At 46.2% G+C, this 72,089-nt stretch overlaps 2 protein-coding genes across 2 annotated transcripts; one reads left to right on the top strand and one right to left on the bottom strand.

Annotated features, from left to right (window-relative positions):
• The first annotated feature begins 25,234 nt into the window (after positions 1–25,234).
• On the top strand, positions 25,235–35,208 carry LOC122941531 (gastrula zinc finger protein XlCGF26.1-like). The gene is made up of 7 exons (XM_044298850.1): positions 25,235–25,261; positions 28,589–28,724; positions 29,038–29,208; positions 29,289–29,412; positions 29,502–29,590; positions 30,838–30,955; positions 32,368–35,208. The coding sequence occupies exons 2-7, from the start codon at positions 28,647–28,649 to the stop codon at positions 33,630–33,632; spliced, it is 1,845 nt and encodes a 614-aa protein (XP_044154785.1). The 5' UTR covers positions 25,235–25,261; positions 28,589–28,646; the 3' UTR covers positions 33,633–35,208.
• Positions 35,209–59,828: 24,620 nt separating this feature from the next.
• Positions 59,829–69,517, bottom strand: LOC122942400 (zinc finger protein OZF-like). Its single transcript, XM_044300007.1, has 4 exons — positions 69,462–69,517; positions 69,290–69,378; positions 68,014–68,131; positions 59,829–62,304 (listed from the first exon to the last, which is right to left on the bottom strand). The coding sequence occupies exons 1-4, from the start codon at positions 69,493–69,495 to the stop codon at positions 61,130–61,132; spliced, it is 1,416 nt and encodes a 471-aa protein (XP_044155942.1). The 5' UTR covers positions 69,496–69,517; the 3' UTR covers positions 59,829–61,129.
• Positions 69,518–72,089: the final 2,572 nt, after the last annotated feature.

Genomic DNA, 72,089 nt, shown 5'->3' with positions numbered 1-72,089 from the left:
AGAAAGTCTGCCGCGGAGTTCTCTGCTCCCTTTAGGTGAACAGCCGTCACTGAGAGGACTTTCCTCTCTGCCCAGTGAAAAAAAAATTCTGACAAGACCTGAAGTAGAGGGTTCCTGGTTCCCCCCTGACGCTTCAGGTAACACACCGTAGTCAGGTTGTCTGACAGAACTCTGATGTGGTGGTTGGAGAGAATGTACTCGGCCGATTTTAGAGTCTTCCATACTGCCTTCAACTCCCTGTAATTTGAAGATCTGTGGCTGTCCAGGCTGGACCATCTGCCCTGGAAGACATGCTCCTTCAGATGGGCACCCCAACCCCACTGGCTTGCATCCGTGATGACTATGGATGGAGATGGGTTCCAGGCCACCCCCTTCCTTAGATTTACGGGGTTGGTCCACCAGGATAGAGAATTTAGACACAGCTTTGTAAGCGTTATCTTTGAGTCTAAAGAATGATGATCCCTGTCCCATGATGTCAGGACTGCGGACTGTAGGCTCCTGGAATGAAACTGAGCCCACGGGATCACTGAAATACATGATGTCATCAGGCCAAGAATCTTCATTGCCTCTCTTAGAGTATGGACCTTCCTTTTCTGGAAAGACACTATCTTTCCCCTTATTATCTCCTGCTTGGACTCTGGAAGGAAGGAGAATTGACTTTTTGTGTCCAAGAGAACTCCTAGAAATTGCTTCCTGGTGCTTGGTACTAGGTCGGATTTGGGGTAATTTATCACCCAGCCCAGATCCTTGAAAAGGGCTATGGTCTGATGGATACTGCTCTCGAGATTCTGTTTTGTGTCTGCAATAAGGAGAAAATCGTCCAGGTATGGAACAATCTTTATCTGCTGTTCTCTTAGATACGCCACTACCTCCGTGATGACCTTTGTAAAGATGCGAGGGGCCGATGAAATTCCAAAGGGGAGACACTGGAACTGATAATAAAGGACCGTCCCCTCCTGGATGACTGCAAACCTGAGATATTTCTGGTGTAGAGGATGAATTGGGATGTGATAATAAGCATCCTTCAGGTCCATGGTACATAGTAGGTCTCCTACTGAAATTAACGGGATTGCTGACTTTATGGATTCCATCTTGAACTTGTGATAGGCTAATGACTTGTTCAGAGACTTCAGATTGATAATTGTCCTGTAAGTTCCATCCGGTTTTTTTATTAGAAAGAGACTTGAATAATGACCCAAGTATTTCAGATTTTCCGGAACCTGGACTATAGCATTTAATTTTAAAAGTTTCTGTAAGTCCAGACCTAACTGATTTTGTTGCCCCACCGAATGGACTTTTGTGATTAGGAATCTTTTCGGGGGAGGACCGTGGAATTCTAATTTTACCCCTTCTTGGATGGAATTGAGGATCCACTGATTTTGGGTAACCCGAGTCCAGGATTCCCAAAACAAACGGAGCCTGCCCCCTACTGGCCTGATGTCATTGTTTGCTTGGGCCTGAGTTAGGATTGAAGAGGAAACCCCTACCTCTCCCTCCTTTAGGGTAGCTCCATCTACCAGTTTTACCTTTCCCTCTCTCTGAGGATGTAAACTGCCTAGAGGTTTTACGAAAGGGCTGCACTGGCTTCTTTGCCTTTTCTTCCGGAAACCCCTTCTTTTTGTCCGCTGCACTTTCCAGAATGGAATCGAGGACCTGGCCGAAAAGGTATGCTCCGGTAAAGGGAATTGCACATAATTAATTTTTAGAGGCAAGGTCCCCCGTCCAGGATTTGAGTGTTTGTAAGAGCGTCATTTCTAGCAGCGAAACGAATGGACTCTGCCGAGGCGTCCGCCATGAAGGACGCTGCAAATTTCAATAAAGGTAAGGACTCTAATATTTCCTCCCTGGAAGTCTTCATTTTGAGATGCTCTTCCAGTTGCTCTAGCCATAAGCACATTGCGCGGGCTACCGAGGTTGCTGCAATATTAGCATTAATAGTGGCTGCAGAAGATTCCCAGGCTTTCTTCAGAAGTCCATCCATCTTCCGATCCATGGGGTCTTTTAACTGTGAGGAATTCTCGAATGGAATGGACGTCTTCTTCACCACTTTGGCCACCTGAATGTCGACCTTCGGAATCTCATCCCAAAGTTTTGTTTCCTCAGGATTGAAAGCCAGCCTGCTTTTGAATTCTCTGGGTACATAGAGTTTTTTGTCACCCTCTTCCCATTCATCTTTGATAAGATCCTGTAAATACGTATTCACCGGGAAAAGCTTTCTTTTCCTGGCCCTTAATCCGCCGAACATCTCGTCCTGTACTGAACGTTTCGGCTCCTCCTCCTCAACTGCCATGGTCTGTCTCACTGCTGTTAGGAGCGAGTCAAGCTGTTCTGAGGAAAACAGATATTTCCTAGGTTCCTCCGACACGGAAGGGGGGATCTGTTCCTCCAAATCGTCCGAAGGGTACCCGGTTTCCTCCTCCGAATCCGATACTAAGTGTACTCTGACACGCTTGGACGGAGGGGAAGAGGGGACTGGAAGGGAAGGGGGCTGACTCATTCCTGCCGCCTGTACTTCCTCTCTGACAATGGTTCTCAGCTCTTCCAGAAAGGATGGTTGTTCCTCCTTCAGGATCTTTGCTAAGCAATCAGTGCAGAGGGCCTTCCTATACGACTCAGAAAGCTTCTTAGTGCACGTTGCACATTTCCTAGCTTTTTTCTTGGAGTCTCCATGCGGTCTATGTCCCGTCTCCTTTTCCACCTTAATAGGGGGAGAAGGAGATATAAAACCTGTCTAGTAGGAAATTATACCTAACCAGCAGGATACTACTTACAGTATTCTGGATGAGGGGGTCAGCTACCACATCTAGCTTGCTCAAACCCTGGGCCTCCATGATGCAACCGCCATAAGCACACATCACAGCGTTTTATAAGGATCTTACCTTACTGGCCCTCCCTCATCGCCGCCCGGAACCGCCTCCTCTTCCGGGGGACTCTTCTTAAGAAGAATCGACCCCACATGCGAGGCCTCCAGCATGCATGCGCGCCGCCATCTTGGACGCGTCACTTCCGGGTCGCACAGGAAGTGACGCAGACCGCGTCATCGAGGAGGACGGAGCCGCTGCTGTGCGCAGAGCTCCATCGGAGAAGCCGCAACAGCGTCCTGGTACCGCGGCCTGCAGCAGATAGAGGTACCCGGAGAGCTAGGGGACCCCTTCCCAGAGGGGTGCTGGCTTTAGGCCGTAACGGAGGCTGAAGAGGAGAGGCATGAGCCCCCCGACCAGCCTCGGCCTAGTGATGTTCCCTACTAATAGCAGGGATCCCTTCTCACTGCTCCTATCCCTGTAGGGACAGGAAGAACACTGGTGGGAGGGTAGGGGAGGGGCCTTTTAACCTCTCACGCTTCCTGTCCCTACAGAGATCCAATAGGACATCCTCCAGTGGGTACTGTCATGGAGGGACGTCCTGGAAAAAGGGCTTTAGAACATATAACTGCACCGCTGAACGGCAAATGTTTTTCTTTTGCCACTAATACACGACAAAAAGGGCTTTAGAACATATAACTGCACCGCTGATCGGCAAATAGGCCCTTATTTCTTTCCACTTATACACTCCACAAAAGGCTTTAGAACATATAACTGTTGTCCATAAACGACAAAGAATGGAGAGGATCCAATCCTATGACAACCACTAGTGTGGTTGTCATAGGAGAACTCAGCCCAAGGTTGCAATTGTCCCAGTTGTCGTGTTGGGCTGAAAGAAAATGTCAGAGATAGTTCTCCAATATTTGATTGACCCGCTCTACTTGCCCGTTGGTCTGGGGAGTATAACCGGAAGAGAAGTCCAGCTCAATTTCGAGCAGCCAGCAAAGATCTCTCCAGAGCTTAGAGGTAAACTGGATTCCGCGATCGGAAACAATATGCCAAGGTAGACCATGCAAGCGGAATATGCGTTTCACAAAGTTTTGCGAGTTTAGCAGCCAAGGGCAGTTCAGCCAAAGGAACGAAGTGGGACATCTTAGAGAAGCAGTCCATGACCACCCTAATAGCTGTACATCCGGGAGAAGAGGGCAGATCTGTAACAAAGTCCATGGCAATGTGTTGCCATGGGGCATCAAGAACAGGAAAAAGTAACAACAGCCCGGGTGGTTTGGTCCTGGAGACTTTATTGTGAGCACAGACAGGGCAGGCAGACACATAATCGTGCACATCCTTAGTGACAATACAAAAGTTCTGTGGTCTTGCTGATCCCTGGGTGACTTGCCAGTTTGGAGTTGTGCCTCCAAGCTAGAATATGTTTTCTCTTGGCAGATGGCACGAATGTCTTCCCGGGAGGGATGTCCTTTACCAGGACAGGAGCCACTGTGATCAAGCGAGCAGGATCTACAATGTAAAAAATGTGGGGGTTCAGTCAGCACAGCCCTGTATGCAGGTGCACATTACTATGGCGAAATACAGATACAAACGCAAAAACACAAATGCAATCGCACTCTGCAACCAGCACTCTGCCCTGCCTTTATGCTGGATGTTGAATGAGGCATTGGTGTACATTTTGGCCAAAGCGTAATAAGCCACTCACCACGTCAAGGTCGCCTCCATGAGTGGTCCCTAACACTAGTTCCTACCCTGCTATGGTCTTGATCCCATGTCAGTGTTCTGCATACCCCGCGTGATGAGCCTCGTTTGCAGCAGAGTGGTGCTAGCGCTGATCTTTTTTATGGTGCGGCATACACCAGCAGCGCAGCACATCCTGGACCTTCTACCAGCACTGCCGTATTCCCTGGTGAAGTGGCGAGCACCAGAAAGGCAGTTCAAGCTGGTATGGTGGCACGTGCATTAACTCCCCCGTCGCAGCCACCACGTTCACAGGCCTGTAGAGGCCTTAGTATCCCAGAGGTGCTGGCAACCCCTAATTGGCAATCCCCTGCTTCCACGCACCCGTATTGCCCCCTTTCACCGCCCAGTCTGGAGTTCGCCTGGAGACTCATTTAGGATCGGCCCTTCGGTTTTTTGAGCTGTTCTTCACCGCGGATCTCTATGACTTGTGGCAGAAACCAACCGCTACGCCACAGACTATATAATCACCAATCCGGAAAGCTTCTATGTCCAGCCTTTCCGGTGGAAACCAGTCACAGTTTCCGAATTAAAAATATTTTTGGGCCTTATCCTCAGCATGGGTCTAACTAAATTTTTTTTATTGCGGTCCTATTGGTCTAAAGACCCAATACATTACATGCCCATGTTCTCTGCTGCAATGTCCAGGGCACGTTTTGAGGTCATCATGCGCTTTATGCATTTCACTGACAATAAAACCTGTCATCAAAGAGGCCACCCTGCTTATGACCGGCTCCACAAAATTCGGCCCCTCATAGACCATTTGTCATCCAGATTTGCAGATGCGTATACCCCCAATCAGAACATCTGCATAGACGAGTCCCTAGTACATTTTACCGGGCGCCTTGGCATCAAACAGTACATCCCCAGCAAGCGCGCCCGGTATGGGGTCAAACTGTATAAGCTCTGTGAAAGGGCCACAGGCTATACATATCGTTTTAGGGTCTATGAGTGAAAAGACTCAAAACTGGAGCCGGTCGGATGCCCTGACTTCCTGGGAAGCAGTGGCAAGATTGTCTGGGACTTGGTGTCACCCTTACTCCACAAGGGGTACCACTTATACGTTGGACAATTTTTACACAAGTGTGGCCCTCTTTCGGCACTTACATCTAGTCGGAATTCAATGCTGTGGCACCGCGCGACCTAGTTGCCGGGGCTTCCCCCAACGGCTCATTAATACCCGACTTGCACGGGGGGAGAGGGCTGCCTTGTGTAACCAAGAACTGCTTGCAGTGAAGTGGAGGGACATTTACCTTCTGTCCACCATTCACGCAGACACGACAGTAGAAATTGAAAGGGCAACTGGAGTCATTACGAAACCCCTCTCTGTCCACGACTATAACCTTCACATGGGAGGGGTGGACTTCAATGACCAGATGTTGGCTCCCTATTTAGTGTCCCGCCGCACCAGACGCTGTTTATTCAATTTTTATTTTATGAAAAAATTCTTTGTTTTTCTGAACCAAAAATGTGAATTCCATTACAAATAATTTAAAAAGTGATTACAGATAGTCATACATCAATTCACATATTTAACCCCATTATACCCTCCCCCCACCCCATTGATTCACCGCTGCGGGATCCAACCATCTCCTATTGCTGCTCATGCTCATTCCCTGATGCCACAAGCAGCCAAACCCATTGGAGCAAAAAAGAAGGGGAACATCTAAAACCCGTCCCTTCCAGGACTACTCTGCTTTTCTTACAATTCTTCTATATGCATCAATAGTATCTATCTGGGCCTTCCACTCGGAGTAGGTAGGGCTATTTTTTGTGCTCCAATATTTGAGGATCAAGACCTTTGCGACCATGAAGCTCTCCAAAGAGGTTCTGATCTGACAAGGCGTTAAATCCGTATATGTAAAAAGGCCTAAAATTGCCTGCGTAAAACTGCGATTTAATTTAATCTTGTATCTACTATATAGTGCTTCATAAATACAGGTCCAAAATCTTTTTATTTCTGGGCAATCCCATAACAGATGACCTAAATCAGCATTTTCGATTGAACATTTTCAACACATATCCCTTCTTTCCCTATATATTTTAGCAAGGAAGGCAGGGGAGTAATACAGGCGATGTACAATCCTAAACTGGATTAATCTATATTTTTCGGATATCGATACCTTTTTAATATTTCGATATACTATATCCCAATCCACAGTACTTCCTATACCTAATTCAGCTTCCCATCATCCCTCGCTTTTAAATTTTATTACTTCTCCTACGCAGTCCCGAAATCTACGATATATTTGTGAGAGGGTGAGTTGTGTATCCCTAAATTTAAAACAAAAGTCTAAAAAAGAGTTTGCCCTAAGATTCATATCCTGAGTGTTCATGTATGCGTGTCTAATTTGTGCATACCTATATCTATCTAAAGGAGTGACATTTATACCCTTTATTAAATCATCAAAGGGGATAATGCTTCCATGCAATGTTATTTGAATTAAACGATTAATACCACGTGAATTCCAATACTTGTAGTCTTCAATTAACCTAAACTCTTTTAAATTATAATTGTGCCAAAGTGGAGTAAAAAGTGTGGGACTGCTTACACCCAATAACTTTTTCATTTTGTTCCAGACCTTGTCTAATGTATAGCTGATTAGGCACAGTTTTTTTCTTTTTCCTGGATGCCCAGTCTCCAGAATAGAAAAAATATCATCATATGGCCCCAAAAAGTCCCTTCACAAAATATTCAACAGCGTTGAAGATTGCTGGTCCCCACCCCGCCCCACCCACCACCTTATCTGAGCTGCGATATAGTATCCCTGCAGGGATGGAAAGGAAAGCCCGCCATCCCTCTCAGAGCCATCCCTCTCTAAATCCTGACCCTACCCCTCCCCCAAATTAACTCATTTAGCAGTCTATCTAACAGCCCAAAAAAAGAGTCGTCAATCCATATAGGGCATGCTGTCAGAGGGTATAAGGCGATGGGGAGGACCACCATCCTCACCAACGCAATCCTCTCTGCCTGAGACAGAGGCAATTTCTGCCAAGTACGAATCTTTTCCTTAACCTTATTAATCATAGGAGTTATATTTAAGAGGTTGTATCTAGTCAGGTCTGCGCTAATTCTAATACCCAAATATCGGATAGAATCGGTGAGGCCGAGTGGTCTAATACCTAATACTCTATCAGGGGGAGATCGAACTAGAGGGAGGAGTTCAGACTTATCCCAGTTCACCTTATAGCCTGAAAGAGAGCCATACTCATCCAAAATATCAATTAAAGGTTGAACTCCCTTCCACCCCTGCCTCAGAAAGACGAGGATGTCGTCCGCATACAGACTAATTTTATCTTCTTCACCTCTCCCTCCAAAGCCTATGATCTCTTTAGACTGTCTGATTCTGCATGCAAGAGGCTCTAAGACCAGAGCGAATATCAGAGGTGAAAGGGGGCATCCCTGTCAGGTGCCTCGCTGTAAGGGGAACTGTTCCGAATCAATCCCATTTATCTTAACGCTAGCCAAGGATCCAGAGTATAACAACTGTGTCCATTTAATGAAATGTCTGTTTATTTAATTCAATTAGCTGTCTATAATAGTTTTGTTCTCTATAGTAAGGCTGGGAGAACAGGATCCTTCCTAAAATTCCAGGAAGAGATCATTTCAGAACTCCTGTATCCAGGATGGTCCGTGCCCCAAGTCCCTGAGTGTCTATCCTGGTACCCCAACTCACTGTTCCCCAAGAAAAAGATGTTGTGTCTGTAGCAGGGCTGGAATAAGGCGTGACACCACAGTTTTTTGTCCTGGCTGTCCTGACTAGCCTGCCCCATGCATAGCGGAGTGTTTCCGCAAGTACCACACACAGGTACACTATTAGTGTAGGGATTGCATGACACGGGACAGGCACACAGGGGTCTTAGGGCCCCTTCACACAGAGCTGGCACAAACCTCTCCTTTCACCTGGGACAAAGTGCATAATGTACTTCGCCAAATCTCTGGGCGATTTGCGCTTTGCACATTGTCCCATGGGGAAGGAGAGGTTTATCCTCTAAAAGGTCAAAAAATAAAATCACAGGTAAGCAAAAAAGGTAATGTTCTGTTTCAAATGTTATATAAAGTTAATGTTATAAATTTATTGTGTTGCTGCCTGTTTTTTTTTTTAACCTTCTAGGTGGACCAAGCAATCAACCAGCTGCAGTACGGATGTGCATTCTGACAGAAGCATTGCGCTGCTGTCAGATTACACAAAAGTGTAATGCGGCGCTGCAAGACGAGATTTCGCCTCTGCAGTAAAAATATACGTTTGCCGAGGCTTATGAGCTGAGGGGCGGTGTTCATATGCTTTGGCAAACACTTTGTATAAAAAAAATAAATAAAAAAAAAATTCCAGCAATGATTTATTCATCCACATCGATTGATGTGAATGGAGAAATCGGGTTTGCCAGGGCATACGAGCTGAGCGGGTTCGGATGTTGGGCGGAGCTCCTATGTCCTGGCAGACGCCTTTCCCCTCTTTTTTTTTTTTGCACATTTTTTGGCAGAGATTTTTTCATCCACATTGATCGATGCGAACGAAGAAATCTGTGCCGTTCATTTTTTCTTTCAGCCCACTGGCTGAACGGGAAAAAAAAATCTCATTACCCGTATGCTCAATATAAGGAAAATAGCAGAAACTCCTAATGCTGGTCATACATGTAATGATTGTGGAGACAAACACCCCATTTTGGAAAGAAGACACCCCAAGGTATTCGCTGAGGGGCATATTGAGTCCATGAAAGATTAAACTTTTTGTCCCAAGTTAGCGGAAAGGGAGACTTTGTGAGAAAAAATAAATAAAAAAAATTCCGCTAACTTGTGCCCCCCAAAAAAATCTTCTATGAACCTGCCATGCCCCTCACAGAATACCTTGAGGTGTCTTCTTTCCAAAATGGGGTCACATGTGGGGTATTTATATTGCCCTGGCATTTTAGGGGCCCTAAAGCGTGAGAAGAAGTCTGGAATCTAAATGTCAAAAAATGCCCTGTGAAATCCTAAAGGTACTCATTGTAGGGCAATGTGTTTTGGGGTGTATTTTTACATATCAGTGCTCCAGACTAAAAAAAAAAAACACCTAGTAGCCATTGGCTCCTGAACTGAAAAAATTTAGGAGCCAAATCAAATTTATAGTCGCCAAATCGAACCGAATCAAAATTTTGGTATCGTAACAACTCTACGCCGATCAGATCGGCGTAGGGTTGTTTTGATACCAAAATTTTGATTCGCTTTCGTCACCATAAAAAAGTATTGCGATACTCAATACTGCGCAAAAAAAAAAAAAACACCACCAAAAAAAGCCGCGTGCATTTCGCATTTTATGAAACATTCGGCCCATAATAGAACAGTCCTATCCTATTTTTTGGGGTGACAAGGTGACTAAAAAATGGCGAATGTTCACCGCATAGGAGATATTTTTTAATAATTTAATAGTTTAGACAGTGCTATGTGAAAATCGCAGCATGCTCTATGTTGTGTGTTTTTCACGCAACGCAGGCCCGATAGAAGCTAATGGGGCTGCGTGAAAATCGCAAGCATCCGCAAGCAAGTGCAGATGAGGTGCGATTTTCACTCATGGTTGCTAGGATGAAAGTCTATTCACTGTATTATTTTCCCTTATAACATGGTTATAAGTGAAAATAATAGCATTCTTTAATACAGAATGCATAGTAGAAGGTCAATATAATAAACATTGGTGGCGCAGTGCGCCCCCCCAACACCCCAGTATGATAAACATTGGTGGCGCAGTGCGCCCCCAACACCCCAGTATGATAAACATTGGTGGCGCAGTGCGCCCCCCCCCAATATAAGAAACATTGGTGGCACAGTGCGCCCCCAACACCCCAGTATGATAAACAATGGTGGCGCAGTGCACACCCCAGTATAATAAACATTGGTGGCGCAGTGTGCCCCCCTCAATATAATAAACATTGGTGGCGCAGTGCGCACCCCCCCAACACCCTAGTATAATAAACATTGGTGGTGCAGTGTGCCCCCCCTCAATATAATGAACATTGGTGGCGCAGTGGGCAGTGCCAATGAGGGTTAAAAAAAATAAATAAAATTAACTCACCTCCTCCAATTGATCGTCTCATGTTCTTTCTTCAGGACCTGTGGTGACATCACTGTGCTCATCACATGATACATCACGATTCATCACCATGGTAATGGACCATGTGATGAGCTCAGTGACGTCACCACAGGTCCTGAAGAAAGAACAGGAGACCGGCAGCTACGCAATCAACTGGAGGAGGTGAGTTAATTTTTTTAAATTATTTTTTAACCTTCATTGGCACTTCCCACTGAGCCACCAATGTTTCTTATATTGGGGTGTTGGTGGGGGGGGGGGGCACACTGTGCCACCAATGTTTCTTATACTAGGGTGTTGGGGGGGCACACTGTGCCACCAATGTTTCTTATACTGGGGTGTTGGGGGGGCACACTGTGCCACCAATGTTTCTTATACTGGGGTGTTGGGGGGCACACTGTACAGGGAGTCTAAGAAAGAATCAAATGAGTCTCTAACTAAGTCGGATCTTTACATTCTTTTCACCTGTGACTCATTTGATTCTTTCTTAGACTCCCTGCACTTGTGTCAGTGACTCAGAGCTGCCAGTGCTTGCCTTGCCTCAGCTCTGATTGGTTGGTGGGTGGGGAGGGGCTGGCAGAAGCAGCTTCACTCTAGGATCAGATTACACTCCTCCCGAGCCCCTCCCCTCCCTGCTGCCAGCGGCTCTGCTATTGTGTGCTGTGACTCACTGACGCAGACTGAGAAGAACATCGGCGGCGGCGGTGCAGAGAACCATCATCTCCTGTGCCCGTCGCTGTTCAACTGCAGAGCTGCCGCGGAGGGTCTAGTCGCAAATGGCGACAAGACTAAAAAGTCTTGTCGCCATTTGTAAATTCTAAGTCGCATTGGCGACCATTTTGGTCGCCATCTGGAGCCCTGCATATACCCATACTGTGTGTGAGAAATATCTCTGTAAATGACAACTTAAAAAAAAAATGTATACAAAGTTGTCAATTTACAGAGATATTTCTCTCACCCAGCATGGGTATATGTAAAAATACACCCCAGAACACATTGCCCTACTTCTTCTGAGTACGGCGATACCACATGTGTGACACTTTTTTGCGGCCTAGGTGCGTAAAGGGGCCGAAATTCCAACGAGTACCTTTAGGCTTTACAGGGTTGCTCACAATTTAGCCCCGCCCAAAATGCCAGAACAGTAAACACACCCCACAAATGACCCCATTTCGGAAAGTAGACACCCCAAGGTATTCACTGAGGGGCATGGTGAGTCCGTGGGAGATTTTTATTTTTTTTGGCCAGAAGTTAGCAGAAATTGAAACTTTATTTAAATTTTTTTCTCAGAAAGTGTCATTTTCCGCTAACTTGTGAAAAAAAATTAAATCATACACAAACTCACCATGCCCCTCCGCGACTACTTTGGGGTGTCTTCTTTCTAAAATGGGGTCATTTGGGGGGTATTTATACTATCCTGGCATTCTAGCACCTCAAGAAACATGACAGGTGCTCAGAAAGTCAGAGCTGCTTCAAAATTCGGAAACTCACATTTTTGTACCATAGTTTGTAAACTCTATAATTTTTGTGCAAACCAATAAATATACACTTATTGGATTTTTTTTTATCAAAGACATGTAGCACAATAAATTCTGACACAAACTTGTATAGAAATGTAATTATATTTGAACAATTTAACCAGAGAAAGTTAAAAATACGCTTTTTTTGAGAAAAAAAACCCATTAAAGTTGTGAAGTGCCGATTTGTAAAAAAGGGCCTGGTCACTAGGGGGGTATAAACCTGTGGTCCTAAAGTGGTTAACCTCTATAAAACTAAACGTACATGCCTCCAGTGAGTGGTAAAATCTGAAGAATAGATTAGTATATCGTCCAGGTACACTATCATGCATAGTGCAGGTCCTGGAAGATATCGTTTACCAAATCCTAGAGCATTGCACAGACCAAAGGGCATGACGAGATGCCGCATAGGTCGGGTTTTGTGAAGACCTTCGCTCCCCGGATCCTGTCAAAGAGTTCGGAGATTAGCGGAAGAGGGTATCGATTCTTGACGGTCACTTTATTCCGACCTCGATAGTCGATAAAGATCCATCTTTCTTCTGCACAAACAAGAACCCGGCACCGGCTGGTGAAGTAGATTTACGGATAAATCTCCTCTCGAGACACCAGGCAGAAGGTCAATCGGATAATCATATGGACTATGAGGAGGCAGGGTCTCTGCCTCTTTCTTACTGAAGACATCCGCAAAACTGCCATACTGCTGCAGAAGTCCAGACAGGTCTTCAGGTACAGTAGGCGAAGAAGCAGGTCGGACCTCTGATGACTGGCAGGAAGATCTCCAACGCAGAATCTGACTGGAGGGCCAGTCCAGAACTAGTGTTTGCAGACACAGCCAGGGAAGAACCAGGATAACTGGATTCACAAATGCTGGCAGCACATAGAAGGTCATCTCTGAATGCAGAACCCCTATTTGCAACTTAAGGGGCATAGTAACAGAGAGCACAGGTTCAGGGAGTGGCAGTCCATTTACGGAAGCCACTGACAGAGGCCTTTCTAGATGGATGGTAGGAAGCCAGTACTGATGGACCACAGCTTGCTGAATGAAGTTACCGGCTGACCCAGAGTCCAATAACGCAGGCACAGACAGTGTGACTCCCTTGTGAGAGAGTCACCGGAAATGAAAGTTTTGGAGAGTACTTCTCCTTGTCTAGGACCATCTCTCCAACTGATCCTAGACATTGGCATTTCCTGGCTTCTGTGGACAATTACGCACAAAGTGAGCCTTGCCTCCATAATACAGACACAGGTTCTCTGCTTTGCGGCATACACGTTCCTGGTCAGACAATCAAAGGCGCTCTATTTGCATGGGCTCTTCAGATGGGATGGACACTAGAGGAAGAACCGGCCTCTGGAAGGATGGAGCCAAACGAGGTGGTCTTCTGGTGCATGCGACCTCCTTAGAACATTCCCTGAAAAGCATATCTATCCTTTTGACAAGGTGATCAGGTCATTCAGAGTAGACGGACGGTGGCGACCAGCTAATTCATCCTTAATCCGGTCAGAAATGCCCTCCCAGAACACCGCCAGTTAAGCCTCATTATTCCAAGCAAGTTCGGCAGCCAGGGTACGAAACCGGATGGTGTACTAACCCACTGACGAGGAACCCTGTTGTAGACTCAGCAGCGCTGATGCAGCGGAGGACGTGCGGCCGGGCTCTTCAAAGACCAGGAAGGTGGCCAGGAAAGACTGCAGATTGGTGATCTCAGGACCTCCATGATCCCAAATAGAATTCGCCCAAGCAAGGGCCTCATCAGACAGCAGGGACACAATGAAGGCAACCTTGGACTGCTCAGTGGGAAACTTCTGCCCATGCAACTCAAAGTGGATCAGGCACTGGTTCAGGAATTCACAACAGGTTTTTGGATCTCCACCATAGTGTGATGGCACAGGGGGACGCACACCAGCGGCACACAAATCCGGAATCACCGGTGTGGGAATTGCAGGAGTAGCAGCGACTGGCAACCCTGCATTAGATGGAGAAGAGATGGCATCCAGACAAGCAGGAATATTTAGCATGAACTGCATCGTGACATCTTGCCATACGCTCTGGCGCCTTACTTCATGGAACAATTCCTGAACGACAGGCTTGGGGTGACCAGCAGGGTCCATGGCCTCAGTGTACTGTCAAGAATTAGCGGGTGTGAGCCCACTGTGCCACATGTCCTACCTCCTCCAAGTGCGTTGTCTAAGTGAACCCCTCGATTCTTCACAGTACCCCTGGTGGTGGGGACAGACTTTCCCAAGGGGAACACGAGGTTGCTATGTCTTGAGGAGGTGATATGGTTCTGGATCTGACTCCAATAGTCAGTGATGTATTGTTGATGTATTGCTCCGAATGATATAAAATAATTGGCATACGTACGCCTTGAAAGAGAGATCACACACAGACTGTCACAGAGAAGTCAGTCAATGCAAGATGCTGCGTTTATTGAGATTACATGATATTTTATAACAAAAAAGAGGAACTTTATGACTCGGCTAATTTGATGATCTAATTGTCACATTACTAAGTCCCATGACAAGGTATCACATTATCACTCCATACTTTAGCAATGTCAGCACTATGTCAGCAATTTCAATATCATAAAGTGTTTAGTAAGGGATTATTAAGGGAGCTGGCTGCTACTTCAGGGGCCATCTTGTTTGTTAAGCAAACTGTTAGATATAATACAAGCAAGTATACATTTGATACTAGATATATAGATATATGATTCCACAACAGTCCCCCCTTGTAGACTTGATTGTAGACTTGATTGTAGACTTTCCCTAAACCTAGCGAATCCCCTGGCATACCATTCGTATCCTCTTCACCCACAGTGGCGACAACTTATCCCTTGTGAATAAGTTCCCGATTGAGCGGACTTCTGGTAATACCCTGGGATTCATTTGTCCCTAATTCTCATCATCTCTTGGATCTTCAGGTCTGGGTGGAGGAGCTTCATCCGCGGGAGTTGGAGAAGGCGGGGGTGTTGGGAATGTAGGGGGTGTCGGGAATGCAGGGACGACATCCACATCTATTGCGGTGCTAGCCATTTGTTCATAGAGAAGTAGTATGGCTTCTTCAGCAGGCTTCTTTCTGTTGGTGATACGGTTAATGCAGGAAACAACAAATTTGATAAATATGTAGATTACCATCAATATTAGGGCTATCTGTAATATTCCCTGAATTATTCCCATCGTCCATCCACTAATTCCCTTGAACCAGTTACTGGGATTAAGGAATGAGAAAGTGTCAGACCACCATGTTGACTTATCTGCACTGTGAGACTCTAGCCATTCATCACGTATCTCACTCATCTTTTCCAAACCAGCTTTTACTTGTAGATTACCTTGTGGATCGATATAATGGCAGCATGCAGTACCTACTACCTGACACATACCTCCATCCTTTGCAGTCAAGTAGTCTAATACTAAAGTGTGTTGATTAGTGACTATGATGAGCTGATTCTGGACAACATTAGATGTATTCATCAGTTTCATAATTTCCCAAATCTGATCATCCAAGTAGTCGGTAGCCATTACTAGCTTGTCATATGTTTGTGTAAGCATAGGATAGATTAATAGAGTACTAAAGAACTTGTTGGCACCACTCATTTCCACAAGATGGGGTTTTCCATTTGGTCTAGGAATGTTATCTGCGGCTCTTTTATATAAGGTGTGTTTGGGGATAGCATTGACATTTAATTTTCCATGAGGCAGTGTAAAAGTGGCTGGTGTGAGCCTAGCAATTGTACATAAACCTTTGAAATCCGAAGGGAGCCATTTATATGCCCTGTGTCCACATACTAGGTATATATTTTTTTGGGACCGAAACCACTGTACTATTGAACAAACGAGTGATTAAGTGGGCTAGTTTGATACCTTCTGCCAGTTTTTGACCCTTTTCTTGACCCTCTGTGGTTTCACTAGTCATCCCTATTGTCAAGTCCTTTACACTGCGCCGGGCGCAGGCCAGATCACCACTTGCTTCAGCATATATACCAATGCACTGTACTGGACTGTCTGGGTTGGAATCATTACAGCCTGATCTGTTATGGGAACTGAAAACCATACCATGGGTTTGTACCTGTAGGCAGTAACAGTGGGTCCAATTTGGGAAGCAGGATACATTGCTCCACATATAGTCATTCCAGGGCATATTGCTATTCTGAGCTGAGGGTCCTGTTCTGTTTATCATTAGCCATGGGGACCCATCCCATGCTACTACTATTAGGGAAGCTTTTATACAACACTTGATGATGTTTGACAAACTTATTGTCCCACCCGTCATCATCCATTTCTGCCGGGGGAGGAATGTATGCACTGGTGAGTGTCACCAGTGCTAGCAGATAAAAGAAAATCATTTTGTTATTTCTGAATCTGGCGGGTTCCTTATCCTTTTGCAGTGAGAGGCGTGGATCCAGGTGGATCTCCCTTCGAGCTTTACAGAAGTTGGAGTGGTCAGTAGTACTTGGTAAGGCCCCTCGAAGCGTGGTTCTAGGGTACTTCTGACGTGTTTCTTGACCACTACCCACTCTCCTGGTTTCAGAGTGTGGCTGCCTTCTAGGGAGTCAGGATCTGGAATGGAAGAAAAGACTTGTACATGGATGTTAGACAACTGTTTGCTCAAAGCTATCACATACTTTGCAACAGATTCATAATGCATTTGCAACTGTTGAGGGAAGTACAGCCCCATCCGGGGTCCCGATCCAAACAATATCTCATGTGGAGTCAGCTTATGGGGAGGTTTGGGAGTGTGTCTGACTGCAAAGAGTGCTATTGGTAAACACTGAACCCAATTGAGCCCTGTTTCCCTAGTCATTTTCAGCATTTTTGACTTTAATACCCCATTCAGTCTCTCGACTTTGCCGCTACTTTGGGGTCTGTAAGGGGTGTGGAATGCCAGGTGTGACCCTACCATCTTCCAGACCTCTTGGGTTAGGTTAGCAGTGAATGCTGGGCCCTGATCACTCTCAATGACCTCAGGTACCCCGTACCTACAGACAGTTTCCTGTATCAATTTTTTAGCAGTAGTTGTTGCTGTCTGATTCCTGACGGGGTAGGCTTCTGGCCACCCAGAGAACATGTCTACCACTACTAACACGTATTGAAACCCTTGGCACATTGGCATCTGGATATGATCAATCTGGATCCTCTGGAAGGGGTATAAGGCTTTTGGGAGACATTTTTTTGGGCGTGGGCTCAGTCCTACCTGGATTGCATTGGGCACAGATTAAACATGACTGGACATATTTCACTAGTACAGGAGTGATTCCTGGGGCTACCCATATTTTATCGATGAGCTCTTTCATTATTGTCTTAGATTGATGAGTGGGCCCATGGGCCACAGAGGCTATTACAGGATAGAGTGCTCTAGGCAAGCACACTTTCTTCCCTTGTGTCCAAAGTCCGGATTCTTCTTCCAGGGCTGACTCCTTTAGCCAGGTTTCCTTTTCTGAGCGGGTGGCTTGCTTCTGCATCTGTTTCAGTAGATCCCATGATATTTCTTGTTGTTTGACATTCGGTTGTGCTAACATGATTTTATCTGGCTGTGCTCTTTCCTCTTCCATTGCTGCCTGTTTGGCTGCTTGGTCCGCCAATGCATTTCCTTTGGCTTCTGGTGTGTCAGCACGGGTATGTGCCTTTACTTTGATTACTGCTACTTTGGTGGGCAGGAGTACTGCAGTCATCAAAGCCTCCACTGCTAAAGCATGTTTAATTGGGGTTCCTGCTGCTGTAATGTAATCTCTGGCCTTCCATATTATTCCGAAATCATGAACTACTCCAAAAGCATATCTGGAGTCTGTGTAGATGTTAGCAGTGGAGTCTTTTGCTATGAGGCAGGCCTCAGTAAGGGCTATGAGTTCAGCCTCTTGTGCTGACTGGTCTGGGCGCAATTGCCTTGCACACAGTACTTCATACTCACTAGTAACTGCCATGCCTGTATGGAATTTCCCTTTGTCATCGGCATACCTTGAACCGTCTACAAAGAGTGTCCAGTGAGGGTTTTGCAAAGGAGTATCCTGTATTGATGGTGGAGTTCCTACTTCAGCTTCCATCATTGTAATGCAATCATGTTCTTGTTCTTTGTAAAGAGAGTCGGTTGAGGCCCATAGTTCTTCTTCCTGAAGATCTTCTTCAGCACGTAGATCAATAAAATCTGCAGAATCTCCATCTGCAGTACACTCCCCCCTTGGGAGAGGAAGGAGTGCAGCAGGATTGAGGATGTGGCATCTCTGGATGGTGACATTATCTGGCAGAAGCAGGCTACACTGGAGCCTGAGGTGGCGTTGTGCAGTGAGGTGTTTAGGTTGTGTTTGTTGCAGGATAGCTGAGATGTCATGGGGAGCCATGATGGTGAGTGGGTGTCCCAGGACGATGTCAGCTGTAGCGTTCAGGAGAGAACTAGCAGCATGAACGGCCCTGACACAGGAAGGGGTGGCTCTGGCTACAGGGTCTAGACGTTTTGAGAAGTAGCCTAGAGGTCTACTACGACCTCCATGGCTCTGGGTGAGAACTCCAGTGGCATGACCCTGACGTTCCATGACATAAAGGCGAAAGGGAAGCTGATAGTTAGGGATGCCAAGAGCTGGGGCAGTGACAATGATTTGTTTGAGAGATTGGAATGCTTTTATGGCTTCTGCAGTCATTTGGAAAGGAACAGTAGCAATACGGGGTATGCAATCAAATAGTGGTTGCATTAGAACGGATGCATTAGGGATCCATGGTCTACAGTATGAAATGAGTCCCAGAAAGGTTTGCAGTTGGTGAGGGGTATCTGGCAGTGGGATGTCTGAGACTGCTTTCTTTCTGGCATCCGTAAGATGCTTACTGCCTTGTGAGATGCAGTGACCTAGGAAAACAACTTTTGGAAGACACAACTGTAATTTAGAACGTGAGACTCTGCACCCAGCATCCGCCAGGTAGGCAAGAAGTGAGGCAGATGAGTTCAGGCAGACGGGGTGTGAGTCAGCACAGAGGAGTAAATCATCGACATATTGTAAGAGTTCCACCTCTGGGTGATCTGCTTGCCATGGTTGTAAGATGGATGCCATTGCTTTGCTAAAGCAGGAAGGACTATTATGAGCTCCTTGAGGCAACACCGTCCAGGTGTATTGTTTTCCATCATGTGTAAAAGCAAAGAGAAATTGGGAGTCTTCATGTAATGGGACAGAGAAAAAGGCATTTGCTAGATCAATGACAGTAAAGATAGCAGCCACAGGAGGAATGCTAGCCAGCAAAGTGTGGGGATTTGGTACAATGGGGGTTTCAAAGACCGTAGCCTCATTAACTGCTCTGAGGTCTTGTACCATGCGATATACAGGAGGCTGTCCCTTCACACTCTTCTTTTTAATTGGGTATAAGGGAGTGTTACATGGTGAGGTGGTAATTTTAATAGCTCCATTTGCAAGAAGAGCCTGTATCTGGTGGGTGATAGCATCTCTCTGGGAAATGGAGAGAGGGTATTGTGCTTTATAAGGCAGTAAGTTAGGATTCTTCAAGGTTACAGTGACTGGTGGGACTTTGAGACGCCCAATGTCTTGGGGACCTTTGGTCCAAAGGGTATTAGGGATGAGGTGCAAAATGCTTTGCAGCGAATCCCCTTGTTCATGTGATTCAAGTGACTGGGATTTTAATGCCATTAGGAGGCAGGTTTCTTCAGGACTCAATGCCGTACCTAGAACAACTGTACCATTTTCCTTGAACTGGATGTTGGCACGTATTTTCTGAAGAAAATCTGAGCCTAATAGGTTATAAGGACATGTCTGGCTTACAACAAATTGTGACATTACTCCAGTGGGCAGATGTAACTGTGGAGATTGGCTTTGGGATTTAGTAGAGGGAGTAATCAAGAGAGGCTTAGTAACAGGGTTGTGCTGGGTGACCCCTTCTAAACCAGAGCAGGGTAAATGCATATCTGTGAGCCAGGAAGGGAGTATGGCGTTCTCACATAACACACTGCGGGCTGCACCAGTGTCTACAAGGAATGAGAGTTCCTTCCCTGCCACATCGAGGGTGATTCGAGGGGCGGGGCCTGCAGGAGGGGCAGAGACTGCCATACACGGGGTGTCCCCTCCCAGCAACACTGGTTTGCCAACGTCCTAGTGGGATGGAGCTGGCCATGGAGGAGGAGTTCCTCTTTGGCTCTGATCTGCTGGCCACAGATGTTTGGAGCGACAGTTTCTCTTAATGTGCCCTGGTTTGCCGCACCCATAACAGACACGGGGCGGGGGTCTTTCCTCTCTTTCTTCTCCCGTCATGACTGCCATGACTGATATGCGGGATTTCTTTGTACTACTCTCCAGCCCTTTTGCAACTTGTTCTAAGATTTCCAATGTTAATGATTTCCATTCTGGGCGACAGGTTACAAGAGCTTTGTTCAGATCTGGCCTAAGGCCATCTACAAATGACCGTGCTAGGAGTCTTAAGTGCACAGGTTCATTTGGACTGAATCCCATATCTTTATAGTTTTGTTTAACTCTTTGTACAAACTTTTCTACTGACTCTGCTTTATCCTGCACCATGTCTTGCAGGGTCGTGGACTGCTCTGCTAGTCTGTCTTTCGCCCACTTATATAATTGCTGAATGAAATCACGGCCAGATTCTGAATCACGAGTGTCATAATTTGCTCCAGGGAGTTCTGGTTGGCGTATGTGATCCATTATAAGTGAAGAAAATTCACCAGTTTTATTTTGTACAATACTTTGCAAGTCTGACCAAGTACACCCGTAGGTTTGATAAACTTGTGCCAATTTTCTATAAAAGGGCATAGGGTGTGTATCTGGGTCAGGCATGAGGTTCACTATGGTGAACAACTGCTGGGGGGTAAAGGACACATACCTAGGTGGCCCGACTGGGCGAGTGTTCAAGTATATTTCCCTTAAGGCTTCAAGATTTCCTTGTCCTATGTTATGGATCTCTCTTTGCAGCTCTGTAATTTGGTTTTGAAAAGACTCATTCATTGCTCTTGCTGCACCCTGCTGACTACTTAGGGTAATATCAGAAAATTGTCCAAGGTGCGGTGGGGGGCTGCGATATCCCGGGGTTTGTGCTGCAGTACCAGGTGCATAGTCCACTGTCTGCTGTGAGTCTTCCCCTGCATCTTCCTTTTGTTTCTCCCCATCCTCATCTTCCTGATCTACAGCACCACTACCTCCTACCATTATATGAGCTGGAGCTATGGGCTGACTGGGTAGCATGTAGGTGCCGTCAGGATTTACAAGTGGGTATATAGCAGTGACTTGTGGCATGACAGAAAGAGCAGGGTTTGGGGAGATTACAAGTCCAGCCTTGGGCGTTGGCTGAGGACAAGATGGCGTCACTGCTGGGACTGGTGAGACGTGCTGGGGGGCTAAAAGAGCATGATTATGTGGGCGTGGAGCACCACAGGCTAAGCACGTATCACGGGGGGCAGGTGGACCAGGTGGACCAGGAGGTACCTGAGAAAGGTACCAGAAGTACAGGCATAGTCAGACAGGCAGAGTCGTTACCAGGAGCAACAATGCAGGACCGAAGGCTGAGGCAGAGGCATAGTCAGACAGGCGAAAGGTCATGGCAGGCGGCACAGGTATAGGTCAGGCAATCCGGGTCAGCAACAGGAGTCAAGACTAGCAGGCAGGGATCAGACGGGTAGCAGAATCCAATAACACAAATACGAGTCACCAACACAGGAACACAAGTGGTTATCAGGAGCCTTAGCAGAGCACAAGGACCTTGAAACTGAGGCATCTGGGAAGGAGACTAAGCCACTTATATATGCGTAGGAGGGCTAGGATTGGTCAGCGAGGTCGCATAACCTAACCCATAAAGCACCAGGAAGTGACGCTCACCGGCCCTCAAGGAAGTGCTACAGAAAAAAAACAGCAATCATGCTGAGGCCAGGGCTGTGAGGAAACTGTGGAGCGCATCCCAGAACCACAGCACCCACACAGACAGAGCCCAGGACTGCAGCGGTGAATGGGAAGCACTGGCCACAGACCACCGCTGAGCGCAGCGCCCGGGACCGCTGTGGTAAGCAGGGGAACAGCGGTGCACAGCAGCCGCTGTTATAGAATCCTCCTGTCGTCAACCTCGCAACTCCAAGCATTCTTTACAGCAAAGGCATTGATGTTCACTAAAAACTCACAAGTATCAAAAGCTATTTCCCTTTCTTGGATGGCATTTCATGCTGAACATAGGTGTGGTTTTCAGCTGATCTCTTTCGACTAGCACAGTCTTTTTTTTAGCAAAGTCTCTTTCCCCTCCTTTCTCTTTCCCCTCCTCTACGTGTTAGTATGTGAAGGGATGGCAGGTGTATTCACAACCCTAGGTGCAGGTTTCAGAGCCTCTTTTCAGTTGTAGAACCTTTTCCCCTCACTGGTCTGCAGGTAGTTGTACACAGTCATCAGTCCTGCTGGTTGGTTGGTGTACTGCAGGATGTCTTGGACAGACGGCTACCTTTGAGGTTCACCCATGGACACCAGTAGTGCGAGCAGCAAGGCCTTTTTCAGCAAGGCAGACCAGTGGTTAAAGTATTTTCTTGTTAGGTGGCAGGTCTCCTCCACTGCTCCTCACATGTAATCTCCAATCCTCACAGCACCTCCTTCTCTGCTCCTCACATGTAAACTCCGATCCTTACAGGACCTCCTCTACTGCTCCTCACAAGTAACCTCAGATCCTTACAGGACCTCCTCTGCTCCCCACAGGACCTTCTTCTCTGCTCCTGAGATGTAACCTCTGATCCTTACATGTAATCTCCGAACCTAATAGGACCTCCTCACACATAACCTCCGATCCTCACAAGACCTCCTCCTCCTCTGCTCCTCACATGTAACCTCAGATCCTTACAGGACCCCCTTCTATGCTCCTCACATGTAATTACTGATCCACAGGACCTCCTCCGCTCCTCACATGTAACCTCCGATCCTCCTCCTCTGCTCTTCACATGTAACCTCCAATCCTCACAGGACTTCCTCCTCACACGTAACCTGCGATCGTCACAGGACCTCCTCCTCTGCTCCTCACACGTAACCTCCGATCCTTACAGGACCCCCTTCTCTGCTCCTCACATATAACCTCCGATCCTCACAGGACCTCCTCCTCTGCTCCTCACACGTAACCTCTTATCCTCACAGGACCTCCTCCTCTGCTCCTTAAACTTAACCTCCGATCCTCACAGGACCTCCTCCTCTGCTTCTCACATGTAACCTCCGATCCTCACAGGACCTCCTCCTCTGCTTCTCACATGTAACCTCCGATCCTCACAGGACCTCCTCCTCTGCTTCTCACATGTAACCTCCGATCCTCACAGGACCTCCTCCTCTGCTCCTCACACAATCATCTACAAGATTTCTCCTGTTCATCCTCCATACTCTGGAACTCACCTCCCCAGCACATCAGACTCTCCCCCAACATCCAATCCTTCATAAGCAACCTGAAAATTTACTTTTCAAGAAATCTATAACCTACAACAACCCGACTGTTACTCCACAGCGGGCAGGGTCCTCTCTTCCTATGTACCAGTCTGTCACTACGTTATTTTATTCTCATTGTACTTGCTTTTAGATTATGTATACACACCCTGTTTATAAGTACAACACCCTGGAATTAATAGCGCTTTATATATAAAGCACACTCATCTGATGCAGCTACAGTGAACACACACACAGCTCTGCTACATACACACTGGAGAAGGGCTACAGTGTAACATCACACTGCTAAAGGACAACATGCGAATGTTCAGTCAGCAGAAATCCAGACCTGGTAGATTCCTGTGCGGCCACATTCATTACTGGCGGTTTAACCAAACCTGACTTCCCACACAGCTCTGCTATGTATATATCACACTAATCCTGATACCAGCACCACACATAAAACACGGCTCTGCAACATCACATTACACACAGCGCTGTGCCGGGGACATACACACACAGCTCTGCTATCTGCATATCACACAGTCCAGCACTGTACATAGTATCTCCATGTATCTCATACACACACAGCTCTGCTATGTACATATTACACTAGTCCTGATACCAGCATCGTACATATACACAGCTCTGCTCCATGTATTGCATATCCACCACACATGACACATACACAGCTCAATGTATCTCATACACACACAGCTCTGCTAGCTGAATATTACACCAAGTCCTGATACAAACACCGTACGTATATACACAGCTCTGCTACATTACACACAGCGCTGTGCTGGAGGCATATGCACCATGCATACACAGCTCTACTCTGTGTATCTTGTACACACACAGCCCTGCTACACCACATTACACACAGCGCTGTGCTTCAGATATATCCACCATACTTTATACATACACAGCTCAGCCTCCACATACCTCACACAGACACAGCTCTGCTACATGCAGCTATACTACATCACATTACACACAGCTAGTATTGAGCGAATCGAGTTTCGGATCATAGATTCAAAGTTGATTCGCTCAAAACTTTGTTTCAATGTTCTGTGGAGATCCGTCGCCGTACAGCGTCCGAATGTATGGGCTCAGACGAGGGAAATTTGTTATGTCGGAAATCTCGCCGGACTTCGGTGAATAATTTCGGACATCGATTGTAGAACTTCAAAAAACCATTTTAAAACTTAAGTCCGAAGTCGGCTCCAATACTGAGGTGCCGGCCCGTACCAAAGCCAACTTCGGATTCCTGTTTTAAAATGGTTTTCAAGTTGAATGGCGAAGTTATTCACCGAAATCTCGCAGGTCTTCGGAGATAACGAATTTCACCTCATCAGAGCCCATACATTGTATCGCTCTACGGAGACATATTTCCGTACAGCATTAACACAAAGTTTTGAACGACTTGACCTCGATTTGCTCAGAACTACACACAGCATTGTGATAGAGGAATATCCACCATACTTTATACATACACAGCTTTGCTCCATGTATCTCAGACACACACAGCTCTGTAATCTGCACATTTACAGCTCTGCTACATCCACACTGTGAGCACATCCTGATCGGACACATAACCTTCCCGCCATCCAGCACCGGCCACAGCAGAGCCCTGCACACACTGAGGTAATCCTGTCACTGTGGCAACTGATCATGTGATCCCCTGACTCCGCCCCTACATGTGGCTGATCACATGACTATGACATCATCCCAGGTCCTGCACAGCCGCTCTGCAGATGGAGGTACGAGATCTCCTGTGTAGTCGCCCCGCTCATTAACCCCTTCATATCTTCTTGTCGCCGGTTATGTGTGAGGTTTTTTTTTTTATTAGGCCCAGTTCACACTGAGATTTTTGAGATTCCCATTTATTTCTATGGGAAGCATCAGTTGGAAAGGAGAAGCAGCCTCTCCCATCCTGGGGCTGAATCTCCCATTGAAATGAATAGGAAGCAGAAAAAGACAGCTCCATTGAAAGTCCCTGTGTTTTTTGTGCGTCTTCTGCTTATTTTTTGGTGCAGATCTGCATCATAAACCTTAGGCTACATGCACACGACCGTATGTGTTTTGCGGTCCGCAAAAAAAACGGATGACGTTCCGTATGGCATCCGTTTTTTTTTGGCGGATCCATTGTAATAATGCCCATCCTTGTCCGCAAACTAGAAAAAAATAGGACATGCACTATTTTTCTTGCGCAGCAACGGAACGGACATTTTGCGGACCTATTGAAATGAATGGGTCTGCATCCTATCCGGAAAAAAAAAAGGGTCAGACACGGAAACAAAATACGGTCGTGTGCATGAGGCCTTAAGCTGAAAACGGATTTTTGTATTGAAGTGAACACCCGTTGGTTAAAGAAAAGATGCAACAAAAACCGCACCGAAAAACGGATTCTGTGCTGATTTTCTAAAACCTGTTTTGGTGTGAACGTGCCCTAATACCGCAGGTCATGATATAATAATTTTTATGCCACCACATTCCCAGAGCCGTAACTTTTTTGTTTTTCTATTGCTGACGCCGTACGAGTTTTTCAAGCAAACCAAAATTATTTATTTACTTTTATGTTTCCATCGTTCTTACTTTCTTATTTGTGTCGTTACGATGCCGGCGATGTCGCATAGGTATGCGGGGATTTTTAACAGTTTGCAAAATAAATTGCTTTTTATGGGGAAAAAATATATATATATATTTTTTTTGCACTACCCAATTTTATTTTAATCTGGATGGTGGCGCGGAGCGTGCCGCCTGATGCTGCCTTAGAAGGAGCATACTTGTTTTGTAGGTCGCGTGGGTGATCAGGAATAGTGTTGAGCGAACTTGTGTTTTAAGTTTGGAGTCTAAGGTTCGGGTTATCGAAGAATCGCGTTATGGAATTCTAAATTCCGTTATGTTCCGTAGTAGCGGAATCCATAACGCGATTCTTCGATAACCCGAACTTTAGACGCCGAACTTAAAACACAAGTTCTCTCAACACTAATCAGGAACAGCAGTAATGTGGAGCCGCAGCCGCGCGGTAATAGCGGAGGTCGGAGGAGGCTTTGATCCTCCCTCTATCCATCTGCTCCCGGGGACACCGTCGTGGGGTGTCGGTGGTTACCATGGCAGCCGGGGGTCTAACGAATGATTCCCACGTCTCCCATCAATATCTGCCTATTAGGACACACCGGAGGAGAGGCCTAATAGCTTGTCTGTCACTACCACACTAAGGGCTCATGCACACGACCGTAGGGCTTTTTCAGTGTTTTGCGGTCCGTTTTTTACAGATCCGTTGTTCCGTTTTTTGTTTATTTTCTGTTTTTCCATTCCGTTTTTTCCATATGCTATGTACAGTATACAGTAATTACATAGAAAAAATTCGGCTGGGCATAACATTTTCAATAGATGGTTCAGCAAAAACGGAACGGATACGGAAGACATACGGATGCATTTCCGTATGTATTTTTTATTTATTTTTGCGGACCCATTGACTTGAATAGAGCCAAGCACCGTGATTTGCGGACAAGAATAGGACATGTTCTATCTTTTCACAGTACTGAAATACTGAAACAGAATGCACACGGAGACACTTCAGTTTTTTTTGATGAACCATTGAAATGAATGGTTCAGTATATGTACCGTATACTGGACTCAAATAACTGCCAGTATACTGAACGTAAAATACTGTTGTGTGCATGAGCCCTAACAGGCAATAAAGCTTTGGAATACAAACTATAATAGTGGTCGAGCGCCGCTCCTCGTTTCGACGTGTGCAAGAAGGACGCTCGCTCTCCTCTGCTGGAGTAAACTACGGGAACACCGCTCAGAAAACAGATTGCGGAAAATCCACATCCAATCTGCTGCCGTGTCTGTACTGAGCCTAATGGCCGAAGAATTATGGGAAGAGACCTCAGACCCCGGGGGAACCTGGCTTAAAGGGCGTTGCGTTTCAAAATGTTTAAGATTAAAGAGGTTGTGCAGGTTGTGACGCTGTCTCCCAGCTCATTCGCTCCCTGGCCTCAGCTTCTCCGATTGCCTCCCTGGATGTAAACTTCCTGTTTGACGCCGCTGCAGCCAGTTGTTGGCCATAGCAGTGACCTGATACCCTTGCAATATGACATCCAGGTAGCCCAGCCGAGCAACTGAGACCAGGGAGCGAAGGAGTCGGGAACCAGTGGCAGGAAAGTATACTTCTCTTCGTAAGTCTGCCCCCCGACCCCCCAAATGTGCACAACCCCTTTAAGACTTGCCTGATAACAGATCAGAATCACAGAAGAGACGAGCTCTGAGATAATGCCCAAATAGTTTCACCTTCTGGCTTCTTCAGGGGTAAAATCTGCGTTCTGGGGACTGAAGGAAGTTTGGTCTGAGCGGTGTAGCGGTTAGTTTATAGTCACAAGTATCTTTCTTGAACATGGCAAAATGGAAAGTGTTCCAATCTGGGACATTTTTGGCATATCTACACGATAGGTGCTAGTCCCACCTCTGCACCCATCGTCCCACCTCTGCACCCATCGTCCCACCTCTGTACCCATCGAGCCTAGACAGGAAATGAGAGGAGACCGCACATACACAGCTCTCTCCATTCACTTGAAAAACACTTCCGAAAACAGCTGAAAACGGTGACACATGGGCGGCCAGTTAGGCCAGGTGCAATGGGGCCCCGTTCAGGTGCAGGTCCCAGAGGTGGGTATATCCTGTGGAAGTGCCGGATGTGACTCAGATGGGATTCCGAAGAGACGTATAGAATCGGAGCAGCTAGACGCTGGTGTCTGAACCTCGGCTTCTCTATATGGTTGAATGGCTCCAAGATGATCCGTTTTAGGTTTCTAACGCCTGTTATTGCGGGAATTCACTCTGAGTCTAGATTTATGAATGGCTTTACCAGATCTCAGCTTCATACTGGCGTCACCTCTGCTATACGTGAGCGGCTGTAGCGGTCGTGTGGGGGATGTGACGTGCTTGACATCAGACATCGACAAGCTGCTCATCTCATGTGAACACAGAATGAGAGAGAATACAACATCTGCTCATCAATATCTGACAAGGGTTTTATTGTCTCCAGTCATTGTATCCTTCACCTTCTCTCCGTCCAGGTTTGTACATTGTAGGATCCTCTCCGTGGCTATCTTCGACGTGACATCATTTTCCTGGATGGACAGTGACAGGGACAAGATGGCGGAGAGAATATTAAATCTCATCCTGGAGATCCTCTTCCGACTTACTGGAGAGGTGAGACATTATGACTGTGATGTCACATTACATTAGGCTGTGTTCACATCTCCCTCGCAGATTTTATCATAGATGCTGGAAACAATTGTGCAGCATACATGACTATTGTTTTTCGGTGAAATGATGATGACCCATTATAAGTCATTAAGGTCTGTCATGGTGTCCATCACGTAATGAACCTGAATAATCCTATGACGGGGCAGAACAATGAAATCGATAAATCAGATGTGATTAGATGTGAACAGAGCCGTAAGAGATGGACATGGCTGGAAATGAGAGGCTGTGATTTACTAATGTGTCCTCCTTTAACCAGGAATACACAGCGGTGAAGAAGACCTCTAGTGAGGCTCCTGTATCTGAAGGATGGGGAGGAACGCTGAATCCCATCAAGGGACCTCCACCTCACCCCCTGATTCATGAGGAGATCAATGAAGAGAAGATCCTAGAGCTCACCCACAAAATTATTGAGCTACTGACTGGAGAGGTGACGCCACGGGGAATGCTGGGACATTATACAGTAACGCTATGGAGGGTTTTGGGTGATGACTATCATTGTGTTGTCAGGTTCCTATAAGGTGTCAGGACATCACCGTCTATTTCTCCATGGAGGAGTGGGAGTATTTAGAAGGACACAAGGATCTGTACAAGGACGTCATGATGAAGGATCACAGACCCTACACATCACCACGTAATAGACTTGACTAAATACATACATGCTGTAATTACCGTAATTGTATGTTAGGAATGAATTCAGTCACTATGTGTATCTCCATACAGCGAGATCCAGTAAGAGAACAGCACCGGGGAGATGTCCCAGTCCACAGGATGGTTCAGAAAAACATCACAGTGTCCTACAAGATGATCAGGTAGATGGAGATGAAGTCTCATGAAATGTTCTACATGATCTGTAGAAGATTAATCAATATCGGTCACAAAATACACATAGATCTACATACACTATATGATGGTCCTATGTGAAAAGAACACCCTAAAATAATATACCCACTCAGTGTACATAAATACACACTAACCGAAGATGAACTGAGACTAAACAGATTTTTATATAACAAAATATAAACAGAAGTGTCCACCTCAGGAGAGCCACGTACTCCTACGCGCATTTCGGCAGAATGATTTCCTCTGGGGGATGGCATTCTGGGAAGGCATTCTGCTGAAACACGCGTCGGGGTACATGGCTCTCCTGAGGTGGACACTTCTGTTTCTATGGGTATGTTACTCTTTGGGGTGTGAGCTCTAGAACAAGCGGTTGGTGCCTGCATATGTTATATGATTCTAGTATACTTGGCCATCCGCCATCAGGTTATTGATGGTTACTCCTTCCATGCCTACAAAGATATGCACTTGCACTTTGATATGGTCTGGATGTGACTTTTGTATACATTTTTGTACCTACTGTGTACTCTAGCCAACTTGGTCTTCTTTTACTGTCCTCCGCCTATATGCATATTGTGTTATGTCCCCTCAGGTGTAGTCCACTTTTTTTATCCGATGTATCACATTTTGTATTTCATGGTAATTATTTAATAAAGTAAATTTATATTTTGTTATATAAAAACCCGTTTAGTCTCAGTTCATCTTTGGTTTGGATGATCTGTAGAAGGCTGTGAAGATCCTGTGTTCAGCAGTATTATAGGATTTATACTTGTATAACGGGAAAGGTGGAGATTGTGGGATCAAAGTGTCACTGAGCTTCCTTTTGATATCATAGAGGCATATCAATGGATTTGGTCAGTGTGGGTCTGAGTGCTGAGGCCCCCAATGATCGCTAGAACGAGGAGAGAGAAGCCCCCACATAGCACGCTCTTTCTCCATGCTGCAGGAGACTGAATTAAACCCATTGAGGCAGTGCTGAAAGCCAAGGGACTCTATGAGTTGTCAGACCAGACGTATAAATGGAGAAGAGTAGGGGTCACAGAACAGAGCATTGAGGGACATTGGCAGACAGAGGGTGGGATGAGGTGGTGGGTCAGGTATGAGGAGATCCAGGAGAGGACAGTCTGTGCAGCCGAGGGATGAGGAGGGAGTGGAGGTAAAACGTTCCATATGATTTCTCGGCCTGTATGGTGATTTTTTTAAAATATTTGTTTCTCAGCTTTTGGATCGGGGTAATCTGAAGCAGAGTAATGCTGCGGCCATAATGAAAGAGGAGGAGACCTATGAGAGGGGTAATGAGCAGTGCAACGGAAACCTTCCTAAAGACAACCGCCCAGGTGAGGAATGACCATGAAATGCAGACAGGAGTCACCGATTCTACTCATTCACTGGCAGTTTTTGAAGCTTTGTATTCTGTCTATTTCTACTGGGCATTTAATATATAGATGTTAAAATTCCGCTGAAAGACTCCAGTTTTCCATGATACAAATTCAATACAATTTAATGACATACTCGGAAAACCCATGACAGGGCGCAATGCACATCCCAACCACTGGGTGGCCACACGTCGACACATACAGCATAGACATCTCCCAAAAGGGTGTGTGTAGGAAGGACACACCTGTATGTGTATGAGACCTGGATACAGGAGTAGTGTGAACAGGATTCTGTACTGAATTGGAAGATGAACCAGTGATACCAGGTAGCTGTACCTCTGGGTCAGGAGATTGTCTTCCATTCATGTGATTTCCTTGAACCTGGCAAACCAGAGTCCCAATGAAGATGGTTCCTGAAGTCTCTTTATACAGATTTTTTTTTTTACCAAAGCCTGGAGTAGATTAACGGATGCCTTGCAATGTATATGTAAATATATGTTTTATAAAATATTAATATAGTTTTATAGAGACTCTGTCTGACCATGCTCAACTGCTAACAGATCTAGGCAGGGACTAGGGAGAAGGACAAACGTACCTTTTGTGGAGTTATTAAAATGAGCAGTGTGAATATCAACTTTTACTCTGGCAGATTCTGCAAGTGCCCAGGAGGCGGAGCTTCAGGCTGGGTTCACACCTGAGCGTTTTACAGCGCGTTCCTATGCGCTGTAAAACGCTCAACAGGCAAGAACCAATAATTCCATATGGGAATGGTTCACACCTGAGCGTTTTACAGCGCGTACGATCGCGCTGTAAGACGCCCTAAGAAGTACATGAGCTTCTTTGGGGCGTCTTGTCACGCTTTCCCGTACATAGACTTCAGCGGGAACGCGCGACAATGGGCGTTCGCTTGTCTCTGTATGCGCGATTGCAAACGCCCGTACAATCGCGCATACAGAGCGCTCCATCGCAAACGCTCAGGTGTGAACCCAGCGTTAATGTGAAGTGTTTTCTGCATTGAGCTGCTCCACAGCCTCTCCCGTCCGCTCTAAGCAGCAGCTGTAGCATCCGACCAGTAGACCACTACAGCTATCACTCAGAGGGAAAGGGCTGTGAAGCAGTTTAGAGCAGAGAGCACTTCATAGTGAAGCTCCACCTACTAGGCACTTCTAGTAGCAAAATCTGGCAGAATAAAAGTGCATTTTTACTCTTCTCCTGATAATATAAGCTCCACAATAGATATATATTGTTCTGTTCTCCCCAGCACTTACCAAGCGCTGTCAGCAGTTTAGCATGGTCAAAACTTCTGACAGATTCCCTTCAAGGTTTATTATAATATTGTTCACATATAATAAAATCTGTTTTATTCTTGGCAGATGATTGTACCGGGAGATCAGAGGGACATCTGATATCTTCAAATTCTAATGCAGATAATTATATCACACAAGATATTTACAAGAATCACACCATTATCCCTGACAAACCCTCGGCCCTTCATAGCAAAGATCTACTGGGTGTTAAACATCAAAGAGCAAAGGAGAAGCCATTTTCATGTTCGGAATGTGGACAGTGTTTTAGCCACAAATCGTCCCTCGTTAAACACACTAGAATTCACACAGGAGAGAAGCCTTACTCATGTTCAGAGTGTGGGAAGTGTTTTAAGCGGAAATGTGATCTTGTGCCACACCAGAGAATTCACACAGGGGAGAAGCCCTTTTCTTGTTCAGAATGTGAGAAGTGTTTTAACTGGAGGCCGCATCTTGCTATACATCAGAGAATTCACACGGGGATGAAGCCATATCCGTGTTCAGAATGTGGAAAATGTTTCACAATCAAATCAAATCTTGCTAAACATAAGAGAATTCACACAGGGGAGAAGCCATTTTCATGTACTGAGTGTGGGAAGAGTTTTACAGAAAAATCAACTCTTGTTATCCATGAGAGATGTCACACGGGAGTGAAGCCGTTTTCATGTACTGATTGTGGGAAATATTTTAGCCAGAAATCGGTTCTTGTTGCTCATCAGAGAATTCACACAGGGTTGAAGCCTTTTTCGTGTGCTGAATGCGGGAATTGTTTTAATCAGAAATCTGATCTTGTTGCACATCAGAGAAATCATGCAGGGATGAAGCCGTTTACATGCTCAGAATGTGGAAAATGTTTTACAATTAAATCAAATCTTACGAAACATAAGAGAATTCACACAGAGGAGAAGCCATTTTCATGTTTTCAATGCGGGAAATGTTTCAAACATAAACCAACTCTTATTCAACATGAGAGAAGCCACACAGGGGCGAAGCCGTTTTCATGTGCAGATTGTGGGAAATATTTTAGCAGTAAATCGAGTCATGCTGTACATCAGAGGATTCACACAGGGGAGAAGCCATTTTCATGCTCTGATTGTGGCAAATGTTTTACTCAGAAATCATATCTTGTTGAGCATCTGAGAACTCACACAGGAGAGAAGCCATATTCATGTTCTGAATGTGGGAAATGCTTTACGAAAAAATCACATCTCGCTACACATCTAAGAACTCACACAGGGGAGAAACCGTATTCGTGTTCTGATTGTGGGAAATGCTTTACGAAAAAATCTTATCTTTTTAAACATGAAAAAAGTCACACAGGAGAGAAGCCATAGGCCTGTTGAGATTGTGAGAAACACTACAGTGTTTCATCAAATCTTATTACAAATCAGAGAATTCACATGGGGGAGAAAACATTTTCATACCCAGAAAGGTGGGAAATTTTCTTACTGAGGAATCAGATGTTATTGACATCAGAAAATCTCACACAAGGTCAAAGCTGTAGTACCCCTGAATTTGGGAAGTCACATCTTAAAGGAACACTTCAGGATCAGATTGAGGAAGAATTCTTGTGCATATACCATGAGCCACAGTGTTTAAGATAAATTTAGCTCTTTGCTGTACAAAAGACGTGACTTTAAGGGGTTGTCTCACTTCAGTAAGTGGCATTTATCATGTAGAGAAATTTAATACAAGACACTTACTAATATATTGTGATTATCCATATTGCCTCGTTTCCACGGTTACAGACCACCCTGCAATCCATCAGTGGTGGTCGTGCGGCGGGCGGAGAGAGAGAGGCCAGGCGCTAGGGGTCACCTTTAAGATGGAGTAGGTGGTGTTACTTGTTTGTTACTTGTTTGCAGCAGAAGACCTTTTAGTGATACGGTGGTAGAAGATACGCAGAGTAGGAATGCCAGAGTAGTGTAGGGTGGCCTAATGTCCCTTAAGGTGTTGCACTTGTCACGGTGCTCCTACCTGGATACACTGGAACCCCAGGTGTGGCCGTCCGCTGCAGAAAAAGGGTAGTTGGTGAAGGAGATGATTAAATAAATTGAGTCCAGACCTTGTGATGAACTTGATAACAGCTTTACTTGAATAAACTTTCATCAGAAAACAATCTTCCAGCTTTGTCTTGGTCACCAGCAGGCTTTGGCATTAATCCTGGCAGGCAAACACACTTGGCTCTGCTACATCTGTTACTCTCTGGCTTTGCTGTGCTAACAGGATTAAATAGTGACTTTTCCTCTCCTTTCTGCTGTATGCTGCAACTTGACTTTGTAATCTAGTCTGTCTCTCGCTTTATCCAGGGAACTTTCTCCTTGGCTTCAGAGGCTTAAGGCTTCTGCCTCTAGGTCAGGGATCAGCAACCTCCGGCACTCCAGATGTTCTGAAACTACAACACCTAGAATGCTCCATTCCCCTCTATGGGAGTTGTGAGAACAACCGAGCATGTTTTCATGCTGAGAGTTGTAGTTTCCCAGCAGCTGGAGTTCCGAAGGTTGCTGATCCCTGCTCTAGGTCCAGCAGGGCTGAAGGTGCTCTAGCTGGCTTAGACAGGGCTCGCCCAGCAGGGACGAGCTCCTGTCGCACAACCTCCCTTGGCAAGGGGGTAGGCTAGACTGACCCTTTCACTAACTAAAAAGCTTCTCCCCAGAGGGAGAGAAGCGAATGGAAAGAAGGGTTCCATCCTCTGTCCCTGTAGCTTTGCCATGCTTGCCGCCATCTGCTGGTGAACCAGACACATTACACATAAACAGTTACAAAATCAGAAATACAAATACACATTTTGTAGAATCTGGAAATAAGTGCACAGATGACTATGAGATAGTGGAGAGGTATAAAAGGTGGGGCGTTACAGTTGTGCTTGCACAATATAGAAAAAAGCGTCAACCTCTCTGGTGGCCAGGACCATGGTAGCGCACATCCTCTAGTGCTTTTTCCTATATTGTGTAAGCATGACCACCACTGATGGATTGCAGGGTGGTCTGTACCATGGAAACGAGCAGTGTATAATGTGGTGAAAAAAATGAATCCAGCCAGCAAAGGAAGCAATATGGACAATACATGCCTTGTATTAACTTTCTCTACATGATAGATGCCACTTACTGAAGTGAGAGGACCGCTTTAACATTAAGGGGTATGGATTAATATACCAAAACGTGCAGCTCAAAGTATACCTACCAATAGGTAGCGTAAAATTAGACAAAAGTTCTAACTGCACCAAATTTATCCGTTTTGCACATCTGCCTGGTCTCTCACTACATTGTAACAATTAGACAAAATTAGTAATTCTATTCCATTGTGTTCTACCCACTGAATGGTGGGTAGAATCCTGCCGGTGTTCCATGACTGAGAATAGTATACGTCTGTCCGAAACGCGTAGGTCATAATGTACTACTTGGATGTTATGCTTTTAATGTGCTCTAATAAAGGAGAAGACTTTATGGACTTGCTGCTGGATTTCCCGTTTGGTTCATTGAATCTCGGTCTCTCGCCCCCACCTCTGCTGGTAGTGCACTGGTCATAACACATTGGGGCAGATTTACTGGTCCTAGGGTACGAGAGTCCAAAGACGCCACAAGTTTATCACAGAGGCTCAGGCTGGATGGTAAATGGGGTGCACAGCTAGACAGTTCTAACTTCATGGCGACAATTTTTGGCTTACTTTGCGATGGAATTTTGTGCTGCAGTTTTGGTAAAATTGTTGCCTCTTAGGTCTCTAGTGCTAAACCACTTCCTCTTCGTGAGCTAGAGGCAGTGGATTTTTGTAAAACTAGATGCATCAAATTTTGCAGTAAGGTTGGCGCAATCACATAAGTATTTTTATTTTATGCACTTATATTGTGCTACTATATTCCGCAGCACTTTACAGACATTCGCATCATGCTGTCCCCTATGGAGCTCACAATCTAAGGTCCCTATCAGTATGTCTGTGGAGTGTAGGAGGAAACCCACGGAAACATGGGGAGAACATACAAACTCCATGCAGATGTTCTCATTGGTCAGATTCAAACCTAGAACCACAGTTCTGCAAGGCACTAGTGCTGACCACTGAGCCACCGTGCTGCCCACACGTCACCATTGTGTTATACCCAGTGGAGGGCTCGAGGGTACGGGGTTCTTTCACCCTATGTGTCGTGCCCCACCTCCGCTGGCACTGCTATGGGCATAACACAGTCTATCAGTTTTTCTGGAAACTTCCTTGAAACATTGAAGAACAAAGTAAAGTCACACGTCATCCAAGAAAACGGGAAAGTACTGAGGACGTGTGAAATTACCAAGATATGTCTGCATCCAAAAAGAAAATGGGATTTCATATGAGTATATATAACTACGTATCAAAGCTTAAAATAAATGTTTTTTTTATATTTTTTTTTTTGTTCAGTTTTTCCAGAACAGAAAAGAACAAAACAATTGTCAAGTCCGTACACAGTTGTTTATGTGATGGATCCTCACAAAAGTGAAGCAGGGTTGCCCTGTCTATTTGTATTTATGGTGAAGCCAGTGGTGCATCAGGAGAGAGATAGTAGTAGCTCAATACAGTGGCTTAGCTACGGTAGGGTGGTGGAATCACAAGGGTTTAGTAACGTTTCTGGAGATTGAAGACCATAGATTTAGAAATATTGTGTGAGGCGAAAGTGCAAGGAGTCCAGGCATATGTGGGACATAACCGTATTTTTCGGACTATAAGACACACCTAGGATTTGGAGAAAGAAAATAAGAAAAACAATATTTTCCATCAGAGCAGAGCCCTAAATCAGACCCCCATTCTTCATCAAACCCCCAAGCTCCATCGGCCTCTGATCAGACCACCCCCAACCTCCCATCAGACCCCTCAGTCTCCATCAACCTTAGACCAGCCCCCATCATACTCAGATCAGACCCCAAATCAGCCTCAGATTGGACCCCATCATCCTTAGATTCGAGCCCAAAGGCTTCAGATCAGACAAAAAAAAATTTAAATTAAAAAATTACCTCACTTGCTCTAGACGGTGCTGCCGCACTGCAGATCTAGGGCTCACTGTTTCTTCCAGTTCACACAGAGTCAGGTTATGGTGCGAGTTTACGTGCACTACGTCCTGATGCTGTACACGGTCAGGACACAGTGCACAGTGGGACCCGGAAGAAGACCAGGGAGGGTAAGTACAGCCAGCGCAGCGCTTCCCTCACCTTTCTGTGCCTCCTGTATTCAGATGACTAGTGTTGATCCAGCACCAAAGTGTTCGGGTGCTTGAGTAGAACACCTCGGGATGCTCGGGTGGTCTACCGAGCACAATGGAAGTAAATGGGAGAACCTGAGCATTAAACCAAGCACCCCCTGAGGGGAGGGGGCCTGGATTACATGTAAAGGTCAGAAATTTATGGAAACACCACTGAAATGGTTCGGGAACAGCATGGGGAGGATGTCTGGAGGCATCTTGGACCCAGGTTGGGAACGATGTTGTCCGAGTAGTACTGTTATAGACTGACAATAATACGCACCAAACCGAAGATAAAATAGATTTTAGAGGAAAAAATTTTGGAAATATTCTTTCCTATATATTTACTTGTATATAAAGTGCAAGTGCTGCCAAAAATTACAAGGACGAGGCACTCCGATACAGCCTGTATATCACATAATGGAGGGCCTCATTCACATTATGGTACAATAGTTCAGGTAGTGGGACTCCTACACTCATAAAGCCTATGCACTAATGGGAAAGGGCTGCCAAAAAATAAGAGGAACCGGCGCTCCAATACACCCTTTATTACACAAAAAGGAGGGCATCCTACACCCTTGAAAAATTATGATTGATGGCCTGCTGGTGACCCTCAAAAACATTAGGAGCAAGGGCCTGCTGGTGACACTCTAAAACATTATGGGTGAGGGCCTGCTGCTGATCCTACCATCTAAAACATTAGGGGTGAGGGCCTGCTGCTGATCTGACCATCTAAAACATTATGGTCAAGGGCCAGCTGCCGAGCTGACCATCTAAAACATTATGGGCGAGGGCCTGCTGCTGATCTGACCATGGAAAACATTATCTGGAAAATATGGTAAGCATTTCTATTTGTGACCAGAACAGCTTAATTTTCTCACAATGCCAACATTCATGTGATTGGCAGGAGGCCTGAGACAACAGCAGCACAAGGGAGAGTTGTGGGGATAGATTCTGTGTACGGCCGCACCATCTGTGAGTGAGTTTATATGTTGACTCTGTCACAAGAGTTTCTGTACACGGCTAGTATTTCCTATTTGGACAGAGAGATGGACGGCTCCCGTTCCCATGTCTTCATATATGTTAAAGGAGGATCATTTCTTGGACGTGTAAATTTGGAGTATAGAATGGATATGTTTTTTTTTTGTGGATTCTTCAGCAAAAAAATCTTCTCCAGCCAACCAATGAGCACCCGTCTGGTCTGAAGTCTTCTAGGTAACTGTGTTTTACTTGTAAATAAGAGAGAAAGTGCAGAAAGACAGATCCCAGTAAGACTTTTAATTCAAAGGAAGTTGGAACGATACCGCCCCGAAGGATGGAGTCCTAGGCAAGTCTTCGTGACAGTTTAGGAAGCAACGGTGGTGGAGATACGGTAATTGTTTATCTCGGAACATAATTAAATCATCTTCATAACTGGGGACAGTGCTCTGCTGATAGAAGTCCTGGAAGACGTTTATGGCATATCCTTTTCATTTGTCATAAATGCCTCTGGTGGTAACGCCACTTCTAGTCTTATTGTGGCCATTGAGTTTGATTTAATCTGACAATGTGGCCCTCAGACCAGAAAAGCTCATCAGGTCAGGTTAGGTCATCAGCATAAAAGACCTGGAAAACTCTTTTAAGATAAAAGCCTATTTCACAATCTGGCGAGGCTGGAGGGTGTTACATGTAGTGACTAATGATCTAAGAACCTTACTTTACATACAGAGGCTCCACAGACTTTAGTTCACAGTTCTGTCCGTTGGGTGGTGTGTTCTCTGTGCCTGCTAGGTTAGGGTGTGCGCCATATGTGAAATTAACAGAATTTGAAAGGGGCCGAATCAGTGCTGTACCTCCAATAGAGGCAGACCATGCAGCTGCTATGGGGCCCGTGTAAGATAGGCCCCGCTCCCTAACTATAATACAGTGGCTCTCCCCTGTCCTGAGTCCTCAGCCCCTGCCTTCCAAATGCACACTCACGGCTTCCCTAGCCCCTTGTGGCCCAGTGGGCTCCACTCCCCTCCCCCTTACGCAGAGCATCAGTGGCGGTGGCTCCAGCGCTCTGTTTCTCTGCAGGGAGCTGGTCTGACCAATCAGCAGTAGCAGGCACAATACTGGGATGGTGGGTATGGTATTGGTGCAGTATATAACAAGCAGTAGCAGACATAGTTCAAGGGAGGGGGGGGGGGGTATGGCAGTGATGCACTATATTATAGGCAGTAGCAGGCACAATACGGGGGGTAGTATGGCATTGGTTGCAGTATATAATAAGCAGTAGCAGGCACAATACTGGGGGGGTAGTATGGCATTGGTGCAGTATATAATAAGCAGTAGCAGGCACAATACTGGGGGCGGGGGTAGTATGGCATTGGTGCAGTATATAATAAGCAGTAGCAGGCACAATACGGGGGGCGGTAGTGGCATTGGGTGCAGTATATAATAAGCAGTAGCAGGCACAATACTGGGGGCGGTAGTATGGCATTGTGTGCAGTATATAATAAGCATTAGCAGGCACAATACTGGGGGCGGTAGTATGGCATTGGTGCAGTATATAATAAGCAGTAGCAGGCACAATACTGGGGGGGTAGTATGGCATTGGTGCAGTATATAATAAGCAGTAGCAGGCACAATACTGGGGGCGGTAGTAGTATGGCATTGGTGCAGTATATAAAAGCAGTAGCAGGCACAATACTGGGGGCGGTAGTATGGCATTGGTGCAGTATATAATAAGCAGTAGCAGGCACAATACTGGGGGCGGTAGTATGGCATTGGTGCAGTATATAATAAGCAGTAGCAGGCACAATACTGGGGGCGGTAGTATGGCATTGGTGCAGTATATAATAAGCAGTAGCAGGCACAATACTGGGGGCGGTAGTATGGCATTGGTGCAGTATATAATAAACAGTAGCAGGTACAATACTGGGGGTGGTAGTATGGCATTGGTGCAGTATATAATAAGCAGCAGCAGGCACAATACTGGGGGGGGTATGGTAGTGGTGCAGGCACAGATCCTGGGGGGGGGGGGATTATGGCAGTGGCGCTCTATAAAAAGTATAAAAAGGCTAAGCAGGCACATTTTACGGGGGTATGGCAATATATAATATAATAATAAAATATAATAAGTGGCGGACACAGTTCATGGGGGGGCGGTGTGGTGGTAGTGCATTATATAACAGGAGCAGAATTACTAGAATCGCCGTCAGATGCAGCACATGCTGAACACGGCTGGCAGGTAGTCGGAAGGGCCATGGGTGGTAGTGGGAGGGGCTGAAAATAGGCCATGGGGTCCCAATTCAAATTCTTGCTATGGGGCCCAGTTATTTCTATGCACGCCCCTGGGCCAAATAGTGCGTCTTCAAGAATCTCCTCTCCAGAAAAAACATAGAAATGAATGGAGCCTAGGTGCACACGCTCAACCTGCCATTCTGTTCATTTCCGAACACTCAAAGGCTAAGGGGTAACCGTTCTAATGGCACTCTCAATGGGCATCTACTTGCTTGGTATTTGAATGTAGTCCAATAATAAGCCACTAGAGGGGGCTGACAGAGCGATAAGGGAAAACATGAGAAATGTAAATATATAAACTAACCACAAGATGGCAGTCACACACATGAGCTATAGGTGACTGACGGACAAAATGATATCAAGAGGTAATACGAAAAGGAATATTATATCCACAGCCATCCATATCCATTAGTAAGCCACTAAATAATGTATGGCTGCCGAAGAAGAAGCATGGTATAAATAAAGTGTATGTGTGCAGCACTGAAAAATATAATCTAAGATTAGCAGGATAAAAAAATAAAATACTTGACCACAAAAAAGAAAAGAAACGATAAGCTACTAAACCACCAGATGAAGTCCATGTGTCTTACAGGGGTCACAGCAAATATCAAAGTTATCCCCTGTCCACTGAGATCCCTACCGGTCTAATGGAGCGGCAGGTTGGGTATGATTCCCTATGAGACAGCCGGAAATAGCGGAGCACAGAGCTCGGACAGAGAGAAAGAGGGAGAAAGAGAAAGGAAGGCAGGCAGAGAATAAGGAGGGGAAAGAGATAAAGGCAGGGGGGGGGAAGAGAGAGAAGGAAGAAGAGACAGAGAGGAAGGAAGGGAGAGAATAAGGAGGGGAAAGAGAGAAAGGCGGGGGGGGGGGGAAAGAGAGAGAAGGAAGAAGAGAAAGAGAGGAAGGAAGGGAGAGAATAAGGAGGGGAAAGAGAGAAAGGCAGAGAGAGAGGGAGGGGGAAGAAAGAGAGAGAAGGAAGGGAGAGAATAAGGAGGGGAAAGAGATAAAGGCAGAGAGAGAGGGGGGGAAAGAGAGAGAAGGAAGGGAGAGAATAAGGAGGGGGAAAGAGATAAAGGCAGAGGGGGGGGAGAAAGAGAGAGAAGGAAGGGAGAGAATAAGGAGGGGAAAGAGAGAGAAGGAAGAAGAGAAAGAGAGGAAGGAAGGGAGAGAATAAGGAGGGGAAAGAGATAAAGGCAGAGAGGGAGGGGGAGAAAGAGAGAGAAGGAAGAAGAGAAAGAGAGGAAGGCAGGGAGAGAATAAGGAGGGGAAAGAGATAAAGGCAGAGAGAGAGGGGGGGAGAAAGAGAGAGAAGAAAGAAGAGAAAGAAGAAGGAAGGGAGAGAATAAGGAGGGGAAAGAGAGAAAGGCAGAGAGAGAGGGGGGAGAAAGAGAGAGAGAAGGAAGAAGAGAAAGAGAGGAAGGAAGGGAGAGAATAAGGAGGGGAAAGGAGAGAAAGAAGAGAAAGAGGGGAAGGGGGAATAGAAGAGAGATAAAGGCAGAGAGGGAGGGGAGAAAGAGAGGAAGAAGAAGAAGAGAAAGAGAGGAAGGCAGGGAGAGAATAAGGAGGGGAAAGAGATAAAGGCAGAGAGGAGAGGGGAAAGAGAGAGAAGAAAGAAGAGAAAGAAGAAGGAAGGGAGAGAATAAGGAGGGGAAAGAGAGAAAGGCAGAAAGAGAGAGGGGGGAGAAAGAGAGAGAAGGAAGAAGAGAAAGAGAGGAAGGAAGGGAGAGAATAAGGAGGGGAAAGAGAGAGAAGAAAGAAGAGAAATAGAGGAAGGCAGGGAGAGAATAAGGAGGGGAAAGAGATAAATGCAGAGAGAGAGAGAGGGGGGGAAAAGAGAGAGAAGGAAGAAGAGAAAAAGAGGAAGGCAGGGAGAGAATAAGGAGGGGAAAGAGATAAAGGCAGAGAGAGAGGGGGGGAGAAAGAGAGAGAAGAAAGAAGAGAAAGAGGAAGGAAGGGAGAGAATAAGGAGGGGAAAGAGATAAAGGCAGAGAGAGAGAGGGGGGAGAAAGAGAGAGAAGGAAGAAGAGAAAGAGAGGAAGGCAGGGAGAGAATAAGGAGGGAAAAGAGATAAAGGCAGAGAGAGAGGGGGGGAGAAAGAGAGAGAAGGAAGAAGAGAAAGAGAGGAAGGAAGGGAGAGAATAAGGAGGGGAAAGAGATAAAGGCAGAGAGAGAGGGGGGAGAAAGAGAGAGAAGAAAGAAGAGAAAGAGGAAGGAAGGGAGAGAATAAGGAGGGGAAAGAGATAAAGGCAGAGAGAGAGGGGGGGAGAAAGAGAGAGAAGGAAGAAGAGAAAGAGAGGAAGGCAGGGAGAGAATAAGGAGGGAAAAGAGATAAAGGCAGAGAGAGAGGGGGGAGAAAGAGAGAGAAGGAAGAAGAGAAAGAGAGGAAGGAAGGAGAGGAATAAGGAGGGGAAAGAGATAAAGGCAGAGAGAGAGTGGGGAGAAAGAGAGAGAAGGAAGAAGAGAAAGAGAGGAAGGCAGGGAGAGAATAAGGAGGGGAAAGAGATAAAGGCAGAGAGAGAGAGGGGGGAGAGAAAGAAGAGAAAGAGAGGAAGGAAGGGAGAGAATAAGGAGGGGAAAGAGATAAAGGCAGAGAGAGAGGGGGGAGAAAGAGAGAGAAGGAAGGGAGAGAATAAGGAGGGGAAAGAGGTAAAGGCAGAGAGAGAGGGGGGGGAGAAAGAGAGAGAAGGAAGGGAGAGAATAAGGAGGGGAAAGAGGTAAAGGCAGAGAGAGAGGGGGGAGAAAGAAGAGAAAGAGAGGAAGGAAGGGAGAGAATAAGGAGGGGAAAGAGATAAAGGCAGAGAGAGAGGGGGGGAGAAAGAGAGAGAAGGAAGGGAGAGAATAAGGAGGGGAAAGAGGTAAAGGCAGAGAGAGAGAGGGGGGGGGGGGAGAAAGAGAGAGAAGGAAGGAAGAGAATAAGGAGGGGAAAGAGATAAAGGCAGAGGGGGGGAGAGAGAAGGAAGAAGAGAAAGAGGGGAGAGGAAGGCAGAGAGAGGGGAGGGAGAAATAGATGGAGAGAGATAAGGAGGGAGAGAGGGGGAAAGCAGAGAGCGGTATCAAGAGGAAGAAAGGGGGAGGCAGTGATAGGGAGGGAGGTAAGGACAGCGGGGAAATAGAGAGAGAGGCACTGGGCAGACAAGGGGAAGAGAGGGAGGAGGAGAGGCAGAGAGAAAGGGACTTTTTCAGGCAATCACAGTAACTTTGATTAGGGTCGAATTCAATCAGACCCAAATGAATCACATGGCCAAATTGGACCAGTATCAAATATAAAATAAAAAATAATCACTCATCTCTATTTTTTTAAGAGTCAGAAATTGATGCTTCAAATCATGAAGAGGCCGACGCACAGGTTGAGCTCAATGTATACAACGCATTTCGGGGAATCTGTCCTTCATCAGGTAAAAAACACTGCATATACACTATGACATACAAACATATATATATATATACACACATGAAAAAAATGCCAAATAGGGGTCAAAGGGTAAAAGAGGGGTGGTGTCAGGAATTATTGATGTGTCCCCATAATGTATCATAGATAAACTGGTGACAGGACGCTCAGAAGCCGGGCTGCGACTAAAATGTACAGCCCGGTCTGACCTCCTCAAAGTGGGTTTGGACCACTGAGGAAGGAGTCGTAGTTAACTCCGAAACGCGTATGGTAAATGGCAAAGAATTCTCATGAAATAAACAAGTAACCTCACCAAATACAACTGAAAAACGGAAGCGCTTCAGAAAATCGTCAGGGATCGGAGACTCTATCGACACGTGGAATGCCTAATGATAGCGCATTCAGTGCGGTCTGGTCCTGCGCATATTTGATTGCATTTACAAGATCATTGCCAGCGGCGACCCACTGTATCGGCATATCCGCATCTATCCACCGAAGATCCCCAAGCCCGATATACGACATACTCACTGAAGACATCACTGGGGTCTGGACCATTGCTTGCAAACAGGCAACACGTGGGACGCCACGGTATACGCAGCAAGCCCGGCAAATCCAGCGAAACAGTGAGTAAACTAAACGCTGAATACAAATATAGACAGTGATAATGGAACGATCACACAAGTCCTTACAGACTATCTGAGATGAGGAGGATTATGAAATAATAATCTACAAATTTGTGAATTCGGGGAGGAGTTACATTACAAATCCAACAGTGCTTATAAATGTACTTTTTCCAATAGTATATGCCAGGCATGGCCAACCCGCGGCTCTCCAGCTGTTGTAAAACTACAACTCCCACCATGCCCTGCTGCAGGCTGATAGCTTTAGGCAGTCTAAGCATGGTGGGAGTTGTAGTTTTGCAACAGCTGGAGAGCCTCAGGTTGGCCATGCCTGATATATGCAATATAACACGGAAGAGTGGTCTGGTACCCAAAGACCATTGCATACAAGGAAATTATACAAAATGGCAGCTCAGCCCATGAAAAAAAAAAACTTTCATAAAGAAAAATATATATACAAGTCCTCGAGGCCCAAAGCAGGGCAGCCACAAAGGGGTTAATGAGAGGGGTGACTACACAGGAGATCCGGTACGGTAGCGAACAGGACCTGGAATGACATCACAGTCACGTGATCAGCCACAGGTAGGGGCGGAGTCAGGGGATCACATGATCAGTTGCCACAGTGACAGGATTACCTCAGTGTGTGCAGGGCTCTGCTGTGTCCGGTGCTGGATGATCAGGCTGTGCTCACAGCGTGGATGTAGCAGAGCCGTGTGTATGATATGAGGTGAATATGTCTCCAGCACAGCGCTGTATGAGATACATGGAGTAGAGATGTGTAGGTATCATGTGGTGAATGTGCCTCCAGAAGGGACGAGCGAACTCCTGTTTTCAAGTTCGGCGTACAAGGTTCAGGTCATCTAAGAATTCCGTTATGGATTCTGCTGCCACGGATCACAAGTTATGGTCTGTGGTAGCGGAATCCGTAACGGAATTCTTAGATAAGGCTACTTTCACACTAGCGTTAGAAGAATCCGGCAGGCAGTTCTGTTGCTGGATCCGGATATCCGTATGCAAACGGATATCTTTTTTTTCCCCCGGATACGGTAGACTTATTCATTGAAATACCGGATCCGTCTTTCCGGTATCATATGGAAAAAACGGACCCGGTATTTTTTTTTTCACAGCTAGAAAGCACTGCGCATGCGCAAACCGGATCCGGCGATGCGGTAATTTCTGGAACACTCGGTACCGGATCCGACATTAATACATTTCAATGGCAAGTGAAGTAGTGTTCCGGGATTTTGGCCGGGGGAAAAAACGCAGCAAGCTGCAGTATTTTGTCTGGTCAAATACCGTACAAGGGACGGAATGGAAGACGTCCTGATGCAGACTGAGCGGATTGCTTTCCATTGAGAATGCATTGGGACAAAACTGAAGAGTTTCTTTTTTCCGGAATTGAGACCCTTTACCGGATTTCAATACCAGAAAAGAATAACGCTAGTGTGAAAGTATCCCAACCCAAACCTTGTACGCCGAACATCCCTAGCCTCCAGTACAGAGTTGTGCGTGATGTAGCAGAGCTGTATATGTGTATTGTGAATGCGGCAGAGCTGTGTATATCTGCGGTGTTGGTGTCAGGACTGTGTGATATGCAGATATCAGAGCTTTGTGTGTATGTATATTGTATGGTGGATATGTCCCCAGCACAGCGCTGTGTGTATGTGATACATGGTGCAGAGCTGTGTATATGTGTGTTGCTGGTATCAGTACACGACCGTATGCCCTCCGAGACATACGGTCCGTGAGCGGGCCATATGTCCCAGAGCGGCATACATCGTGCGCACAGCATCATAGGTTACTATGATGCTTTGCCGGATTGGGCCGCCCGCGGGACTATTGTTCCGCACTCATGAGTGCGGTACAATAGTCCCGCGGGCGGCACCATGCCCACAGCATCATAGTAAGCTATGATGCTGTGTGCTCCCGTGCGCACGATGTATGCCGCTCCGGGACATATGGCCCGCTCACGGACAGCCTACGGTCGTGTGCATGAGCCCTTAGTGTGATTTATACATAGCAGAGCTGTGTGGGAAGTGATATGTAATACAGTCAGGTTAGGTTACACTGCCGGTAATAACAGTGAATGTGGCCGCACAGGAATCTACCCGGTCTGGGTTTCTGCTGACTGAACATTCACTTTGATTAGTTGTCATTTAGCAGTGTGACATATGCCCAGATATGCGCCCCCTCACAGTAGCTGTGCCCAGATATGTGCCCCCATTACAGTAGCTGTGCCCAGATATGTGCCCCATTACAGTAGCTGTGCCCAGATATGTGCCCCCATTACAGTAGCTGTGCCCAGATATGTGCCCCCATTACAGTAGCTGTGCCCAGATATGTGCCCCCTCACAGTAGCTGTGGCCAGATATGCGCCCCCTCACAGTAGCTGTGGCCAGATATGCGCCCCCTCACAGTAGTTGTGGCCAGATATGCGCCCCCTCACAGTAGCTGTGGCCAGATATGCGCCCCCTCACAGTAGCTGTGGCCAGATATGCGCCCCCTCACAGTAGCTGTGGCCAGATATGCGCCCCCTCACAGTAGTTGTGGCCAGATATGCGCCCCCTCACAGTAGTTAGGCCCAGATATGTGCCCCCTCACAGTAGCTGTGGCCAGATATGCGCCCCCTCACAGTAGCTGTGGCCAGATATGCGCCCCCTCACAGTAGCTGTGGCCAGATATGCGCCCCCTCACAGTAGCTGTGGCCAGATATGCGCCCCCTCACAGTAGCTGTGGCCAGATATGCGCCCCCATTACAGTAGCTGTGCCCAGATATGCGCCCCCTCACAGTAGCTGTAGCCAGATATGCGCCCCCTCACAGTAGCTGTGCCCAGATATGCGCCCCCTCACAGTAGCTGTGCCCAGATATGCGCCCCCTCACAGTAGCTGTGGCCAGATATGCGCCCCCTCACAGTAGCTGTGGCCAGATATGCGCCCCCTCACAGTAGCTGTGGCCAGATATGCGCCCCCTCACAGTAGCTGTGCCCAGATATGCGCCCCCTCACAGTAGCTGTGCCCAGATATGTGCCCTCTCACAGTAGCTGTGCCCAGATATGTGCCCCCTCACAGTAGCTGTGCCCAGATATGTGCCCCCTCACAGTAGCTGTGCCCAGATATGTGCCCCCTCACAGTAGCTATGCCCAATCAAAATGCCCAAAATCAGGGCGGTAACAAGGGACTTAACTTTGCCTGTTACAACTGTGGGAAACCTGGTCACATGGCAAAGAACTGTCGGTCCCTTCCCAAGGAGAAGGGTAGTGCTGCCCCTACAGCCCTGCCTCCTCAAACCAAGATTAGGGAACAGGTAATTTAGTATCAGCTGTGCCCTTAAACACTTTAGCAGATTCAGGTCTGGTCCCAATGATTTCCCTCACTCTGGGTGATAAAGAAGTAGTCCAGTTTTTGTTCGATACTGGAGCAGCCAAGACAGTTGTGCACAGCAAACATGTCCCCGTCCCCCGACTTAATCTCCACAGACACCCGTCCTTGTGTAGGAGTGGATGGGAAAGTAGTAAACACCCCTTTAACTGAACCCATCCGTGTTCGACTTGTCCCAAACCAAGAAGTACTTGCCCGGTTGCTGGTCAGTGACACTGCCCCCTGTTGCCTCTTGGGTGCGGACTTGCTGGCAAAGGTACGTGCCAGCATCTCATACCAGGAGGATGGCACTGTGAAACTAACAGGTGCCCTCAATGAGCAGGAACTTTGTTTGTTTGCAGTTAGTACTCCCAGAAGATGAAAGGGAAGCCCTGCTTGCGGGACTGCCGGGCCATCTCTGTGCTACTGAATCCATGGATGTTCCCTCCTGTTAAAATGGAGATGAAACCTGGCGCCCCACTTCCAAGTAGGATGCACTATCCCTTGACAGATGCCATATCTCAAACAGTCAGAGACTTTTTGAAAAAGGGGGTTATTAAGGAGATTGTATTCCCTTGTAGTAACACTCCTTTGTACCCAGTGAAAAAGAAAAGTGAGAAGGACAAACCCACTCAGTACCGGATTGTACATGAACTACGTGCTGTCAATGAAGCCACAGGTTTTTAACACCCCCACTGTGCCCAATACACACACCTTGTTGGCTCAGGTTCCCGCTACCTATACTCACTCCACTGTGATTGATTTGGCAAATGCTTTCTTTTCAGCACCAATACATCCAGACAGTTGGTATTTGTTTGCCTTCACACATAAGAGTAAACAGTATACCCGGGTGGTGCTGCCTCAGGGGGCCCAGAACTCGCCCAGTATGTATACTGCAGCCATGTCACAAGTTTTGTCAGATTGGAACTTACCACATCAGAAGGTTGTGCTCCTGCGATATATTGATGACTTATTGCTCTGCTGTCCCTCCCGGGACATGTGTGTACATATAACGTAAAGTTAATTTGATAGATTTGAGAATGAATAAGCTTACGCAGGCTATGTGAATAAATATATTTACCAAGTGATTAAAATATACAATAAGACAAAGAAATCACATACAGAATAATTAAAAAGTAAATAAACATCATTAGCCTAAATGGGATGGAGACTCCATCAATCATGCTATAACCCATGGCTGTCTAGCCCGTTACAACACATGACGGACACCGCAGGATGTACAAGAGAGATAAGGCAATCATACTCACATGCTACCTAGAATGGAGGCCTGGTGGAGTCTCCCGAGTAAATGTGGGTCACAGAGTATAAACCTGTTAGCCCCTCCTCCCGTGTGCAGCATGCATGTTTCTGAGATCACTCAGGAATGTGGTCTTGTCAAGACCTTACAGAACCAGGAGGGGAAGGAAGAAAGGGACCAGTGGATGTCGAAAGGAGCGACTGCAAATGAGGGAGGCCTAATACAGTTCCAAAGGAAACTCTGCTTTCCCAGGTCCCTCTACCCCAAGATGGCACAGGCAACCCATGGAGTGGTGCACCACATGAAAACCGCTATGTGTGAGATTTAGTACATAGCACATGGTATGTCCCAGGGTTCAGCACTGTAGCAGCCAGATATACTTAAGTATGTATGATTTGTGCCCAGAGCAACGTGGGCAAAGTAGTGAAGGTACCCCCAAAAACACACACCTTACCCCTTGTATCCATTCCAGTGCCTACAGATAGACTACATTCAACTACCCAAGGTGGGCATGTATAAGTATGTATTTGTGTGTGTTTACTTGTTTTCAAGATGGCCAGAAGCATATCCGGTAGCTAAAGCCACAGCCTAGACCACAGCTAAGAAGATTATGGGTGAAGTTCTATGCAGTTTTGGGGTACCTGAGAACATTTAAAGTAACAGAGGTACTTGTGTCACAGGTGAAGTCATGCAGGAGATAATGAAGGCTTTGGGTGTAGAACAGGTGTTACATACTTTGTACCATCCACAAAGCAGCTGTAGGGTAGAAAAACCTAATGGGACACTAAAATTAAAGATTCAAAAAGCCATGGCAGAGACTAGTAAGCCATGGACAGAGTCCCTGCCGGTAGCCTTCTTCTCAGTAAGGTGTAGCCCTAACCATAAGACAGGCATTAGTCCCTATGAGGTCCTCTTTGGATCAGCCCCTAGGACAGGATTGTATTTCCCACAGCAGCTCCCGATGTAACATGGTTGTCCGATGGATTATGTGATCAGTTTGCACAAGCATTTGACTAAAATACATTCTCGAGTTTTTGCTTCACTTCCAGATCCTGACAAAGTACCAGGAACCCACCCATTTGTGCCTGGAGATTGGGTGGTGCTAAGGAGACACGTTAGAAAAGCCTTCAAGTCCCGCTTTGATGGTCCATTCCAAGTGTTGTTGACCACAGGCACATCAGTGAAAATCAAAGGAAAGCCTAATTGGATCCACGCCAACCATTGCAAGAAAGTATTGAGTCCGGAGACTGGAAAGGATGGAGTTTTTGTCGTCCCCCCCCCCCCCCCTCTCTGTGTGGCTGCTGATCCTGACTCAAAGAATATGGCTTCTAAATGAGATAGTAAAAATAGGTTTCTGGGCCATGAAGAAGTTGTGTTAAAGGAAGAACAAAAGCAGTTACGGTCCAATACTTCCAGCCCAGTGGGTATGACCCAGACAGACAGTATTGCCTAAAAATGTTCAGTATTAACAGTTTATATGCATATACTGTACACTGACGAGCAAAAGGGTAACAATGTTTTGAACTTTTGAATTTCAGGCTCCATATCTCAGCATCCACTACAGCTTTGAACGTGAGACTACCTTGATTTTATGTCATGACACGGAGGCTCATATTGCATTCTCCTTCTTTACTGAAAATCCACAGCAGCAAAGAACAATCCATAAAAAAATGAACCAACAGAACACCCCCACAAGGGGCAACCCCTCCCACAGTCCAGTCCATGAATAGAACCTTCCACCGAAACTCTTTCTCTTTCTTTGCTGCTGTCCATGGCAGATAAGTATAACATTATGGCTCAGACCTATAGTTTTTCTACCCCAATTTTATTGTCTTTCTGAGGATTTTGTTTCTTCTGGGGGGTTTGGGTTTAGTTCCCATATTTTTCCGGTATTTCTAATATTATATTTATATTGGTTTTATTGTCCTTCCCTTGTTTCTTCCCCCCCCCCTCTTTTTTCTTTGTCCCCTGGAGTTCATACCGGCCGCTTTGACATCCGCCCCCCCCCCCCGTCCGCCCTGGGCGGGATTTCTTGTGTCAGGCTGTTTCCCCTCCTTTTTCTATCTTACCTAGGCGCTTCCGGCGCCATTGTTTCTTGCTTCTGCCTTGCGTGCTCTCCTCTTCCCGAAATCTCGCGAGTTGCGAGATTTCGACGGCCACTCCTGTCCTCTCGGCGGCTCCGGGATTCTCGGGCGCCATCTTGGTCTTCTGTCTACGGCCGGCTTCATTGTGTTTGCCATAAGGGGGGGGTGGTTTGTACTAATCGCGCGAGCGCTGGGGGTGAAGTCTCCTCTTCGGCGCCATCTTCCTGCCTGTTAATCGTAATATTGCGGCGGTCATTCCGGTACTGTTTGTAGCTCCTGGAGGAGTGACTAACTCCTCGCCATGTCTTGCACCTGTCCAGGTCTCCCCCTCTGTGCCCCCCCTTGCAGGTCTCCTCTGCTTTGGTGCCTACCCCTGCCCCAGCAGGTACCATTGCCGGCCCCTCTCCTGCTCAGCCCCAGTCTGCTGCCTTACAGCAATCCATTGCGGATGCTATTAATAATGCTATGGGCTCCATGTCCTCCATTATTTCCCAATCTATTTCCCAGGCTCTAAGGGCTCAGACCCCTGCCCCTATCCCTCCTACCACTGATGCCTCCAGAATTATTAGATCTGATAGCGTGGCTCTATCAAAGGATGGCGTGCTTAGTACACGCAAAAGAGCCTGCCCCGCCAGGCGGAAAAAGCGCGCCCCTGGAAGTCCACTCGGGCTCAGCCTGTCCCTAGTTCCGACTCAGAGATAGAGTCCGAGGAGGAGGCTTTGAGTGACGGCCAGAGTGCCTCTGATGGTGACCTTGAAGGGGTCTTAGTGGAGGATGAGGATTACGTGTCTGAAGCCCCTCTGTCACGCCCTTCAACTAGTGCGGCCCTGGAGGCCAATGGGTCGGCTCTTACTTGCCTTACGGACCCTTTGGGCGAACCCTTATTTGACCCGGACAGCTTACATCACCCGAGGTCAGCGGAGTGGTTACCCGCTCCACATGTGGCCCGATATTTGGAGGACAGGGTTAGAAAACCCCTGTCTAAGGAGACACGTAACAAATTGAGGGAGGAGTGCCCGTGCCCCCTTGTTCCAAACAAGGTTTGTGAAACCCCCAATGTAGACCCCAAGATGGTCAAATTTTTAGCCAAAACGGGCTTTAATCCCCGCAGGGGCCTAGATTCAGCACTCCGTGCCTGCCAGGACAAGCTCTTAGTTAGCTTAGGTCCCTTGACCAAAATGTTTGAACTGGCGGAGGCAGCCAGATCGGATGGCACCCCTATCGACCCAGATGAGCTTCGTGGCTGGACTCAGCACGCCATCTGTATGGTAGAAAATGTGAACTCTTCACTTTCCATTGAACGGAGGAAAGCTATACTCATTAAGATTGAACCGAAGCTGGCCAACATGGCTCTTACCGAGGCTGGCAAGGAGGCACAGGGGCTCCTTTTTGGTAACACCTTCATAAAAGACCTGGGCAAATTCGTCGGAGCTTTTACCGCCTTGGATAAGGCGCAGAGTTCCATGCGAAAGGTATTTCATGGGAGAGTCTCTTCCAGGGCCGGCAGTTTCAGGGGCCGTCTGTCCGGCCGTGCCCATTTCCAGACCCGTGGCAATGGTCGAGGCCCTTTCTTAAACGCTCAGCGTTCCAGGACCAAAGACAACAGTCCTCGTTCTTTCCCTCCAGAGGTTCCGCCGGAAGGTCCAGGTCCTTCAGAGGTTATTTGGGATCAAGACGTCCTCTCGGTGAGTCACCAGAATCTACTATCTTCTTCAACCCATTGCATAGGGGGCAGACTCCATAATTTTTTAAATGCTTGGTCCCATATCACGTCCGACCCGTGGGTCCTCTCCACGGTCTGGGGTTTCTATATAGAACTGATAGACTCGCCCGAGGTTTCTTTCGGGACAGGCCCAACATCGCTTAGACGTGGAGCTTCAGTCTCTCTGAGTAAAGGGGGCGGTGGAACGTTCACCAACCCCCGACGGATGAGTCATCAGCGACATCTTCTTAGTAGAGAAGAAAGGGGGTCAGTTTCGACCCGTGATAAATCTGAAGAACCTCAACCGTTTTGTATCGGTACCAGCCATTTCAAAATGGAGGGCATCCACCTGCTCCGGGACCTCCTTATCCCGGGCGACTGGATGGTGAAGTTGGACCTGAAGGATGCTTACCTGACGGTTCCGATAGCTCCGCCATCCAGAGATCCAGATACTTCAATTTCTGTGGAACGGACAGGTTTGGAGATTCACTTGTCTTCCGTTTGGCCTTTCCTCAGCTCCTTGGTGTTTCACCAAGCTGATGAAACCGGTGGTGGCGTGGCTCTGCCTCCAGGGTGTTCATCTGGTAATTTACCTGGACGATATTCTTATCTTGGCCCAGAGCCCCTCCATTCTTCTGTCTCATCTGCAGATGTCAATTTCCCTACGCATCGACCTAGGTTTTGTCATCAACACCGAGAAGTCATCTCTTCAACCTTCCAGATCCATGGAGTTCTTGGGTTTCATGGTGGATTCCACCGCACAGACTCTTTGTCTTCCAGTACCGAATTGAGAGCCATCCGCAAGGAATTGCGGCATACGCTGAGGCTTCCCCGGATCTCCTTACGTCACTTGGCATGGATTATCGGCCTGTTGTCCTCTTCCATCCAGGCGATCTTCCCAGCTCCGCTCCATTATCGGGCGCTACAGCGGCTCAAGATTGCCCACCTACAAGCGGGAGCATCATATGCGGACATGGTAGTCCTGGATCAGGAGACGAGGGACGAGCTGACGTGGTGGATCTCCAATCTCGAAGCATGGAACGGCAGAGCCATCGTGGGTCCTCAACCAGACCTTGGCATAGAGGCGGACGCCAGTCTGCGCGGTTGGGGCGCCCACTGCAACGGGATTTCCACTGGAGGTCCTTGGTTAGCGGACGAGTCCCGAATCCTTCGCCATCCGCAGTTTCACCAGCGACACGGTCTCGGCGTGGACAACGTGTCGGCAGTTCGGTACGTCAACGCCATGGGAGGTACTCACTCCGCGATGTTGACTCATCTGGCAAAGGAGTTCTGGTCGTTTTGTCTGGACAAGGGTTTCACGGTGATCGCAGAATACATCCCGGGCCTTCACAATACCTTTGCGGATTGGAGTTTGCGGTACACGTCGTACTTCAGCGATTGGAGATTGGATCCGGAGATTTTCTCCTCCGTCTAATCGATTTGGGGCCCTTTTGCTGTAGACCTCTTCGCTTCACGATGGAATACCCAGCTTCCCAGGTTCTACAGCTGGAGACCGGACCAACTTTCAGAGGCAGTGGACGCCCTTCTGCAGGACTGGTCGGGACCGCTCTTGTATGCTTTTCCTCCGTTCGCGTTGATTCCTCGCGTCCTATCACAGATTCGCCGCCAATCGGCAGAATTGGTCCTGGTGGTTCCCTTCTGGCAGGCCCAGGTTTGGTTTCTTCAGCTCCTGGTAGAGGATTCTCGTCTCCTCCCGTTTTCCCTGGATCTCTTCCTCGGTCTGGTAGGCCAGCATCATCCTCTCCTGGTGGACGGATCCCTTCGCTTCCTGGCGTGCAGAGTGTCGGGGAACGTTGGGACGTCGCTGGCATATCGGGGACGACTAGATTCCTCTTGGAGAGCGGTTGGGCCCCCGGTACTAGACGGGCGTATCGTTCAGCTTGGGGAATTTGGTCTCACTGGTTCGTGGGCCGGAGTCTGGATCCCCTTTCGGCCCCTGTGACGGATATACTACAGTTTTTATCCTCTCTATTTGACGAAGGTAAGGCGTATAGGACGTTGAATGTTTTCAGGTCAGCGATATCCTCTCACCACCAGGGTTTCGCTGGTTGCCCGGCCGGTCAGCATCCTTTGGTTTGCCGTCTCCTCAAGGGCTCTCGCCTTTCTCGCCCTCCTAGACCTCGGTTCTCCACTTCTTAGGACGTTCGTTTGGTCCTGGACCTCTTTTCACGGTGGTCTCCCAATTCGGATCTTTCTCTTCGCCAATTATCAGCTAAATTTGTGTCCTTGCTCTTGTAAAAGAGTTTCGGCTGTTAGGGCTCTGGACTTCGATGCTCTTTTCTTTTCCCCGGAGGGGGTTTCCTTCAATATCTCCCGTCGCACCAAGACCGGCATTAAATCCGTTTCTTATCCAGCGTTTCCCAACTCTCCAGCTCTTTGCCCGGTGGGATGTCTGAGGGAATACTTGTCTCGTACATCCTCTCTACGTTCTACTTCTTCACCTCAGTTATTTATTTCCTTTCGCAGGCCATTTCGTCCGGTCACTAGTGTCACCCTCTCCCGTTGGGCGAAATGGATCCTTTCCTTGTCTGGTATTGACACATCTGTGTTCACGGCCCATTCGGTCGGAGGGGCCTCGGCGACTTCCATGGCTGTCGCGGGTGCTCGCCTGGAGGATATTTTGAGGTTGGCGGATTGGTCCAGGGCGTCTACGTTCAGAGAATTTTATTTTCAGCCTCCTCCGCATGCCTTCGCTTCAGTGATTTCTACGCTTTAAACTTGCAATATGAGCCTCCGTGTCGTGACATAAAATTACATGATTTTCCTAGTTTATGACGTAAAGTCATGATTTTATAAACGACATGGAGGCGAGTATTGCCCCTCCCGATTGTTTATTTATCAAATAAAAATGTTTTACCCTCCCTGGTTGTTGCTATGATGTCCTTTTTTCTCCAAGACACTGTTACTGCTGAACTTGCTTTCATTTATGCTAGGCTTTTGTTATTTATTGCCATTATTCCTTCTTCCGTTTTTCCTTTTGATTTGGATCTGGTCGATTACCATGTACCTCTGTTTTTTCCCTTCCTTTGAGGCTGATGCCCTGAGCCACTGATTCCGAGGGTTTTGAGTTGCTGTTCCGTCCTTCCGGCTGTTTTTCGTTCCTGATGGGAATTTTCGTTCTCGTGTATTCTTTAAGTGTTCTCCTGTTGGAGCATGTTGGTGGGAGTCGTTCCAGCCCGGTTATTGAGAAGATTCATCGTTACAAAGAAAGAGGAAGAGTTTCGGTGGGAGGTTCTATTTATAGGACTGGACTGTGGGAGGGGTTTCCCCTTGTGGGGGTGTTCTGTTGGTTCATTTTGTTTTATGGATTGTTCTTTGCTGCTGTGGATTTTCAATAAAGAAGGAGAATGCAATATGAGCCTCCGTGTCGTGACATAAAATCAAGGAAAATCATGTAATTTTATAGTCATCTTGGCTATCTCATACATAAATTGGACTTGCAACTATTTAGCATATTATTAGTTATGCAGATTCTTGTCGTGGAACTGCATTGTTACTCTTTTGCTCCTAAAATTCTAAATTTTAATTTTTATTATTTTGTTAGTATTTTGTAAATCCACATTTGGTCTTCAACACTGCCTGAATATTTCTGGGCATGCTCTCGATCAGATTCAAGCATGTCCCTGGAGTGTACGAAGTAACTAGTCTTGTAGGATACTCAGGTTCAGGATACTCGGGTTCAGACAATTCCTTCCTTGGTTGCCTTTTCCCCAACGCAACCAAGAATACAGTTCTTCCGCTCCTCCAGGGATTGTTGGAAAAGGCAGCATTAGAAGAGCCATCTTCAGAAACAGAAAATTCTAAATGAGGATAATTCGATCAGTCATGTGTTTTGGAGAGAAACCTTCTTTTGGCAATAATACATCTCAGGGACATCTACCTACATGTCCCCATATTGCCAAGTCACATAAAATCAGTGTGGTCATAGTCCACAAAAATTTGGACATTCTTTATCTGCATTTCACTTTTCTGCCCCTCGGCGTTTCTTCTACTTTCAGTGTGTTGCCAAGAGCATCGTGTTTATGGCTCCCTCAGGATCCAAAGTGTGACTGACTGGCAGGTAAAAGCATCCTCCAAATCACAGCTGTTACGAGGTAATGGCTCCCTAATCAATTACAAGGAGTCCCAACTCAGGAGCTGAAATACCTGGTTTCATTCATCAAGAATTCTCTTAAGCTAACAATAAAGTTATCTTCAGAGAGGAGAGATGCAATCCTGAAGGGGGCAAGTCACCTATTTCCTCAGTCCAAAGTATCAGTTTTCTATATTGTCACAGTGTTAGATCTCTGGACTTCATCATAGATGTAATCCTAGGGGCCATATGTCATGTCAACTTCCCTCAAGACAATATACACTCCTTAAAACAGATGTCATAAGGGCCTAGATAAGAAACCTTTAGATGTATTCTTCAACTCACCAAGGGCTGAAGTGGTGGCTAAAACTGAAGCATCTCTTACATGGAAAAAAAATGGATTCCCCAGCCTCGGAAAAGCCCTCCATATGGATGCCTGGGGCTCGGTCCGACAGATTGTGGGTCCACAAAATGTGGCATAAGAAGGAGAGGTTGTCATCCAACCTGAAAGATCCAGGGTTGTCAGGCGATCCTTAGCTCACTTTCAACCTTACCTTAACAACCACAAATTGCTTGTTCAGTCAAGGTAATTTAAAAAAAGGTTCATAACAATAAATAGGCTACAGTCTTCAGATGTTATAGAGACAGAGAGGAAAACCTAAGATATCCAACTTTACTCTCTGAATTGTTCTCACCACTGTAGCATCAGATGATTTATCAATCAACTGGGAGGAGAAGCTGGTGTATTTATATTCCCATAGCTTCTATTATTGCCTAGCAAACAGAAGTCTTTCTCCCATGAAGGCTTCGCTTGGCCTGGTTTCTGTTTCTGTAGTCACTCTCAAAGGACAGTTACTGAAATCTGCCAAACATTTTGGGTCTTCTCTTCCAGAAGGGTATCTTCATCTTCATCCACGTAAGTTACACTTCACATTGTGGAAACTGGCAAGGACAAACTGTTATACCTAGGATTCCCACTGAGGTTGTTAACGCTATGCTAGCTGCCTAAAGGACAAGGATATTTTCGTAGAATGTATTGAAAAAAACAAACACTCATGGTGCAATTTACTATCATCAAAGACAAACTTGCAAAGCAAGGTTTCTAACTATTTTAACACTTTTTTTTTCAGAGCCTTATAGAATTTCAGTCCAGCATTTATTGCCTGCACCTTCTTGTGGTTGTCTATAGTGATAGCTGCACTGAATAACCATCAGTTTAAAACATCTGAAGATACTTCTCTCAGAGTTATCATTTTCAGGATCTTCTTGATAGTTGTCATTGCCTCTACAAGGCATATTAGTTAACTACAGGATCTGTACATCTAAGTGACCTTATCTCAGATTTAGAATCAACGAGGTGAGGTACAGGAGGAATGGCACTCAATGTCAGAACTGTCTTAATATATATCGAAAAGGTCAGATAGCTTCAGAAAATCTGAGGACCTATTAAGGGCCTGGGAGCAAGTAATGCTACTACCCGCTCGAACTGACCCGGGCACATACTACTGGAGCAAATTAGCAATGCTGCCACATGGTCAATATCTTCGCCCTTGATGAAGGATTACAGGATGGGCATTCTGAGAACATTGGCCTCTATTTACCATAGAATATTTGAATGAGGTCTTCTGTCCCACCCACTTGATCACTGCTTTATAAGTCCCATTTGTGACTGCGCTGTTAGAGGACATCCAGGAAAACGCAAATGTATTTACCAGAAATGTTCATTTCCTGTAGTCTGTAGAAGGCTTCCCCTCCCTTTAATATATGTAATACTGCTTTATAAAAATAGACTGGCTATTTCCTGCACAGCTTTAGAGGGGCCATGGTGATTGGTTAATTGATCATTACTGCTTATTAACCTGTCTATGTCTAGTTATACCTAAAGGGATTTAACCCATTGGTGACTGTGCTGCCTACGGACTACAACATCCCTTCTATACTCAAATTTTACAAGCCCAAGGAATGATCCTCCTTTAGCATATATAAGATAACCTAACTCTTTAGGTTCTTCCAGATATGACAGGCTGCAGAATTCTACATAAACTAACATATAGCGTAGCCATACACAAAATCTATCCAGGTAACTCTCCCATGTTCTGGCATTGTATCAGGTCTCCTAGCACTTACATATAAGGAGGGAATAAAGTGAAAAAATTAAGTCATTCTAGTCACAAATACATACGCTTATGTTCCACATATGCCAGGACACCATTCCACTTTGCCCTTCACATAATAGTTCTAAATCTACGAGCTTCATTCCCCAGAAATTCCCCCTCACCCTTTTGGTTCCACCTCCTTACCATAGATAAGTCACTGATCCCCCTGTATTAGGCTACTATAATCCCTCCTCTGACGCACCACTGGCTAAAAAAAAGGTCACAGAATTAGTAAAACTATCATCTGGACCTCAACCACAAATATAAATAGATATGGCAGCCCTGGTTCACTTTTGTGAGGATCCATTATTTAAACACCTGTGGACGGACTAGACAATTGTTTTGCCCCTTTTTTGTATTTGAAAAAAATAAATAAAAAACATTTATTGATTGGTTATAAGCTTTGGGATGCAGTATATATATCTATATATATATTCATTCATATGAAATATCCCATGCGCACATTATCTGGATCCCATTTTCTTTCTGGATGCAGACATATCTTGATAATTGCATACGTCCTGCGCTTTCCCGTTCTCTTGGATGATGTGTGACTTTACTTTGTAACTATTGCAGTTTTTATACTATTTGTCAATAAAACAAGTTGAGCAAAGGAAAATGGCGACTTCACTGATAAGTTCTCCGATGTTTCAAGGAAGATTCCAGAAAAACGGATAGATTGTGTTATGCTCAGGGCAGTGCCAGTGCGGTGGGGCAGAACACATAGGGTCAAAGAACATCAAAGGAAGAAACCAGCCCCCGCCCTCTCAAGCCCTGAAATAGGTATAATACAAAGGCTGACATTAGCTAACGTGATTGCGTCTAGCTGGCTGTAAAATGTGGCAAAATTTGGTGCATCTAGTTTTACAAAAATCTACTACATCTAGCTTGCCAAGAAGAAGTGGTTTATCAGGAAAGGGGCGTGACTTAACAGGAAACAAGAGTAGCTCATGAAGCAACAATTTTGCCAAAATTGCAGCACAAAATTCTATCACAAAGTAAGCCAACCAATAGTTCATAGAAAGTGAGACAGGTTTATAGTTCAGCCTGAGCCTCTGTGATAAATTTGAGGCATCTTTAAATCATCGTACACTAGGACTAATAAATCTGCCCCAATGTGCCTAGTGCACTACCAGCAACGGTGGGGGGCAAGACACTGAAATTCAAATAACACCATCCACTGCCCCTTCAGGCTCTGCACTGGGTATAACACAATGGGACAGATTAACTATTTTTGTCTAAATTTTTACACAGCGAGACAAAATAGATGAGAAATCTGAGGCAGTTACACAATTTTTGACTAAATTTACACTACCTATTAGTAGGCATACATTTCACAACAATTGTGCTGCACATTTTGCCATATTAAGCTATACCTGTTTATATTAAGCCATGACTCATGTAGAGCAAGTGACAAAATACTTCATAAATGTGGCTCATGGTGTCTGCACCAGGATTCTGCCTCAACCTGAATTTGGGCCCACTTCAACTAGTAAATTTGTCCAGATGTATGAGCTTTTCCTGGAGTGTTCTTTTAAGATGATGTGACTTCCCATATTTAGGACATGACTACGGCTTTGGCCTTGTGTGAGTTTTTCTGACGTCAGCAACACTTGATTTCCCAGTAAAGAAATTCCTACTGCTTTTGAAAATGTCTTCTCCACAGTGTGAATTCTCTGATGTGACATTTCTCACGTTCTGAACAGAACTATGGTTTCACCTCTTTGTGTCTTCTCTCATGTTTAACAAGAAGTGACTTTTTTGCATAGCCTTTTCCACATCCAGAACATGAATATGGCTTCTCCCCTGTGTGAATTCTCTCATGTGTAACAAGATGTGATTTTTTCATAAACCCTTTACCACATTCAGAACATGAATACGGCTTCTCTCCTGTGTGAGTTCTCAGATGCTCAACAAGATATGATTTCTTAGTAAAACATTTGCCACAGTCGGAGCATGAAAATGGCATCTCCCCTGTGTGAATTTTCTGATGTGTAACAAGACTCGATTTCTTGCTAAAATATTTCCCACAATCTGTACATGAATATGGCTTCGCCCCTGTGTGGCATCTCTCATGTTGAACAAGACTTGGTTTATGTTTAAAACATTTCCCACATTTGATGCATGAAAATGGCTTCTCCTCTGTGTGGCTTCTCTTATGTTTAACAAGGTTTGATTTAATTGTAAAACATTTCCCACATTCTGAGCATGAAAATGGCTTTGCCCCCGAGTGAATTCTCTGATGTGGAATAAGATCAGATCTTTGGTTAAAACATTTCCCGCATTCGGCACACGAAAAAGGCCTCACCCCTGTGTGAATTCTCTGATGTGCAACAAGAATCGATTTCTGGCTAAAATGTTTCCCACAATCTGCACATGAATACGGCTTCACCCCTGTGTGACATCTCTGATGGATAACAAGACTTGATCTCTCTGTAAAACATTTCCCACACTCAGTACATGGAAATGGTTTCTCCCCTGTGTGAATTCTTTTATGTTTAGCAAGATTTGATTTGGTTGTGAAAAATTTCTCACATACGGAACACAGAAATGACTTAATCCCTGTGTGAATTCTCTGATGTAAAGCAAGATGTGGTCTCTGGTTGAAACACTTCCCACATTCTGAACATGAAAAAAGCTTTATGTGAATTCTCTGGTGATTGACGAGAGACGATTTTTGGCTAAAACATTTTCCACATTCTGAACATGAAAATGGCTTCTTCTTTGCGCTTTGATGTTTAACACCCAATAGATCTGTGCTGGGAAGGGGCGAGGGTTTATCAGGGATAATGGTGTGCTCCTCGTACATATTTTGTGTGATATAACTATCTGCATTAGAATCTGAAGATATTGGATGTCCCTCTGAGCTCCCGATGCAATCATCTGCCAAGAAAAAAAACAGATTTTTATTATCTGTGAATAATATTATAATAAACCTTGAGGGGAGTCTGTCAGCAGTTTTGACCATGCTAAACTGTTGACAGCTCTGGGTAAGTGCAGGGGAAAGCATGACAAATTTATCTTCTGTGGAGCTTATTTCATCAGGAGTAGTGTGAAAATGCACTTTTATTCTGCCAGATTATGCTTCACTATGAAGTCCTCTCTGTGCTGCTTCACAGCCCCTCCGAGTGACAGCTGTAATGGTCTCCTGGTTTGATGCTACAGCACTTCACATTGAAGCTCCACCTCCTGGGCATTTGCAGAAGCAGAATCTGGCAGAGTAAAAGTTGATATTCACACTACACCTGAGGGGTTAACTGCCGCTGATCGCAGCTCCTGTCAGAGGCAGGGTGCCAGTTATGTAATTCTGCTACTGGCACCTGCCTCCTGTATTATTATGTGTTAAAGACGTGGGTCCAGAATTTAAGAAGCAGGCTACACAGAGCGGCGCCCAGGGATGTCCCTGCACTTACTATTATTCTTGGGCGCCGCTCCGTTCGCCCGCTGTGCCCTATTACTGGCTCCTGCTCCGTATGCTAATTACTATCGGAGCAATAGGGAGGAGAAATCAGCTTCTCTCCTGGGTGTTCCTTCTCGCTGCGCTGCGATTGGATAGCGCTACAGCCAGGGAGAAGGAACGCCCACTAGAGAAGCTGATGTCTCTAGCCACGAGCAGCATCCAGTGAGCGGGCGGGGCGGATCCGGGTAACTGCAGCCATGTGAGGGCAAATACCCAGACGCCAGGACAAAATTCCTGATCGCCATGGCGACCTGGGATTTGTCGAGCCCTGTGCTAGCGGCGATCTAGCCGTGCATGTCCGCATCTCTATAAGCTAAGACGAGGTGACAGAATCCCTTTAAGTACTGGCCAGTTAGGACGAGTATTCTCGTCCTAGGTCGGCAAGAGGTTAAAGATTATTTTTATATGACTCCTAACAGACTATATTGGGTATTGACTTGTTAGACATGACTGAAAAATTTTGTCGAACTAAAAATTACAAAGTTTAAAGTGTAACTTCTCCTAGGCGTATACGTTTCGTCATGAATATTAATGGTTTAATGCTGTCACGTGAATAAATATTAATTTCCTTGACGTCCTATGGCAGCACAGTCACAAATGGTTTAAAGCTCCTAGACAGGTTAGTAAGCAGTAATGGTCAATTAACCAATCACCCTGAGCAGGAGGAAGGAGCCAGTGGATATTTATGTAGGACAACCCGTTATATCTAGGATTCTCACTGAGGTCGTTGACGCTATGCTAGCTGCCTGAAGGTCCAGGATATTTTTGTAGAATGTATTGAAAAAAGACTCCTGGTGCAACTAAACATCATCAAGACAGTTGCAAAGTAAGGTTCCTATCCACCATCTTGTCAGGTTTTTGTTTCAGACCCTTAAAAGAATCTCAGTCTAGCATTCAATGCCTGCACCTTCTTGTGATAGCTGAATTGTCTAACCATCATTTTACAGCATCGCAAGATTCTGCTCTCAGATTCATAATTTTCTAGGTTTTCTTGATAGTTTTCATCGCCCTTACAAAGGGGCATTAGTGAACTACAGGATCTGTACATACAAGGGACCTTATCTCGGGGATCTAGGATCTGTACATACAAGGGACCTTATCTCGGGGATCTAGGATCTGTACATACAAGGGACCTTATCTCGGGGATCTAGGATCTGTACATACAAGGGACCTTATCTCGGGGATCTAGGATCTGTACATACAAGGGACCTTATCTCGGGGATCTAGGATCTGTACATACAAGGGACCTTATCTCAGGGATCTAGGATCTGTACATACAAGGGACCTTATTTCGGGGATCTAGGATCTGTAGACACAAGGGACCTTATTTCGGGGATCTAGGATCTGTACACACAAGGGGCCTTATCTCGGGGATCTAGGATCTGTACACACAAGGGACCTTATCTCGGGGATCTAGGATCCAACAACATCAATCTCTTGCTGTCAGAAACCTTCAGAGAACCTGAGGCCCTGTTTTCTTCAGCATCAAGGACCCAATAAGGGCCAGACAGCAAGTAATGCCACTAGCTCGGTGGATCAGGGGATCTAAAGAGAAGTCCTACCAGTTTCATCAGTCACTCTACCTGCTTCACTGCCATCTCCTGAACGGAACGCAACGCTGCTGCATGGTCAACATCTTTGCGATTGTGACTGCACTGCCATAGGACATCCGGGAAAACAAAAATGTATTTATCTGAAATTTCCATTTCCTGTAGTCCGCAGGCAGCACAACTTTCCTTCCCTTTGATAAATGTAATATTGCCGCATAAAAATATACTGGCTCCTTCCTCCTGCTCAGCATTTATAGGGTCCAGGGTGATTGGTTAATTGATTTTCATTGCTCTTTACTTAACTGCTTCTGTATAGTTTAACCCATTACTGACCAGGTGGGTGATCGCACTCCCCGGTGTATTACTATACACAGTGGGATCGTCCTCGTCAGGATGGCAGTTCTGCTTCAGGTAGGGACAGGTACGACAAGCATCTTAGGTTTTACTGTGGTAAATTGGTTTGTGTTTTGGGGGAATATTTTAACCATATGATTAAAGGTTAACATTTAGCCAGGAATTTATTTGATGTGATTTTTCCAATTTGAATTTTCTCCCCTGTGCTATGGTTTACTGATAGCTGTCTAATCAGACCTGTGTAATAGTCAAAGAAATCACGAGGAAGGAAGACCTGATTACTGATGCAGAGGTACAGCGACCTCCATTACAAAGGCTTGGTATCACTGGTCACCTTTGAAAATCAACACGATTTGATTTTTCGATTCTCTGTTGGGAGATGTTGAAGGGTTTCTGTCACCACAATTATAAATGTACAAATGTCAGCTGAATCTAACTGCGCTATTCTTTTTCTTAAGTATACCCCCATTTTTTAGCAAATTTAAGTTTTATTATATGCAAATTAGCCTCTAGGAGCAAGGGGGGCGTTGCTCCTGCTCCTAGAGGCTCCATTCTCCCACCTCATGTCACGCTCCCTGACATCTGTGATTGACAGGGCCAGGCAGCGTTCATCTCCTCTTGCCGGCCCTGTGTGCTGGGGAAATCTTGCCTCAGTCCTGTTCAGTATTCGGCGCAGTAAGGCTTCTTTCACACGAGCGTGACGGATTAGGTCCGGATGCGTTCAGTGAAACTCGCACCATTTTGCAAGTAAGTTCAGTCAGTTCAGTTTTAGGTTTTTTTGCAATGCATTTTGATGCGTTTTTCACGTGCGTGATAAAAAAAACCCTGAAGGTATACAAACAACATCTCTTAGCAACCATCAGTGAAAAACGCACTTGCTTCCGGATGCAATGCGTTTTTCACGCAGCCCCGTTCACTTCTATTGGACCAGGGCTGCGTGAAAAACGTAGAATATAGAACATGCTGCGATTTTCACGCAACGCACAAGTGATCCGTGAAAAACAATGCTCATGTACGCAGACCTATTGAAATGAATGGGTCCGGTTTCAGTGCGGGCGCAATGCATTCACTTCACGCATTGCGCACCCGCATGGAAAACTCGCTTGTGTGAAAGGGGCCTAAGGCAGCCGGCTAGCGTCCGTCCGTCCGTCCCTCACTGCGTCTGCGCCGAATACTGAACCGGACAGCGCAGAGGCAAGATTTCCCCAGCACACAAGGCCTGTCAATCAAGGACGGCAGGGTGTGACATGAGGTGGGAGAACAGAGCCTCTAGGAGCAGGAGCAACGTCCCCTTGCTCCTAGAGGCTAATTTGCATACAATAAAACTTAAATTTGCGCAAAAACGGGGGCATACCTTAGAAAATGAATAGCACAGTTAGATTCAGCTGACAATTGCACATGTATATAATGTCAGCCTGTTTAATAGGGATAATTGTGCCGACAGAAAGCCTTTAATGCTATATGTGTCCATGTGCTGCCACCCAGTGGTTGCAATGTGCATTACACCATCAAAGGTTTCTCTAGTATTCACTAAATTGTATTGAATTTGTATCCTGAAAACCTGGACACTTACTGTATTTGAAGCCTATATCCAAGCTGAATTTTAAGATCTGTATTTAAAATTCTCATCTGAAATAAACGGACAGGACATAAAGCTTAAAGGGAACCTGTCCTCAACTTTATGCTGCCCACACTAACGGCAGCATAAAGTAGAGACAGGTGAGATGATTTCGGCGCTCTGTCATTTAAAAGTAAGTGGTTGCCGAGAACCAACATCACAATCATTGCAGACTGGGCCTGGAAAAGAGTCACGGCCACCTGAGAAGAGTCATGGTTATTCCTGCTCTTCCTGCCCACCTGCTGATGACTGACCGTCTTCTACCTAGTTTTCTCCCTTTCTCTCTAGGAGAGAACTGCCAGTCATCAGCAGATGGGCGAGATTATAATAACCAGGACTCTTCTCAGGTAGATTTGACTCTTTCCAAGGTCTGGGCTGCAATGATTATGATGCTGGTTCTCAGCAACCACGTACTTTTAGCTCATGAGTGACACATCGCTGAGATCAGCATTTCTGTCACTATTTTATGCCGCCCTCAGAGGATAGCTTAAAGTTTATGACAGGTTCCCTTTAAAGGGGTTTCTGAGTTTGAGGCAATTTGGGGCAGCTGGATAGATAACTCTGGATGTTGTAGCCCCTGGTTAGCGCTTACGAGGATTCTACTGTGTGCTCGGTGAGTATGTTGGCGAGAGAGACTGTCTGTAAGCCTGCAGTGTGATTCTGAATGCGGTCAATGGGAGGGGTAGCTTATGGCTGGTGGAGTGTATGGTGGGTGTTTGCTAGTGATGGCTGGTGACTGTTCTGCATGGGGACGTGATATAGGTTCATGGGTTGAATACTAAAACTATATGGAAACTTGGAATTGATGCTGTTTGTCAATGTAAAAATTATTGGTACGGTGCCGATACACCAGGAATGTGAGGTTGTAGAGAAACTATCGTAATTATGTCCTGCTCTTAGAGGGTTTGGGAGGGGGGTGGGTTTATAGGGATGCTTGTTGGTGGGTGGTTACGGGATTATGTTTAATTTGAGAGTCCTATCTGAGCCTAGAAATATTGATATTTGTCATGTCTTTTGTAGTCATGTGGTATGCATTGTATATACCATGTATGAATAATACTGTACATGCCTATTATCTGTAAACAATGACCTTTTGATGCTTGGATAGTCGAATGAAAAGAAAATTGATAATAAAGAATCATCTGATTTAAAAAAGGGGGTTTCTGAGACTTTTTAACTGATGACCTATGCTCTGGATAGGTTGTAAAGTTCTGATCGGTGGGGGTCCAACACCCGGGATCCGCATTGACCAACTGTTTGAGAAGGACCACCGCCTAGGCCTTTTCTCAGTTTTGCCCAGGTCATGTGATGTCACGTTCCTCGGTCACATGGATGAGGAGCAGCTCCGACCAATTCAAGTGATACCAAGCTGCGACACCAAGCACAGCCACTGTACAATGTAAGGTGCCGTGTCTGGTAAGCTGTGAGGAGACTGCGACACTTTCAGGATCCCAGTGGTCAGAACCCCACCGATCAAATACTGATGACCTATCCGTAGGATGACCAGAGGATAGGTCGTCAGTTCCAAGTCTCGGAAAATCCTTTTAAAACATTGAACACAAAATGATAGAATCGGTGACTCCTGTCTGCATTTCGTGGTCATTCCTCACCTGGGCGGTTGTCTTTAGGGAGGTTTCCGTTGCACTGCTCATCACCCCTCACATAAGTCTCCTCCTCTTTCATTATGGCCGCAGCATTACTCTGCTTCCGATTACCCCGATCCAAAAGCTGAGAAATAAATATTGTAAAAATCACCACACAGTCCAAGTAGTCATGGGGAACATTTTACATCCATTCCCTCCTCATCCCTCGGCATTACAAACGTGGTCCTCTCCTGGATCTCCTCATACCACACCAATTCCTCATCCCATCCTGTCTGCTGGTGTCTCTCAGGGCTCTGTGCAGGGATCCCTAACCTAAATTTATACCTCTGGCCTGGAAAAGTTCATACAGTCCAATGGCTTTTAGTACCACTTCTATACTGATGAGACTCAGCAAGACCTTTCTGGCCCAGATGTCACTTCCGTCATTGAGAATCCCATCATGTCTATTAGCTATATCCTCCTCCTTCCTAAAACTCCACATGGAAATAACGGACTTCATCATCTTTGTCCCGTGTCACTCAGCCTCCTCCGCCCCCCCTCCCTTTCCGATTCTTCCTTAACCCTGACACAACGAAAATGCTACTGACTGCTTTAAAGGCTATGTTTATGAATGCATTTTACTAATTTTTGGCTAAAAATCATATTTACAATTGGCCTTTATTAAAAATATTGAGCCGTTCTGACACAAAGGGTTAACTGTTTTTCTAACTGTGTGACTTGTACTTTTACTTTGTGCCGGTCATCTAATAAGCCTTATCTCTAAACGAGGTCCTAAACACTTATTTAAGCCGCATTCTTATCCGTAAGATAAGAACTGAGCTCTAATGAGTGTTTGTAATGTCTGAGAGCAGAGATAAGGAGCCCGTCAGCTCCCTAACTGACGCAAAAGACAGAAAATCCACAGACTGCTACTAGAGCATCTCAGCTCTGTACAGATAAAAAGGCTCCATATTTGTAATAAAGAACAATTGAAAAAATGATTTTTAGCTCAAAATAAGGACAATGCAATAAAAAAAATAAAAAATTGCCCCGAAAAGTGTACATAGACTTTAAAGGGTCACTGAGCTTTCAAAAAACTTTTAATATGTTATAGTATGTCATAGTGACATATCTAAAGATTTGATCGGAGGCAGTCTGATTGCTGAGACCGCCACTTATCACCTTTCCCTTTATACAAGTATAATACCTATAATATTGCTGGAGAAAACAAGACTGAACACAGGATGTTCACAGCCTTCTACAGATCATGGGGAAGATTTTATCAGACTTTATCTCCATCTACCTGATCATCTTGTAGGACACTGTGATGTTCTTCTGAACCATCCTGTGGACTGGGACATCTCCCCGATGCTGTTCTCTTACTGGATCTCGCTGTAGGAGACACACACAGTGACTGGATTCATTCTTAACATACAATTAATTACAGGACGTGTGTATTCAGTCGTGTCTATTACCTGGTGATGTGAGAGGCCGGTGATCCTCCATCATAACGTCCTTGTACAGATCCTGGTGTCCTTCTAAATACTCCCACTCCTTCATGGAGAAATAGACGGTGATGTCCTGACACCTTATAGGAACCTGACAACACAATGATAGTCATCACCCAGAACCCTCCAAAGCGTTCCTGTATAATGTCCCAACATTCCCCGCGGTGTCACCTCTCCAGTCAGCAGCTCAATCATCTTGTGGGTGAGCTCTAGGATCTTCTCTTCATTGATCTCCTCATGTATCAGGGGGTAAGGTAGAGGCTCCATGATTGGATTCAGGATTCCACCCCATCCTTCTGAGGTCTTCTTCACCACTGTGTATTCCTGGATATAGCGAGACACATCAGTAAATATCACTGGTAACAACTCTACTGAGGTACCTACCTAACAGAGACTCCAATGCAGATGTGAAAACAACCTAATGTAATGTGACATCACACTCATAACGTCTCACCTCTCCAGTAAGTCGGAAGAGGATCTCTAGGGTGAGATTTAATATTCTCTCCGCCATCTTGTCCCTGTCACTGTCCATCCAGGAAAATGATGTCACGTTGAAGATATCCACGGAGAGGATCCTACAATGTACGAACCTGGACGGAGAGAAGGTGAAAGATACAATGACTGGAGACAATAAAACTCTTGTCAGATATTGATGAGCAGATGTTGTATTCTCTCTCATTCTGTGTTCACATGAGATGAGCAGCTCGTCGATGTCTGATGTCACGCACGTCGCATCCTGCACACGACCGCTACAGCCGCTCACGTATCGCAGAGGTGACGCCAGTATGCAGCTGAGATCTGGTAAAGCACTTCATAAATCTAGACTCAGAGTGAATTCCTGCAATAACAGGCGTTAGAAACCAAAACAGACCATCCTGGAGCCATTCAACCATATAGAGAAGCTGAGGTTCAGACACCAGCGTCTAGTGCTCCTATTCTATACGTCTCACCCTCCACCATCACTCCTGGAAAGTAAGGGGTGTTCCCATCTGAGGCATGTCTGGAACTTCCATAAGACAAACCAGAAATGTCCGATAGGAGCAGGTCTCAGAGATGGGAGCTGCACCTATCTAAAGAACGAGGCCCCATTGCACACGGCCAGGAACGGAGAGGTGGCCGCCCATGTGTCACTGTGCTAGGTTATTTTTAGAAGTGTTTTTGAAGTGAACGGAGAGAGCGGTGTATGTGCGGTCTCCTCTCATTTCCTGGCTGGGCTCGATGGGTGCAGAGGTGGGACTATGGGTGCAAGAGGTGGGACGATGGGTGCAAGAGGTGGGACGATGGGTGCAAGAGGTGGGACGATGGGTGCAAGAGGTGGGACGATGGGTGCAAGAGGTGGGACGATGGGTGTATGTGCGGTCTCCTCTCATTTCCTGGCTGGGCTCGATGGGTGCAGAGGTGGGACTATGGGTGCAAGAGGTGGGACGATGGGTGCAAGAGGTGGGACGATGGGTGCAAGAGGTGGGACGATGGGTGCAAGAGGTGGGACGATGGGTGCAAAAGGTGGGACGATGGGTGCAAAAGGTGGGACGATGGGTGCAAGAGGTGGGACGATGGTTGTAAGAGGTGGGACTATGGGTGCAAGAGGTGGGACGATGGGTGCAAGAGGTGGGACGATGGGTGCAAAAGGTGGGACGATGGGTGCAAGAGGTGGGACGATGGGTGCAAGAGGTGGGACGATGGGTGCAAAAGGTGGGACGATGGGTGCAAAAGGTGGGACGATGGGTGCAAGAGGTGGGACGATGGTTGTAAGAGGTGGGACGATGGGTGCAAGAGGTGGGACGATGGGTGCAAGAGGTGGGACGATGGGTGCAAAAGGTGGGACGATGGGTGCAAGAGGTGGGACGATGGGTGCAAGAGGTGGGACTATGGGTGCAAGAGGTGGGACTAGCACCCATCTTGTAGATATGCCATAAATGTCCCAGATGGGAATACCCTTTAACTTTGGTTTGCAACTGTAAACTCCGGATCATTGTTCAGAGCAAACCCCCTTCAGTTCCTAGAACGCAGATTTGACCCCTGATGAAGCCGGAAGGTGAAGCAGTCGTCATTACCCTGAATCTCGCCCCTTCTGTGTTTCTGATGCGCTAGCAGGCAAGTAATGAGGGGAGTTGCCCTTTAAGCCAGGTTCCCCCGGGGTCTGAGGTCTCTTCCCATAATTCTTCGGCCGTTAGGCTCAGTACAGACACGGCAGCAGATTGGATGTGGATTTTCCGCAATCTGTTTTCTGAGGACTGCAGGAAGCTTGTCCCCAGCGGTGTTCCCGTAGTTTACTCCAGCAGAGGAGAGCGAGCGTCCTTCCTGCACACGTCGAAACGGGGAGCGGCGCTCGACCACTATTATAGTTTGTATTCCAAAGCTTTATTGCCTGTTAGTGTAGTTCTGACAGACAAGCTATTAGGCCGCACCTCTGGTGTGTCCTACTAGGCAAATATTGATGGAGACAATCACTCGTTAGACCCCCGGCTGCCATGGTAACCACCGACACCCCACGACTGTGTCCCTGGGAGCAGATGGACAGAGGGAGCTAAATAGTGAGGCTCAAAGCCTCCTCCGACCTCCGCCATCACCGCGCGGGTTTGGTTTTTCTTAAAA

Source organism: Bufo gargarizans, chromosome 6 (genome assembly GCF_014858855.1).
Source record: "Bufo gargarizans isolate SCDJY-AF-19 chromosome 6, ASM1485885v1, whole genome shotgun sequence".
Lineage (NCBI taxonomy): Eukaryota > Metazoa > Chordata > Amphibia > Anura > Bufonidae > Bufo > Bufo gargarizans.
This window is presented reverse-complemented; position numbering and strand designations above follow the sequence as displayed.

Coding starts and splice junctions, on each gene's coding strand:
- LOC122941531 (XM_044298850.1), top strand. CDS start 28,647: ATGGACAGTGACAGGGACAAGATGGCGGAGAGAATATTAAATCTCATC. Junction 29,209..29,288: donor TTGAGCTACTGACTGGAGAG/GTGACGCCACGG, acceptor TTGTGTTGTCAG/GTTCCTATAAGGTGTCAGGA. Junction 29,591..30,837: donor GTGTCCTACAAGATGATCAG/GTAGATGGAGAT, acceptor TTTGTTTCTCAG/CTTTTGGATCGGGGTAATCT.
- LOC122942400 (XM_044300007.1), bottom strand. CDS start 69,495: ATGATGGAGGATCACCGGCCTCTCACATCACCAG. Junction 69,379..69,461: donor CCGGCCTCTCACATCACCAG/GTAATAGACACG, acceptor TGTCTCCTACAG/CGAGATCCAGTAAGAGAACA. Junction 62,305..68,013: donor CCCTAAAGACAACCGCCCAG/GTGAGGAATGAC, acceptor TTTTCTTGGCAG/ATGATTGCATCGGGAGCTCA.